Below are 67,339 nucleotides of genomic sequence, written 5' to 3'. Positions count from 1 at the left end.
TGAAGAAAACAGAGGAAGGGAATGGGGGAACAGTCTAAAGCTGACCAGAAGATGTTCCCTAAAAGAGCCGTTTTGGTGTTAACGGCTAAAACAATTCAAATGATCCATCTGCAGATTTCCATCTATAAAAGGACAATCAAGAACCTTGGATCATTGCCGAAGTATCAAAAGAAAAATACAAGAGAGAAAATCTTCAAAGCACTCAAATACAAAAAGATCTTACACCGAATCTTTTATTCTTTGTGTAAATGCTAGATTGATTGTTTTGTAATCATCTAAGGTGTTCTTTAGTTGAAAAAGAACAAGTGTGTGATCAATAGGAATATTGAGAGTGTTGAGCTGAGTACTTGGTTGTAAGTATTCAGTGGTAGAAAAATCTAAGTGTTGGGTTGTAGTACTTAGTAGGAGCTGAGTAGACGAATAGAGGACGTACTCTTGCATACTCACTGCCTTGTAAAAGGTTTGTGCTCTACCTTGAAAGAGCTCAGTATTGGATTGAAAATCCCAGGAGGAACTGGGGACTGGACGTAGACAGAGAGGCCGAACCAGGATAAGTCGTGCTGAGTAACTTCTAAACTCTTTCTCTCAATATATATATATATATATATATATATATATATATATATATATATATATATATATGTGCATGTGTTGCTTGTGAAATTTACTCAGCTTATAAATTGTTAAAACTGAAACTGAGTAAATCTGAGTGCTGAGTTGGAAGCTGACCTTTCAAGTGTTAATTCCCAACTCTCAAGTCAAGCAGTCTTAGTCAGCATAGAACTAAAACTGTCTGACTAATCAATCGGCCGTGCTGACCAACACGCAGAGTTATCAAACTCTTAAAATAACATTAAGTCAGCATAATTAAAAGCGAAAAAGTTACATTAGTTCCCATCCCCCCTTGGAACTAATTACTAGGGACCAACAAGTGGTATCAGAGCCTAAGCTCACTACTCAAAGATCTAACAATCTTGAGCTGATCCCGAAAAATGGGTGAGAATAGCACTCGTTTCCTTCCCGGGAACCAAACAACACAGATACTCCCTGAGGGACTATCAATAACTAGGCCTCCCCTATTCTTTGGATCCAATTATACATTCTGGAAGAATAGGATGAAGAACTTTATTCAAGCCACTAACATGAGTGCGTGGCTTGCAATTGTTCAAGGTCCACATGTGCCATACAAAACTGTTAACAATGAGAAAATTGTTAAAAGTGAAGCTGAGTGGACAGAGGATGACCTCAGAAAATTACAAAATAATGCTTCGGCTATCAATATGCTTCACTGTGCTCTAGATGCTGCAGAATACAATAAGATTTCAGGTTGTGAGTCAGCACAGGAGATCTGGAAGAAGCTGGAAGTAACTTATGAAGGCACCAGCAAGGTCAAGGAATCCAAAGTGAACCAACACATGCGATTGTATGAGCTGTTCGAGATGACTGACAATGAGGATATCTCAGCAATGAATGCCAGGTTCACCAACATAATAAATGAGCTTAAAAGACTCGGTAAGAATTTCACTGAAGAAGAACAAGTGAAGAAGATCTTACGAAGTCTTCCCAAAAGCTGGCAAGCCAAGAAGACAGCTGTAGAGGAAGCTCAGGACCTGACCACATACAAATATGATGAGCTGATCGGTTCCTTGCTGACCCATGAAATTTCCATGAAAAACTTTGAAGCTAAAGAAAAATCTGAAGACAAGAAACAGAAATCACTAGTGATGAAAGCTGACTCCACAGAAGCTGAGTCAACTGATGATGAGGAAATGGCCATGTTTACTAGAAAAATGAAAAAGCTGTTCAGAAGAAGTGAAAGAAATAGTAAGCGGCCATACAAGAGAGGAGACAGATATAAAGCTGAGTCCAGTGACACTAGATACAAAAAGGATAGCTCCAAGCCTGTCACATGTTATGAGTGCCATCAAACTGGGCATATTAAGTCAAGCTGTCCTAATCTGAAGAAAGATAAGAATGGAAGCAAAAAGGCAATGGTGGCCACGTGGAGTGACAGTGATGAGTCGACATCATCTGAAGCTGAGCAAAATGAAACAGCCAATATATGTTTCATGGCAGATGATGGAGCTGACCAATCTCAATCTGAGCAAGCTGACCTCTCTGGAGATTCTGAGCAGGAGGAAAACAACAATGAGGTAACATCATTACTTTTGCTTAGAAACGAAATGGTAAATGCCCTGAGTGATTTATATAAGCTAACTAAAAAATGCAATAACAAAATAAAATCACTCAGCAGGCGATGTGACGATATTGAAGAGGTCAAACTGAGTGACCTCCGATATCTCCTCCAGGACAACTCAGATTTACATACCAACATGCAAATCTTGCATAAGTTTGTCACGGAGGTTCAAACTAAGTCAAAGAAACTTAGAAAGGATGTCACAACCTTGCAGAGTCAAGTGAAAGGCTCAAGTAGAAATAAACCCCATGTTGAGTACGCAAGTACTAGTCAGCATAAGCAATTCACTCAATGTGAGTGTTGTGGAAAAAAGGGGCACACAAAAGATGTGTGTTGGCATAACAAGCGGATTGTCCAATGTGACTTCTGCGGAAGAAAAGGGCATTCCACAAAAGTATGATGGCATGCCCAACACAACAATGCTGACCATACTCAGTACAACCCTCAAAGGGTACCTTTTTGTGACTTCTGTGGTAAGCCTGGCCACACCATAAAAGTATGTCGTCACAAGTTGAAATATGACTTTGCACCTGTTTACGCTAACAAGAAAGGACCCAAAAAGAATTGGGTACCTAAAAACGAATAGTTTAAAATACAGGTCAGCTTGACATGCGTGGAGAAATCAAAACTTTGGTATATAGACAGCGCATGCTCAAGACACATGACAGGTGATGAAACTCAGTTCATCACACTAGAGCTTAAACGAGGAGATAGCGTAAGCTTTGGAGACAACAAGAAGGGCAAGATAGTTGGCTCAGGAACTATCGGAGGTAACCCTAAAATTGAGTCAGTCTCCTTAGTTAAAGGTCTCAAATATAATCTTCTAAGCGTAGCTCAGCTATGCAAGAGTGGAAGAAAGGTTATATTTGATGATACTAAGTGTCAAATACTCGAGGGAAAAACAAATGATTTGATTTTAACAGCCCCTCGTGTAGAAAATGTTTACATGTTGAGTTTGGAAAAACAATTTTCAAAAAGTATATGCTTGGTATCTAAAGAGGACAACTCCTGGCTATGACATAGGAGACTTGGGCATGTCAGCATGGACCTCCTTGCCAAACTAGCTAGAAAGCAATTAGTTGAGGGATTACCCAAATTAAAGTATGAAAAAGATCAACTTTGTAATGCTTGTCAACAAGGTAAACAAACCAAAAAATCTTTTCATAGCAAAAAGGTTGTCTCAACCAAAAGACCATTGGAATTACTACATTTGGATCTTTTCGGACCTATCCAGCCACTCAGCATGGGAGGTAAGAAATTTTCCTTAGTTATTGTAGATGATTTCTCTAGGTATACTTGGGTCATCTTGTTGAGCAGCAAAGATGAGACATTTGAGATGTTTACTACATTAGTGAAAAAGCTTGAAAATGACAAAGACCTAAGAGTAGCTCACATTAGAAGTGATAATGGTGGAGAATTCAAAAACCAATTGTTTGATGAATTCTGTGAAACTAATGGTATTGACCACAATTTCTCTGCCCCTAGAACTCCTCAACAGAATGGAGTTGTTGAAAGGAAGAATAGGACAATAGTAGAAATTGCTAGGACAATGCTGAGTGAAAATAGGCTTCCAAAGTATTTTTGGGGAGAAGCTGTCAATACAGCGTGTTACATATTGAATAGGGCCTTGGTAAGACCTATATTAAAGAAAACTCCTTATGAACTTTGGAAAGGACGAAAGCCCAATATTGGATACTTTCGTGCCTTTGGGTGTAAATGTTTTATACTCAACACTAAGGATAATTTGGCAAAGTTTGATGCCAAAGCTGACGAAGCAATCTTCTTAGGGTACTCAACAAACAGCAAAGCATATATAATTTATAATAAAAGAACTCAAGTTGTAGAAGAGTCAGTCCATGTAGATTTCGATGAAACTGACCCTGCAGGTAAGACAACTCAACCCATGGAGGACGAGCCGAACTCAGCTCATACTGACCAAAGTGGAGGTGCTGAGCCATCAGCACAAGAGCTGACCAAAGGTAAAATCGAAACTGAAATTACCTTTGCTGACCAATCTGTCCCTGCAGAGATTGTAGAAACACCTGTTCCAAACAACTCAACATTACCCAAGGAGGTAAAAATTCCAAGAGGACATTCAGAAAAGTCCATCCTTGATGATGCAAACAACAAAGTAATGACTAGAGACCAGCTTAGGAAATTCCTTAGCAACGTTGCTTTCGTATCAGTTCATGAACCAAAGAACTTTGCTGATGCTGAGCATGATGAGTATTGGATCAATGCTATGCAAGAAGAGCTTGACCAATTCACGAGAAATGAGGTATGGGATTTAGTACCTAAACCTAGGAATCAAAAATCCATAGGAACTAAGTGGGTTTTTAGAAACAAACTAGATGAGCATGGAAATGTAATCAGAAACAAAGCTCGACTTGTAGCCCAAGGCTATAGTCAGCAAGAGGGCATTGATTATGGTGAAACCTTTGCACCAGTTGCTAGGTTAGAAGCTATACGTATATTGTGTGCATATGCTAGTTTCATGAACTTTAAATTGTATCAAATGGATGTTAAAAGTGCATTTCTTAATGGTTTTATAAACGAAGAGGTATATGTAAATCAACCTCCTGGTTTTGAAGATCCAAAATTTCCAAACCACGTTTATAAACTCAAGAAGGCCTTATATGGCCTGAAGCAAGCTCCAAGAGCTTGGTATGAAAGGTTGACCAACTTCCTGCTAACCAGGAATTATGTCAGAGGAAAAGCTGACACAACCTTGTTCATTAAGAAAAAGGGTAAACATACCCTACTTGCACAAATCTATGTAGATGACATAATATTTGGTGCTACTGATGAATCCTCGTGTCAAGAGTTTAGCAAACAGATGCAGACTGAGTTCGAAATGTCTATGATGGGAGAACTCAGCTTCTTCCTTGGACTTCAGATCAAGCAAGCTAAGAACGACATCTTCATTAGTCAGTCCAAGTACACCAAGGAGATGTTAAAGAAATTTGATATGGAAGATTGTAAGCCCATATCAACCCCTATGGGTACTGATACTGTCCTATGCAAAGATGAGAAAATTAAGTCAATAGATAGTAAACTTTATCGAGGTATGATAGGCTCCTTACTTTATCTCACTGCTAGTAGACCTGATATACAGTACTCAGTATGTTATTATGCAAGATATCAAGCTGACCCAAGGGAATCTCACTTAATTGCTGTAAAAAGAATTTTTAGATATTTGCAGAGCTCAGTTGATGCAGGTTTGTGGTATCCAGCCTCAAATGACTTCACACTCATAGGATACACTGATGCTGACTATGGACGGGATAAGCTAGAACGTAAGAGTACTTCAGGAGGATGCCATTTCCTTGGAAGCTGTCTAGTATCTTGGTTCAGCAAGAAGCAGTCATCAGTTGCTCTGTCTACAACTGAAGCTGAGTACGTTACTGCTAGAAGCTGTGTAGCTCAAGTCCTATGGATAAAGCAACAGCTTGAGGATTATGGAGTAAGAACTGAGACAATAGAGATCAAATGTGACAACAAAAGTGCCATTGATCTATCCAAGAATCCTATCCAACATAGCAGGATGAAGCATGTCAGCATAAGGCATCACTTCATCAGAGATCACGTACTAAAGGGTGAGATCAAGCTGACCTATGTGCCAACAAATGAACAGCTTGCAGATATCTTCACCAAGCCTTTGGCTCGTGAGCAATTTAACATACTAAGGGAAGCTATCGGTATATCTAATCCTCTTCAATAATTCTAAGTATTTGAATAAATGTTGAGTGATTGTCATGCTGACTGATATCAATCTAGTAACTACTGCACAATTGAGCTTAATAGTCTATGCTGAGTAGATACAAATATTGAGTAAATATTCTGTGCTGAGTAGATAGACATATTGAGTAATCACCTTATGCTGAGTAGATGTACATGCTGTGTGATTAACGTATGTTGAGTTACTAAGAGATAGGAAATCCATCTACGTAGAATTAAATACTCAGTATCATAAACGACTCATATTCTGGCAAACTGAGTAAATGCCCACTTGCACCGATAAACAATGACAAGTGTAACAAATCGTACCTAGAAAAACGCAAGTAATAATGAATACCCATGCGCCGAACCTGTCATAAATGGCAGAATCTTTGTCGATTAAAGTCCCAAGATGAAAACGGCTAGTTCATTAATGACTCAAAACTCTATAAGTAGTGGAAGGATCCCCACTCATTACTCTTTACGCTTAAAAATCTTCTGAAATCGAATTTTTCTCTCTCCCTAAACCTTAAAACCTTCATCTGTAACAATGGCTTCCGGTAAAAACGAAATCCCTAACCTCACCACTTAGCTTGGCCAAACCTCTGGCAAACCTACTCAAGCTGACCCCACTGGTTCTTCGAAGCAAATAGAAAGGAATATGATCAAGGTCCATAAAAAGGTCAACAACTTGGAAGTTCTGAAATACAGATGGTTCTCTCCAGGATTCGTCACTTCTGAGAAACCGTTCTATGACTGGATCGAGAAGAACAAATGGACCGGTCTCTTCTCACTCGCCGGAAAAACATACCATAGACTGGTCCGAGAATTTTATTCCAACATGTTTGTTGATGAAGAGGATGCTGACTATTTGGAGACTACAGTTAAAGGTCAGAAAATCACCATAACCCCTGCCTATCTAGCTACGTTGCTAAAATTACCAGACGAAGGAATAGAATTTAGGACAACAAAAGAGAAGGTACCAAAGGAAAATCTTGACAAGATCAAGGGGTTCTGCAAACCCAAAGATCATAAAGGTGAAATACCCAGCACCTGTATGGGGCAAGAACAGAAGATGGCACACTACATACTGACCAACTTCATATTCCCCAAACTCAACTCAGCCTCATCCGCTTCCAACTTTGAGCAGTGCTTCATATGGCACATGCTGACCTACACTCCTCTCAACCTTCCAGTCTTTCTAGTTGGAACTCTTCAACGAGGAGGTAAGAAACTTCGATTGGGCTCTCTAATCACAAAAATTCTGGAGGATAAGCAGATTGAGACCATAAATGAAACTAACACTTTGGGAAGTGAGATCACAGCAGCTCTGCTGGTTGGATTATTATACAATCAACCATTGAAAGGATATGAAGAAATTGAAGATGTTGAGGAAAATGATGAAGCTGAATAGGAAGAGGTGCCTGAGAAAGAAGTGGAGGCTTCTGCTGAGTCCCCTAAGGAAAAGAAGAAGAAGAAGAGAAAGGCCATTGAAACATGCTCCAAAGACATCAATGCTGTCCTAAAGAAAGTAAGACTAGTGTCTTAAGAAAAAGTTAAAGCTGACCAGGCTAAGGAGAAAGCTGAGTTGGCAGAGAAGAGAAAGAGGCCAGAAGAGCCTGAGGATGAAGAAGAAACCCCGGAATCCCCTTTGATGAAAAGGAAGAAGGTTAATACCTTAAAGACAGTTGAAGCTGATCCCCTAGATTGGGCTGTATCTTCCAAAGGTCATGGAACTGATCTAGAAAGGGAAGCTGAGAAAGAGACTTTTTTTGAGGAAGACGTCCATACTGAGCAGGAAGAACCTGCTGATGTTGAGCAACCTCAGGGTGATGCTGAGCGGAGAATTGAGGAAGAAGAAAATGTTGCTGTTGAGGATCATATTGAGCAACATGAGAATCCAACTGTGGTAGAAGAGACAGTTGATACTGATGAGGAGGTTATTCATGCTGACCCATCTCCTCCTAAAGAAACAAGGTTCAAGCGACTCAAGAAGAAAGCACAAAAGCAAATTGATCTTCTGGATGATTCCCCTCCTCAAGATATTGATGCTGAACTCTCCAAAATTCAGTTCAAATACTTCTCTCATGATGCTGAGCCTGAGTCTCCTCCAACGAATCTTGTGCAAAACCAAGCCTCTGTTACTCATATTGAGGAACAAGCCAAGACTCCGGAGAATCCAAAAACTGCTCAAGATGGAACAAATCCTGCTTCAACTTCACCCACTCAGGATGAGCAAGTCAACATGATTAACCAAACTCCACCTCCAACTCAGCATGTTGACAACTCAGCTCCTGAAGCTAATCTGCATCAAAGTCCAGTCACCAATCAAGGTGATCAATCTGGCAAACAGCCAACTCCTCCACCATCAAGCTCAATTCCAGCCTCTGAGACAAATGCTACTAAATTCACCTACTTGAATGCTACTGAGTCAGGACGACGAATCATTGCCTCTGCTCAGTCCTTGCTTCAAGATTTGAACCCTTCTCAAGTTGATGCTACTAGATCGTCTCACGCTGAGTCCTCCCACCTATCTGGCATCACTCAGCTTCTCAATGAACTAAGAGGACTCAAGGATCTGGTAAGTATTATAACCACTGTTCAAACTCAGCAACCAAGCCAAGACCAAATAGCAAAGCTGACTGAATTGGTACTCACAATGGTGAACCATCTGAACTCGCTTGAAGGCAAAATCCAACAACCGTCAGAAGTTAATCCGGGGTATGCAACTTCCACTGAACTTCAAGGCTATTTTGCTAAGTTAACTGCAAAACTGTCCAAATCAAGCGCACCTGGCAATACTGAGTATGCAACATCTGCTGAACTCCAAGAATGCTTTACCAAGTTCAATGCCGAACTGACTTGTACGCGTGAGTTAGTCTCCTCATCCTCTCAGTGTACAATTGACCAACTGAGCGAAGCAGTAAGTCTACTCAACGTCAACAAAGCACAAATGGATGTTGATCCAGTCTCAAATAGTCAACTCTTGAGCTTTTCCCAAGCAATTATGAAGGCAATGCGCATCAACAATGCTTAGCGCATGTTTTATGACTCTGCCTTGCTAAAGATGTACCACCAATCTTTTGGTCAGCTCACCAGCGCGCTCACCTGGCTTAGCAAATCCCATGAATGCCTACTCAGCATGATTAGCAGCTCTCTTCGGGTTCCTCGCCATGTCCAAGATGACAGTGTTCCTATCATTGATGTCTTGCGTGAAAGTACTAAGAGGCTCCAGCGTTACTCAAATCACCTCTCCACTCATGCTCGCAACGATACCTTCCTTTATAAACCCGATGATGGCAAAACGGGGGAGACAAGCCAAGAAGGAACTCAGCTTGCAGGTAATGCCTCAGGAAGTAAGGATAAAGGCAAAGGAGTATATCAAGCTGATCAAGCTGACCATCTGAAGGAAAATAAGAAGAAGAACTAGATATAGTCTAGTCAATGTTTAGAACCTAGCATAGAATCTTTCCTCATATATGTTTTTGCTTTATCTAATTGCTTTATCTATGACAAGTACCATTTTCTCAATCTGGTTGATAAAATTAAACAAACAAATTAAGAAGTAAAACATACTCAGTATACATTAACACTAAAATACTTAGGTAATAAACTGTGTAACAACATACTTCTAATATTTTTGAAAGCTGACTTAAATCCAATTAGCTCAGATCTTGAAAAATCTAACATTAAACTAAGTCAGTATACACAAATGTCTTAAGGTTAATTCAATTAAATCTTGGAAGGTTTAGAATTAAGTTAAAGAAAGTATGTGCAACCCTCACGGGGGAGTAATTTCAAAAATAAATCAAACATGGGGTAACTTATAACTGAGTTCCATAATTATGTATTTTGCCAACATCAAAATGGGGGAGTTTGTTGAAACACCTTTCCACAAGATTTTGATTTGACAAAATCATCCATGATTAAGAGGCAATTAAATTTAAATGCTTTGATTTAATTGTACTAATGTGTTTGTTCAATATTGAGTGCAAAAATATATATAAAGTTAAACAGGACAAAAGTCAGCATAAGCCAAGCTGAGTGGAATGGAACTCGACATGAAAGAATAAAAGCTGAGTGGAGTAGAACTCAGTCTCAGAAGTCTTCTTCAAAGTTTCCAGAACGAAGCTGACTAAATTAGAAGACTCGTTCAGAATTGTATAAACAGAACGGAGCTGACTAAGAAGGAACTCAGCATGGAAGTTGAGCATTCGAAGATAACGAATGAAGCTGGGTGACAGTCAGGACAGCATGAAGGATCCGTTCACTAAAGGACAAAGTCTGCCAATCTTCTGCACCAATAATTAAAGCCTAAAAAATACACAGAAGACTAATTCCAAGAAACATGGGTCAATGGATTATTGGTAAAAGACAACTGGCATAAAAAGAAAAGTCTGATGCAAGAAGACAAAACCTGACGCCTGAAGAAAATAGAGAAAGGGAATGGGGGAACAGTCTGAAGCTGACCAGAAGATGTTCCCTAAAAGAGCCATTTTGGTGTTAACGGCTAAAACAATTCAAATGATCCATCTGCAGATTTCCATCTATAAAAGGACAATCAAGAACCTTGGATCATTGCCGAAGTATCAAAAGAAAAATACAAGAGAGAAAATCTTCAAAGCACTCAAATACAAAAAGATCTTACACCGAATCTTTTATTCTTTGTGTAAATGCTAGATTGATTGTTTTGTAATCATCTAAGGTGTTCTTTAGTTGAAAAAGAACAAGTGTGTGATCAATAGGAATATTGAGAGTGTTGAGCTGAGTACTTGGTTGTAAGTATTCAGTGGTAGAAAAATCTAAGTGCTGGGTTGTAGTACTTAGTAGGAGCTGAGTAGACGAATAGAGGACGTACTCTTGCATACTCACTGCCTTGTAAAGGGTTTGTGCTCTACCTTGAAAGAGCTCAGTATTGGATTGAAAATCCCAGGAGGAACTGGGGACTGGACGTAGACAGAGAGGCCGAACCAGGATAAGTCGTGCTGAGTAACTTCTAAACTCTTTCTCTTAATATATATATATATATATATGTGCATGTGTTGCTTGTGAAATTTACTCAGCTTATAAATTGTTAAAACTGAAACTGAGTAAATCTGAGTGCTGAGTTGGAAGCTGACCTTTTAAGTGTTAATTCCCAACTCTCAAGTCAAGCAGTCTTAGTCAGCATAGAACTAAAACTGTCTGACTAATCAATCAGCAGTGCTGACCAACACGCAGAGTTATCAAACTCTTAAAATAACATTAAGTCAGCATAATTAAAAGCGAAAAAGTTACATTAGTTCCTATCCCCCCTTGGAACTAATTACTAGGGACCAACACCTAGGAGGTCCGATCTACTCCTAATCTGGTTTCTCCTAAGGTAAATAATGTTTACTGTGTTTTTTCTTTTTGTACTTTCTTCTTTAGCGGAAATGTCACTGATTTATTGTTTTTCTTTGTTCGTTGAACCCGCAACACAGGTCCGTGGTGATTCATGGGTTTTGCTACAGATTAAGGAAAACAGAGACTTATTTGCAGGTCCGTGGTGATTCATGAGTTTTGCTACAGATTAAGGAAAACAGAGACTTATTTGTGATTTTTTGTGTTTTCCGTTTGGTAAACAGAAGTTTCCCTGGATTTGCTGTTGATTTGAAACAGGGATGGTTTTTTTATGAGTCTGTGTTTTACTCCTTTCAGAGGACATTTTTATCTCTTTGTTTTGGGTTTAGTTGCAGATTCTATTCATTTTTCTTATTTTTTGTCTGGATCCGAGAAAGAGGATAGCCTCAACTTTAGTTGTATTGTAAATGTATTTTTAGTGTGAAGGAGAAGCGCAGAATAGTGAATGAATGAAAGAAAAAGAAAATGGGATACAGTAAGTAAAAGATAATAAGATTGAAAAAATGATGGGTTTTTTTTTCAGAGGTTGGGGGTTTCCAGATCTGGAAAGTAGAATTTATTTTCTAGATCTTCTGGAATCCCTTGCTTTTTTAAGATTTTTAGGACAATGAGATACAGTAAATAAGAAGATGGAAATAATAAAAAGGATGATTTTCTCAGAAGCTGGGAGTTTCCAGATCTGGAAAAGAGAACCTATTTTCCAGATCTGTGAATCCCTTTGCATCTTGAATACTTTTTAAAGAAAATGGGGTGAAAATGAGATACACTAGATAAGAAAAAGATAGATAAGAAAAATATTGACATAATAAAAAGGATGCTTCCATCTTAGAAGCTAGGGACTTCCAGATCTGGAAAGTAGAACCTATTTTCCAGATCTTTTGGAGTCCCTTGCATCTTTAAGATTTTTTTGTATCTGGATACTAGTTTTAAAAAACTCAGCCTTTAAAAGTTTAGATGAAGAAAATAAATGTTATTTTAAAAAGGTAGAAGTAGATGGACAACTGAGTTTGAAGATAGTGAGGAAAAGAACTAATAAAAAGTAAAAATGACAAAGAAAGGATGGTTTACCTGATTTTATTTTTCTGCCTCTCTTTTGGCAGATCTCACATGTTTTTTCTAACCCTCTCCTCCCTCTCTCCTTTTTCCTTTTTTGTCCCCCCTTTCTGCTTGGGCCCCTCTTCTCTATATAGAGAGTTTCCTAATTAATTAAGGGCTAATAAAGTGTTAATACTATAATTAGAGTTGACTTGGATTTGTGCTTGATTAGTGAGTGCCAACTTATTAGGATAGACTTGGGCTTGAGTTTTGGATTTGGAATTGGGCTTCATGCTTTGGGGCCATTAGTTGTAAATCTATAAATTGTTAATAAACTTTTATTACTTTCATCTATTTCATATTTTTTTTTGTTAAGGATAACAACATAAAAATTAATTGGTATTTTATAACTAAATAACACGTGTTTACATTTTGAATATAACTCTATCAAATAAAATTAAATACTGTTCCATTCACATTTAATCAAAGAAATGATATTCCTTTAATTAATAATTGTCATCCTAATCAATCGAATTAATTTTTATAACATAAACATTTAATCGATTATAGGGATTATATACATAATTTCAGTTTCTTTTCGCAAATATTAGTTTATTAAGTAACTATCCATAATAAAAATATTTATGAAATAAATTGGTTAAAAAACGGTAAAATCACAAAATATGATAATTTACCCAGGACAAAATGGGTATCTACAACGTGTTTTGATTGCTATTGCTTCTGTGTACAATCTAGTGGTGCACCAAATGGATGTTAAAACTGCGTTTCAGAATGGTGAACTAGAAGAAGAGGTTTATATGGATCAACCTGAGGACTTTGTAGTCTTTGATCAAGCCCATAAGGTATGTAAGTTAGATAAGTCTTTATATGGGCCAAAACAAGCTCCTAAGCAATGGCATGCAAAATTTGATAACTTGATTATTTCAAATGGTTTTAAGGTGAATGAAAGTGATAAGTGTATCTACTACAAATATGAAAATGGTCTCTGCACCATTATATGCTTATATGTTGATGACTTGCTTATTTTTGGATCTAATATTCATGTTGTGAATGCTGTTAAGTCAATGCTGTATGAACACTTTGATATGAAAGATCTAGGAGAAGCGAACGTCATTCTTGGCATAAAGATAACTAGGTCTGAAACTGGAATTTCTTTAGATGAATCTCACTACATTGAGAAGATTCTAAAGAAATATAACTACTTTGATTGTAAACCTGCATGTACACCTTACGACCCGAGTATAAAACTTTTTAAGAACACTGGAGACAGTATAAGACAATCAGAGTATGCTAGCATAATTGGCAGTCTTTGTTATGCCACTGATTGTACTAGACCCGACATCGCGTATGTCGTGGGATTGCTATGCGGATTTACTAGTAGACCTAGTGTGGAGCATTGGAATGCTATAGAAAGGGTCATGAGATACCTTAAAAGAACCATGAAACTTGGATTACATTATCAAAGGTTTCCAGCAGTCCTTGAAGGATATAGTGATGCTGACTGGAATACCTTATCAAATGATTCCAATGCTACTAGTGGCTATATTTTTAATATAGCTAGTGGTGCTGTTTCATGGAAGTCTAAGAAATAGACTATCCTAGCTCAATCAACCATGGAATCAGAACTGATTGCACTAGCTGTGGCTAGTGAAGAAGCAGGTTGGTTGAAAAGTCTGTTAGCTGAGATTCCCCTATAGGAAAAATCGATACCAGCTGTATTGATCCACTGCGATAGTACCGCGGCTATTGCTAAGATTCAGAATCGTTATTACAACGATAAGAAACGACAGATACGTCGTAAGCACAGCACTGTGAGAGAGCTACTCACTAAAGGAGTTGTTAGAGTGGATCACATACGCTCAGAAGAGAATTTAGCCGATCCTTTGACGAAAGGATTATCTAGAGAGAAAGTCCATAATACGACAAAGAGTGTGGGACTTATGCCCCTACAGTGATGAGTTACACACAATGGTAACCCAACCTATAGACTGGAGATCCCAAGAAATATGTTCAATGGGTAATAACAAGTTGTGATGTAATATGTGTCAGATCATGCAATTGAAGCATGAATATCCTGAAGCGATGTGAGGTTGAGATAATAGAAACTCTTAATGAAGTCTATACTCCATTTGGAGTGAAGTACATAGCTACAGGAGTACTTTTGATAGACTCACCTATATGAATGTGGAAGTGAGGCCGCTTCCTATGAGTTTAGGGAAAAACTCTAGAGCATTCATTAAACCGGGATAGACGTGCATGGCAATAAACGCACGGGCTACTAGAACTACACTCTGAAAAGGTTATGGCGTGATATACATCAGAGATAGAGTTCAAGACTACGAGTCACTCTAGTAAAATCTGAACTATACTCACTATGCAAAGGTTCAAATCGAAAGATACCTCTGTTTATGTCTGACCTTATGTAACTGCTCAGTAAAACGATTTCAAAAATTCTAGTGGGGGATTGTTGGGCTTGGCCCAATTATAATTTATGAAATAAAGCCCATGTGTCTTTAAGTTTTTTCAAAGTGAAAAGTATCCCACATTGCTTTCAAAGCACTTGGTGGAGATATTTATAAAGAAGGTCCTCACATGCTTGGGGTGTGCCCCAAGGGGTACCCACTTTTGTGAAAGGGTGAGGACCTACCTCATTGGTTGACCACCACACACGCGCGCGCGCGCTGTCCGTCTGACCGAACCGAACCGGGCCGGACCGGGTTGGATTGGTGTGGTGTGGTGTGGTGTGGTGTAAACAATATAATTTTTTATTGAAAAAATTAATAATAATATTTTTATTATTATTTTATTAAATTCGTTTTTTATTTGTTATTAATTTAATTGCCTCTGATTTAGTCTTTGTCAACGTTATTCATAGGTGGTGTGAGACTATAAAAAGGTGGTGTGAGACTGCTCTATTTTCCTCCCACCTTCCTGATTTTCCTCCCACCTTCTTCTCTTGTAAATCAGAGCTCAACTGCTCTATTTTTTTCTGTATAAATAGGTGGTGTGAGACTGCCATTAAACATACAATTTTAATTTCATTCTTTCTGTATTTCGAAACTGAGCAAAAGAAATTGAGAGTGTAGACAGATACGATTTTTGTACGGTGCAATACAAAATAGTATTTACAGAGGGCTGTTTTATCCTGGAGGCGACCGGAGTTCATACTATTTGCTAATTTCCGGCAGTTCCGTGAACGTCTTAAAGAAAGCGACATTGTCCGCGACTCTGCCCATTTATTTTTGTTCGGTCTGTTCCTGTTTTCTGAGTTCGAGTATCAACAGTATCAGCAAAGTCTTATCCCTTGAGTAATTTTTTTTTGAAAGATATCCCTTGAGTAATTTGATTACATGTGAAAGAAGGAGCAGTTTAAAATTGAAATTGGATGATGATACCTTAGAGATAATAGCTGTAAAAGAAGCTTAACAACACGTAATAATGAAATAGGAAATAAAAATTAGAATAATTCAAATTAATTGATAAAATTACACATCAGCTAAATGTATGAGGTTCGGCCAAAGTGGCTACTTTAGTATCCTGATTTTATATAGATAATAGATACAACGTCTCTCAACATTGCTATCTATCTATGCTTTAATTAATTAAGTAATGAAATCTATATCTTCTACACACACAAAAAAAAAAAAATTGAAATATAGATAATGAAATAATGGGAGATTTTTGTATTATAAAATCAAATAATCTCATACTGAAACCTTATTTATTCCGTATCCAATTCTCTCATATTTATTAATATAATCGGAGAATTTTGTGTTTATTGACTCGAGTAAGAAAAATTTGTAAACAAGTCTAAAGACTCATCTATAAGTATTAATCAATCTTATTAGGAACAACAAATCTAAAGACTAATCTATAAGTATTACATGAGAACCACCTATGGCAATGTTACCATTCAGTGTTCTCATAGGGATCATTCAGAGCTTACTATATCATCTAGAATTTGAGGTAGTAACTGACAATATTTGTTTTCTTCCATCCTACTCAGTATATAATTTTTACATAGGAAATCAGTCCCAGTCCAGTTATCATTAGCATGTTTCTCGACCTCAGTAGCATTTTCAGCAATCAAAAGTATTTCAAAATTCAAAACCGATTCAACCTTTTTTGCGTAAGCTAGTGTTTAACCCATATTTTAATTTGGATCAATTTTATAATTAATTATTTAATTCGACCTCAATTATATAATTGATGAGATTCGGACCGAATAATTTTACCAATTATTCTAGCATGAATTTTAATTATTTTATTAATTATTTTTTGCATAAAAAATTATTCAAAATATAAAGTTTTGGGTCAATTTGGTAATCTGCCAGTTATTCTGGCTAAATTGGGTAATTTACTAATTATTCTAGTTGGAATGTTTAATCATCCACTTAAATCAAAGAGCTACACAAGCAAAATCGTGGAAGCAGTGGACATAAAATTAGTGGAGTGGAATGTGCGTTAGTGGAGAGAAAGCAGTTGGGAACTTCCTTGCTGAGCAGTTATGGAAATTCTTTGTTGTGCAGTTGGGAACTTTCTTATTTATTAGTTATGGAACAACTTTAGCGAATCCGGGATCTTCCTTACGGAAAGTTAGAACTTTCTTGCTAAAAATGGAAAACACTTGAAATCAAAGAATATCTAGCAGTTGGAAGTGGATAAAAATCAAGAGTAGTGGGGATGGAGCGGTTATATGCCCTTGGAAGTTAGTATTTAAAGGAAATTTCTTGGAAGAAGACACAACTCAATACACATAAAACCAGAGAGAATTCAAACAATTCTTCAAATGGACCTTAGATAAATCTGCAATCTTAGTTAATTTACTATTTCGTTCATTTTTCAATTGTAAATTCTAGCTTTCTAGTTATTTCAATTACTCAATTTCAAGCTTATTCAATTCAAGTCAAGTCTATTTACAATTCTTGACAATTTTCAGTTAAGATCAGTCTTCTAGATTTAACTACGAACTTTAAACTTTTGTCATGTCCTTTAAGGTTTTCACACAATCATCTGATTAGAAGTTAGATTTGACACACATTTTTGGAGTTTTTCTACAAAATCTCTAGCATGCTCGCACATGAATCAACAAAGGCTTTAATCAGCTAGGACACCATATTTTATTTTCATCTCCTAAAGTGAGCCCCTCAAATCGAAACATTATGTTGATATCACTCCACCCATTAGTATGATTGGTAGTCATTGCAGTATGAATCACTTTAAAATTATTGAAGCGCAATAAGTAAAAGAACAAAAATATTGACTGAGAACTCTAGGATGATTCAAGGATGAGTTATTGCTCTCTTTAAAATGTTTGTGGCACTACCTCGAAATTGCATAAACAAACAATCATTTGGTCACCTCGAGGATAAAATAGTCTAGTCAAACATTGTTAATTCGATTATCGTATGCACGATTCAGAATCATTCTGATAACTACACTTAATGAAAAAATGCTCGAGATTTTTGAAATTGATTTTTTTTTTCTAAATGATTTCTCTCAAAAACTTCAGTGTCTTTGAGGAAGAGAAGAACTGAAAGGAACGTGTAGAGATGATTGATTTGTTAGAGATGTGCCTTGAGAAAAGTGTGGTTTATTACTGTTTAAAAGACAGATTCAAAAACCGTACAAGTTAAAAAATATTTAAATAAATCTTAATAATTATATAACCTTTTATAAAAAAAATATATATATATATGTACCCACTAATCCACCAGGATGGATGACGATGCTTGTGTGGTGGTCAAAAGTCAAATAAGCATTATGTTGGTCATATCATCTCATTTCTATAAAGGTGGGTACTTCTTAGAGCACATCCCGGTAATATATATGAGGCACCAATTTATAAACCTTTTTTTACAAAGGGTAAATAATATATCAGTCTATATATTTTTACCTAACACATTGTTTAATCACCGTATTTTAATAATACACGGTTTAATCTTTAAGTTTTGTTTTATTCGACAGTTTAGTCTCTTGTAGAGGTAAACTATTTAATAATTCAAATATTTAAAAAAAAAACTAAATTGTTAAATAAAATAAAAGTTAAAGACTAAATAATATATTATTAACATGGTTTTGAGAACCGAACCGGACGGTTCAACCCGGTTCGATCGGAACTGGTCATCGTTCCGAGCCGGCCGGTCACTGTTAACTGGACTGGTCGGGTTACATTTTATACTCAATAAAAAAAATTTGTTTTTCCGGGGATTCGAACATAGAACCTTTGAATAAGAAATGACTGCTTAACCACTAGACCACTTATTAACTTATATTTAATCTTAACAATACAGATATATATAATCAATTATAAAAAGTAAATATTTAAAATATTATTTATTTATTATTATTTTTTATATTTCTTTTTCTAAATCAAATTTTTTATATTTCTATAAATATTTTTTTGATAGAAATTGGGACGAGACAGAACTTGGACGGGATGACACCCATGACCCAAGATTTTATAATAACTATTTTGTTATACTTATATGTTATAAAAAAAATATGTAATTTATATTTTTTAGTCTTTTTATAAATTGAATTTTTTATTATATTTTTAATTCATGATTAGATTTATAAATTTAATATTTTTAATTTTATTTATATAATTTTTATAAGTTAAAATATGGATAAAATATTATTTTTTACATAATTTTTTTAATACCGATTGAACCTCTAACCCTTGACCCTTTGTCCTTTCCGGTTCTTTGACCGGTCCGGTTTTGATAACCATGATTATTAAAATACCAACACTAAAACTATAAAAGGGCGGCCCGATATACTACGTGTCCAGCTGAGCGAGGGTCCAGGAAGGAGTCCCACCACAAGGGCGTACTGGGGCAAGTCTTCCCCTACCAACACTACAACTATATTAAATAAAAATATTAAAACTAATAAATTATTTACCATTTCACTAATAAATTCTTAACATTCAATTTATTCTTTAGGAAACTCTAATAGGTATATAAATAGAATTATAGAATTTCAAACATTTAATCAATTTTTTTTTATCTAGTCTTAAAATTGAACAAACCCAACATCATGTTTTTATAAATTTATAAAGGTCAAATGCATGAATATCATAATTAATTAAGTATAAAATTACAATTAAGTGTTGGGTTATTCTTAACTTATCATATTTTTAGATTTCACATAATCATTATTCAAGACGAGGCATAAAATCTCACAACTTATCATTAAATGAAATGAAATTTTAAAAAAACATATAATTAATCACTTTTTGAAAAGAAAAAATAAGCACCACAATCTTCATAATCTAATATAGAATTAGTCACCCTAATTAAAATATGAGCTATTAGATTAGTAAATCTCTTAACGAACCGAACACAACAGTTATGAATTTCTCTTATAAGGACATCATTGATAGTATCAACTAAAAGTTGAGAATCTGATTTCACGTTGACATTTTGAAAGCCATTATCCTTTAACGAGTTCAAAGCTTCTCAGATACTGATGCCTTCAGCGAGAAACCCTTAAATCACAGTATTCTTCCAAATTTATTTTGCCTATGACTCATTCATGATTCCAAGATTACATCTTATAGGTAGCTAAACTAAACTAATTAATTATGGGCAAATGTTACATGTTCCAGAATTAGAAAGCCCATGGTCATAGCCCTCCCAGTTCCCAGAATAGACAGAAAAAAGCCCAAGATTCCAAATCCAGATCCAAATTTCAAGTGAACACCATAGATAGGGGTGACAATTTCTGATTAAAAACACGATCTACAGAGACAACCCGATTGAGACGATACGATTGACACAAAAATTATTTTTCTAGCATTTATAACATATAAAAACATATGGAACATATATATGAGATAACCCGATTTTGATACGAAACACAAAATTGCCACCTCTACCAGAGACATTCTAGAAATGCTAACAAAAGGATTCAATTGTTATACTTTTTCATAATTTAGGGAGTAAATGTAATAAATAAAATAATTTTGAAATCTGAATTTGTACTTTACAATATTATAAGAATTAAAATTATATTCTCAAAACTTTTCATCCTATAACTAAAATGCACCAGAATGAAACAAAAGTGTGTCAATATCTTAAAAAAAATAAAATAATTGAAAAGATCATTTGTTTTACACATGTTATCATCACAGAGACATAATGTCGTCATCTGTGTTATTAAAGCAAGTTTAGTGGGTGTTACAAGTTTGTTACTTGTAACACCCAACCATTAGAGACATTATCACAACTATGTCACTACAATTGGTAAGTTTCTTGCAGAGGTAACAAAGAAAGGCAGAGGTTGAAAATTAAAAAAATCAAATAAAGGGTAACATGTGCAAGCCACGCGTAGCAATTTAAGTGCTACATAATGGGTGTTTGTAGTACACGCCCATATACAGCATGTGAGAAGCCATGGTTTTAGCATTTATGACAAACTTTTCTTTAATTATTTTAAGTTATTAAAATCTGTCACTCTTATTTTTTTTATATAAAAAACATCTTCTATAGTGGATATTTTGTGTGTGTTTCTGATAGAGTGAGGTGGCACCCAATTGTAACATCTCATTGTTACAAACTTTTCTTTAATTTATGAGATGATCCTTTATTAATTAAAAAAAGAAAATTAATACTAATAATCACATATGGAATCTCCAACTCAATTACTTTAATTATTTTATTGGATAAATTAAACTCATGTCCAGTGAATTTTACCAATTTAATATTATCACCATTTAACTTTTTATACTGAATTTTGCGATTTTTAATATCGGTCACAACTCAACTTTAATTACCTCCTCAAAATAACTATTAATGACCTCAAAATAAAAATATTTAAAAATTAAAGTTGTTAAGAACCACATTTACCATGAAATTATATTTTTTATTTTTCAAAATCACATTTTTTAGAACCTTCTCTCTCTAAAAATTCAATATCTCTCCTAACCAAACAACATCTAAATGACTTCAAAACGAAATTTTTTATGAATTAAAGTTCATTAGAATGCAATTAACTCTTCGAATTTTTTATTTGAGATCGTCAATGATCGTTTTGAGACGTTGTAAAGTCTTCAGTGTCAAAAAGTGTAAAATTCAGTGATTATACTGTTAACAATTGAAGTTCAGTAGCCACAATGTTAAAATTGATAAAGTTTAATTCCTCTCACAAAAAATAGGGGTAAATTACATACGTGGTGTACAACCTTTACCCGTAATCACACTTTGGTGTACAACCAAAATTTTGTCCCACTAAACTGTACAACCTTTTAATGACCTCCCACTAAAATTTCGAATCCTTAAAATATATTAAAAATACTAGTTTAACTTATGAAAAAATTATGACTTGACATAGTTGTAAATAGTCATTAAAAGATAAATTTCTATGTAATTTTTCCAATAATATATTATTAAAATACCAACACCACAACTATATTAAATAAAAATGTAAAAACTAATACATTATTTACCATTTCACTAATAAATTCTTAGCATTCAATTTATTCTTTAGGAAACTCTTATAAATAGAATTTTAAACATTTAAACATTTTACTTCAAAAAAAAAAAACATTTAAACATTTAATCAATTTTTTTTATCTAGTCTTAGATTTGAACAAACCCAACATCATATTTTTATAAATTTATAATGGTCAAATACATACATGAATATCATAATTAAGTACAAAATTACAACTAAGTCATATTATCAAACTTAATTCTTAATATGTCATTATTCTCTATATATTATGATTTTATACCATAAATTATAATCCTTAAATATAATCTATAAATTATAATCTTTAAAATATATTAAAAGTATTAATTTTATTAGTTTGATATAATCTAAAATTATGACTTGACATAGTTATAGATAGTTTTTAAAAGATGAATTTCTGTGTAATTTTCCCGACAAGCCCAACAAACCCAACAAGTGTTGGGTTATTCTTAACTTGTCATATTTTTAGTTAACCATTATTCAAGACGAGGCTTAAAATCTCACAACTTCTTGGGTTATTCGCATCACGTAGCTCACGTAGCGGAGTTGGAGGCTGCAATATGTGCAGTACGATTTGCAGCATCAAGAAAGTGGACCAACATCTGGCCTGAGTGCGATTCAACCTATGTGGTTTTCATGTTTCGGTCTCGTTCTTTGCGAGTTCCATGGCAGCTCCGTGGGGATTGGTCTGAATGCATTGGGCTGCTGTCTCGCTTACATCTGGTGATCTCTCACATCTTCCGTGAAGGAAATCGAGTGGCTGATAAGCTCGCAAACTATGGTCGTCTGCAATCTTCGATCCAATGGTGGAACTCCGCTTCAGATTTCTGTGTAGATTTGATTAGAGACAACTTATGGAACCGGTCGTCGTTCCGGTTCATTTAATTGCTTATTATTTGGTCGGTATGAACCTTGATTTTTCTTTTTTTTTTTATTAATAATATTTGGGTCGGAGACTCAGGAAGGTGCCAACCTAGTTGGGATGTTCGTGCTCCCTCCCCGTTCTAATAAAAAAAAATCATTAAATGGAATGATATTTAAAAAAACATATAATTAATCACTTTTTTAAAAGAAAGAAAAAACACCACAATCGTCATAATCTGATATAGAATCAGTCACCCTAATTAAAATATGAGCCATTAGATTCGGAAATCTCTTAACAAACCGAACACAACGGTTACGAATTTCTCTTATAAGGGACATCAGAAACAATAAGACCTAATATATAATTCACATTCTTTTGATCATCGATAGTATTGACAAAGTTGAGAATTTAATTCTATATTAATTAACATTTTGAAAGCAATTATCTTTTAACCAGTTCAAAGCTTTCCAAATACTTATGCCTTCAATGATAAACATATCAAACGAAAAGGTAGCCAGTCAACTACCCTTACATCACTATATTCTTTCAAATTTATTTTGCCTATGACTCATTCATGATTCCAAGATTACATCTTATAGGTTTAATGCATATTTACACCTTTAAACTTAGCACGTTTTGCTTATTGGCACCCTGCACTTTTAAAATAACCTATGACACACCTATAGTTCGTTTTAAAAACTTATGTCACACCTATAGTTGGCTCATTCATACGTCCTACACACAAAATCGTTGATCTTTCGTCTTTAACGGATGAGGTGGTATACATGCTATAGAAAAAAAGAAAAGCGTGTTAGTTCGTTCGGTACGTCACCTCATCTTTCAAAAACGAAAGATCAACGATTTTGTGTGTAAGAGGTCCGAATGAGCCAACTATAGGTATGTGATAGGTTTTTAAAACCAACTATAGGTGTGTCATAGGTTTTTAAAGCCAACTATAAATGTGTGATGAGTTATTTTAAAAGTTCAGAATGCCATTAGACAAAACTTGCCAAGTTTAAATGTATATATATGCATTAATCCCATCTTATAGGTAGTTAAACTAAACTAATTAATTATGGGCAAATGTTACATGTTCCAGAATTGGAAAGCCCATGGTCATAGCCCTCACAGTTCCCAGAATAGACAGAAAAAAGGCTCAATATTCCAGATCCAGATCCAAATTTCAAGTGAAGACCCCTATCTGGGGTGACAATTTCTGATACGAAAACACAATTTATAAAGACAACCCGATTGAGACGATACAATTGACACGAAAATCATTTTCTATCATATGAAACATATATATGAGATAACACGATTTTGACACGAAACACGAAATTGCCACCTCTACCCATAGACATTCTAGAAATGCTAACAAAAGGATTCAATTGTTATACTTTTTCATAATTTAGAGAGTAAATGTAATAAAATAATTTTGAAATCTGAATTTGTACTTTTACAATATTATAAGAATTAAAATTATATTCTCAAAACTTTTCATCCTATAACTAAAATGCACCTAAATGAAACAAAAGTGTGTCAATATCTTAAAAAAATAACATAATTGAAAACATCATTTGTTTTAGCCATGTTATCATCACAGAGACATAATGTCGTCATCTGTGTTATTATGAGATCATCCTTTATTAATTTTAGGGAAAATTACAAAAATGGGTCAAATGGGAAGCTCATTTACATATTTAACTCATTTACTCAACTTACTATATATAAAAACTGATTTTATGTGACTTTCCCATAATGCCCTCAATATTTACGCGCGGTTGTCTTCCTCCCGTCTGACTTCGCAGAGGTTAGCATATGCGAACCTTGCGAAGCTAAATATGCGAAGCCTGCGAATCTAATGTTTGGTTTAGTTGATGATTTTAGTTAGCATATACGAACCCTGCGAAGCTAAATATGCGAAGCCTGCGAAGTCTGCGAAGCTAATGTTTGGTTTAGTTGATGATTTTAGTTAGCATATGCGAAGCCTGCGAAGCGAATGTTTGGTTTAGTTGATGATTTTAGTTAGCATATGCGAAGTCTGGACGTGTTTTTAACAAAATTCGCTAAGTGTTATATAACAAAAAATGGCAAACAACAATGGATTCTAACATTATTTAACAAAAAAATCAGAACATAGATGAATACACCAACAATAATTTAGTGAGATTGATAGAATTAGACATTTTCTCTGCGTTTTCCAATCTTCCGCCTCATGGAATGAAGTTGTCGTTTGCTCTAAAATCGCCCTCTTTCTTCCCTTTTCTCCTCTGTTGTTCGCCTTCTTTCTCATCTTTTCTTTCACTGTTCACCTTCTTCTACCGTCTGTTCGCATTCTTCCTCTTCTTTGCTCTCATTGTTCACCTTCTTCTACCGTCGTTCACGTTCTCTCACCGTCGTTCGCCCTAAAATCGCCCTCTCGTTTTTCCTCTACCGCCGTTCGCTTCCCTTTTCTCTCACCGGAGTAGGAGTTGCTAGAGAACGCCGTCAAACAACAACGGATTTTGCAGGTTAGATCTCTATGGAAGGAGGATGAGCCATTTTGGGTGAAGAGGAAACCGTAAGGAAGAGGAAGAGGAAGATGAAAAATTGGGGGTATTATGGGAAAGTTATACAAAACAGTCTAGATATGTAGTAGATTGAGTAAATGAGTTAAATATGTAAATGAGCTTCCCATTTGATCTAGTTTTGTAATTTTCTCTTAATTTTAAAAAATTAATTCTAATAATCACATATGGAATCTCCAACTCAGTTACTTTAATTATTTTATTGGATAAATTACACTCATGCCACTGAATTTTATCAATTTAATATTATGGCCATTGAACATTGAACTTATATTCGGTATAACCACTTAACTTTATACTTTTTAACATCGATAATCACTCAACTTTAACTACCTCCTCATACCTCAAAACGAAAATATTTAAGAATTAAAGTTATTTAGAACCACATTTACCATGAAACCATATTTTTTATTTTTCAAAATCGCATTTTTTAGAACTTTCTCTCTCTAAAAATTCAATATCTCTCCTAACCAAACATCTAAATAACTTCAAAACGAAAATTTTCAAGAATTAAAGTTAATTAGAATACAATTAACTCTTCGAACTTTTTATTTGAGGCTGTCAATGGTCGTTTTGAGGCGTTGTATAGTCTCTAGTGTTAAAAAGTGTAAAATTCAATGATTATATCGTTAACAATTGAAGTTCAATGACCGTAATGTTAAAATTAATAAAGTTAATTCCTCTCACAGAAAATAGTTGTTGTTGTTTTGTTTTTTTGTTTTTTTTGTTTGAGAAACCAAATTTGAAATGGAATTCTGCACTGTATTTATGTAACAACTTGTGTTTATTTAGAAAAATACAAGTATTTTTCACAAACGAAAATGTCAAATAGAGAAGTAATGATGTAACATAAACTAGTAATCACGTAATTTGACAACTAATTACCTTACTAATCACGTAAAATACCTTTTCTTCCTTACGAGAGCATTCTATACCATACCCTTTAAAAAAGGGACCCATTTCATCCTAAAAGATTCTGATTCTTTTTTTTTTTTTCTGTTTCTTCTAAATTGATTCAAACATGGAGGAAGGAGCAGAGATTGATCGGTTGCCAATTGATTTATTGGCTCACATATTTCTTTTGATTTATTCATTTACTGATTTAGCCCAGTTAAGTATCATCAATTTCTTCTTAATTCTTTGTTGATGATGATGATAGTGATTAATTGTGAAATTCAGAAGTTTTAGTGATGGGTAATCTTAAATTGTGTTTGTTTTTGTGTGTTTAGGGCAAGTAGTGTTTGCCGGAGATGGAAAGAGGGGGTGATACAGTCTCTGGCGAGGAGACGGAGTTTGAGCTTTGCAGGGTTGAAGATGGATGATCATTCCACTGCTCGTCTTGTACGCTATGCTTACAGTCTTAAAGAACTTGACATGTATGTTTTGTTCTTGATGTTCTTGAATTTTCAGAATTCGTTGTTTGCTTAGATATGTATTTCTACTTCAATTTTCAAGAGTTGATGATATAGCTGGTGTTTAGCAACGAGTTTAGAAGAAGCTTTTATGCCTATTTCTTTAATAATTTGTAGCTTAATTTAGGTTCAATTTATGTTACACGAAATGCAGAAACGCTAATAAAAAGCAGTGTTCGTTGGTGTTAATTCTAATTTTAGGTTCAAGCTATGTTATAGGAACACTAATCTTTAGTAATATTTGTGCATTTCGTGTCAATTTTGTAGGATGTGATTAACTAAAAATTAAAACGAACACAGAAAAAACATATTAACAGTAAACAGAAAATCAAAATAATGGAGTTAGACAAATCTGAGGCCTGTATTAGCAGTTTCCTTAAGAAGGCTATGTTCTAGAAATAACGTTTTCCGTATCTATTTCTATTTCATTGTCAGTTTCCGTGCAACATAGGTTAAAGTATAGATGGAACTGATGAAACTGATGTCCAGAATATATGGGATCATTAACTTACCCTTTTATTGTTAGATTGATTTCTAATTTTAGCTTTTTCTATAGTTACACATTCCCTGTTTACTGCTCTTAATTCCAAGAATCTGGACTCTATTGTCTCTGCATAAAAATGCAGACGGATTTAAGATTCAGTGACCGGGTGCTCGAATGTCTATGGTGTTTACTTGAAATTTTCTGACTGCATTTACTATAAAAGATTAAAGCTCCGTACACAGGTCCAATAGAGTTTTCCGGTGATCTAGGGACGTCCGTATGTGCACAGTGATTTTGCATCTTGTGCAATGCATTCTAATAGCACAATTTGTTTCTGATTTTATGTGTTGCATTTTTAGCTCAAGGAGTTGTTGGGGTTGCCAGATAACAGACAATGGACTGTATGAGATATCTTTGGCTAAGTGCATTCCCAATCTAACATCTATCTCCTTATGGGGCATGACCGGGATTACCGACAAAGGTGTCGTTCACTTGGTTAGTATCCAATTAATCGGTTCGAAACACATCGTTTCATGATTGTTTGTAAACCAGTTTGCTTGAGGATCATTTTAATTTTTTAACAGATATCAAGAGCCAATTCCTTGCAACACCTGAATGTCGGTGGTACATTTATCACCGACGAGTCGTTGTTTGCTATTGCAGATAGTTGTCCAAATTTAAAGGTGAGTTATGTGTCAATATTGAAGAATGAGCATGAATTTTCTCAAGTAATGGTATCTCTTGATTTGTTTGTCAGAGTATCGGACTATGGAGCTGCCGCCACGTGACAGAGATCGGACTACTTAATCTTGTAAATAAATGCCGGAAACTGGGATCGATTAATGCATGGGGAACAAGAGTATCTGTGGATTGTTTCATTGGGTTGCTTACAATAAGTCCAGCACTTCAAATAAAGCATGCTGGAATTCAAATAAATATTGGAACTGCAGCTATGTTGCCTGTGGCTTGATTATGGTTTCTTGTATTTGTAATTATGATATATCTGTACATATTGTTTCAGCTTTGTGTTTGAAAGATCTGAATAATTAGCTAGTTATCTTATGTTATGGTCTTCTAATGTCACTGAAAGTGCAAACAATTTGACATTTGGTTGTCTGTATAGTGGAAATATTTGATTTTGGAGTCCAAAATTTGGACATCATGAAAACAAAGGAAAATTCTTTTATCATTTCAAATTCATCAACATTACTTTACTGAAGAGATCCACCTATGCCCTTCATCTCTTAAATAAACAACATGATGAATAGGAATAAAATGGTAAATTCCCTTCTCTTTCTCATTTCTCCTCTATCAGATAAAAGGGTGAATTCAGCCTTTTTAGAATATAAATAAATAAATAATTGAAAATTGGTTTAGTGATCAATTTGCTCCCAAATGAACATAGAAAATCAATTTGATTTCTTAAACATGATTAACCTTAATGGATGGAACAAATGGTCTGAAATGTCAATGAACCCTAATTGTTAAATTGGAATTGACAAGATTCAGACATTGATCTTGTTTGGCAATTAGCTGTTAGTTGATTGCATTAGCCGTTAACTGATTACCTTTTTGGTTAGCGGATTGGACTAGCAGATTGTGTGAACTTGTTTGGTAAAACTTAACTGATTATTAATTTGTGTAAAATGACAAATAAAGACATAGTAAAGAATTTATTTGGAATTAAAGAATATTAATTAGAGGTAAAAATGTCCATAAAAAGAAATTGAGCAATAAGCTAATTGAAAAAGCTCCTAAAATGAGCTTTTTTTTAAATTATTTTTTGGATCAATAAGCTCTTTCAAACATCTCTTCACCAAACACCACTATTAGAGGTTTGACTTGTCAAAACCTACAAAGTGGTTCAAACCTCCAATTTTACTCGAAAAAACTCTTTACCAAACAGCGTCATTGTCTATTGAACCAAAAGTTTAAACTGATAATTAAACCCTAATAATAACTTTTGTTATAATGAGCAAGTTTTCAAGTAAATTATATTCCAATATTCTCTATATGATTAAAAACACTCATACATTAAGTTAAAAAATATTGAGAGCCAAAATAAGGAGGAACCTAAAATTGAAAGTTGAAGCACTTCAATACATAAATAATTCAGTTTTTTTTTTCCATTGCGTTGCATAAGACCACAGAAAACCTGGGAAACATAAAGAGGGAAAATTGTCAAAAGAAGAGGAGAAACATGAAAACAGTCTTGAATAAGCTGCTGCGTGATTTTCAAGTTTTTCATTTTTGTAGTGTAGTGCTAATAATTATGTTCTTCCATAGTTATAAAGCCTGAACTTAGTTACACCCAATGCCTTCAAAACCGGACATAAAAGTCCTTGAACTTTGTGCTTTACTAACATAAGAGTCACTAAGCTTTGCTAACATAAAAGTCCTTAGAGCATCTCCAACAGCCTCTTAAATTGGTTCTTAAGTTAAAATTTGAGGAGGGAGAATAAAAAATCAGCTCTAACAGCCTCTTAGTGGCTCCTCAAATCACTAAGAGCCTCCTCATACTCTCTATTAATAGAGAGTCTCTCTCCACCTCTTAATGCCTCCTAACTTCATATTTTATTAATAATTTATTATGAATAAGTCTCTCTCCTCACACAATTGGTAATATAACAATAAATAATAACTTTAATAATAAAATAATAAATAAGGAGTGAATATAAAGAGGATGATATATCTTAGTCACTCTTAAATCACTAAGAGTTAATTATTTATATTATTTATAGAGAGTTCACTATGAGTCTTTTGGAGATGCTCTTAACCTTTGACCAGTCCAATGGCAAGTAACTCTCCATTGTAAACCTTATGAAATCAATACTCTAAGCAACTTTAGTCCTTGAACTTTTGGTTTGGAGGTTATTTAGTTATTGTTTGGTTAGGAAAGAGAAAGTGGTTCTTTAGAGAGAAAGCTCCAAAAATGGTAATTTTGGAAAATCGAAAACATGGTTCCATTTTGATTCTTAGACTTATCCATTTTGATGTTATCAACTGTCACTTTTGAGGCCGTTTATTAAAGTACTTTATCTTAGCAAATGTTACAGTTCGGGGACCATAAAGAAGTAAAGGCAAAGTTGAGGACCATGAGTGCATTTTACCCGAAAACTAAATATCTATAACCTCAATTATCATAAGCAGTCTTCATTATCATTTTCAATTGCACATTATTATGAGACCTCTCTATTTTCTTTGGTGTACTCCAAGGTTATTTTGCTAGGTCTATTCCATATAGTTTGCTTTTTGTATCACTACTAAACAGAAATAGAAACTATGATTATTATTGCAAAAAAAAATCAATAAGCACTCATACCTGAATCACTTCCCGACGTATTCTTGGTTTCCGTTGGCCATTATCAACTGCAGATTACTTTACAGATTCCTTCGCTTTGCCTCCATATAAGAATCCTAAGAGTTCTTTGTTCACAATATAACTTTAGACCTCTGGCAAGTATATTTTTACCTTTAGCAACGTGTGTTACCAGTTCCAACTGGAGATACAAACTGACACTAAGCCTCTACCAAAATGCAGCTCACTAACCGTCTAACTGAACAAGTAGCTACTAAACATCTACCTGGAAAATCATTCATTGCATATAAAATATAGATGCTACCATTAGAAGAGAAATCAAGTAGAAAACCAAGGAACTTGGAGAATTGACTGTTGCTGCAGATCTTGAAAACTGAACAGATCCAGAAAAGCTTCCTGTAGCAGTCGTTACAGGACTTGTACTAGGTACTGCAATATCCTTGCAAGATCCAAAAGGCACTCCAATCTGCACAAGTAATAGTAAATTATTCACACTTAAACGTTGTCATACATTAGAAGAATTCAAGAAATGGTATCCGTATCCTGTGACAAAAATGTATTTGAAAAAACTAAATTATCCATCACTTCTTTTTTCATATAAAGATTGAACTCAAACTATTCTCCTTCAAAAATGTGCCTAGGAAGTTTTCAAAATCGTCCTAATCCCTGGAAATTTATGAATATACTAGGAACTCCTTTATCATTTTTTTCTTCACACATGCATTTCTCACGTGCATAGATCGCTTCTTTATTTAAAGGTGGATACGGGCCACACTAGGTCCAAAGATTCAATCAAAATGCAGTAATTTTCAGATTCAGATGAACAACCAAAGCAGTACATTTGAGAGTATGCAAAACCAAATCAAAGATAACACACATTACCATGATACATATACTAAAAGAATAGACATCATTCGTTATTCACAAAATGTTAAACTCAAATTTTGAAGTCGAAACAAACCTGGCAAGCAGTCACAGTGCTACAACCACACAAGGACTGTCCATTCATTCTATCCAAAGCATCAAACACGCCTCCGCCATCACTTCTCTGAATCAATTTCATCACAATTAGATTGATTAATTATGAAAGACCTAAGTGCTCCTTAACCATGCTAAGAATCAATACCATGTAAAAGTTGACTGCCAAAAAATTGGGCATCACATTTCCTGCTGCTTTGTAACAGGTACCCACCATCTGAGAAAGTGGAGTTGAATGCTCTTTGCAAGCTTCACTCTCAACTGGATAAGTTGGGAAGTAATTCTCTAGGAAAAGAGATGCACTTTTGGAATTCAGTGGTTTAGACTCTTTTCTATTTGGGCATGAGCCTGGTTTTACCCCAGGATCTCCAGCTGAAAACGCAAAACATGGTGGTAATTACCGATAAAGAGTGTAAACGTAAAGTTAAAAACAATTAACAGATAAGAATATGATCCTTACCCTCATTTTCCAACATATACTTCCATTGATAAGCAATGCCTTCCTCTGCTTCCTTTGAAGCAATAGAAGTGAAGACCAGAAGCCTGTGATTCTGTTGCACCATATCAGTCACAGTGGGCCAATCTTCACCCTTTTTAGGCATCTTGGAGACAGGAAACCAATACTTATCCAAACCAGCCCTAGCAAATAGATTGATTAACCCTTTTGGAGTATGCACATAATCCTCAATTATAATCGTCACAATCTCAGTTGGATTTGCAGTTAAAAACGCTTCCACTTCTCTCAAAGTGTTAATTGCAGGTTGCTGAGAACAATTCAAAGGAATGCATTATAAGACAATTCATGGAACTTAAAAACCCATCTGGATTTGATGAAATAGTAGAATTGGGAAGAATCAGGAAACTTTACAAAGGCGGTGAAGTTGAAACATTGTCCTCGAAAAGAATGGCAGAGCCAGATATCTCCCTCAAAATCATACATATCCAGCATCAGTCCCCTTACACCATTCTGTCAAACAACCATGAAATCAAACAGAATGCAGAATTAAGATCATACTCTAATAAAAATAAAAATAAAATCAGAAAACCAAATACAAGTAGGCTTAAAGTATTAAAAAAACAGGCATGACCTATCAAAAAATGGTTGCAATCAATCACATTTGGTCTAATTTAGACTGAAATTAGCACGTATATAAGGAGACGCATTAAATCGAGCAAGAGATGATTGTAGAAGCCGAGAAACAATTGGTCTTGGTGTGAAATATTATATGAAAATGGAGATAACTGAGCACATTGGGGAAAATTATAACATTTATGTTGCAATTAGCAATAATCAAACACAAACATTTAACAGATCTCCATAAATACATGTTAATTTTCGTCTAAAATGGACCAAATCTGATTAATTACTACGCGTCATGTGCCAATGCCACAGAAAAAACAGTCAAGGGGCAAGCACAAAAAATTTCTATGGGGTCAGGATCAATGTTATAAAATAATAAGTCAGTTGCAAAAGCAAACATTCTTTTATAGGTCAAGGGCTAAATAATAAAAATAAAATCAGATTACCGTCAACTGATTAGTCACAGAATCCTCTTGATTATAAAATGTCAGTCTTTGGACACCAGGAAGCGACGGTGCATCGACGATGCTGAATGCGTTATGAGTAACTAACCATGTATATTTGTTAAACGGCAACCCATCGATCTGAAACCAGAACACACCATTTCTACACAGTTTTAGCTCAAAAGAACAGGTACCGACTAATAAGAAACAAGAGAAAACAAAAACTAAGAGAAAGGAACTCACAATGGAAGTAGGTATTATAGCTTGGCCTCTGGTGCAGAAGGGTTGATCCTTACCGGAGGCAGGGCAATTCCCACAGAAAAGTCCCGGGCCACAATTTGTGGCGGCCGTACATGAGCTCAAAACCTGCGATTCCTTTCCAAATTGAGTTCAATGTCCAAAAACAAAACGAATTGTAGGGATCATGGATAGGTAAATCAAGAGAGAAAGAAAATAGTAGTACCTGTGAATGAACTGTGAAGGGCGAAGAGAGTAGCAGAAAGAGGTACAGGTAGTACCCAATTGGGAGAGGCGCTCTGCATAAGCTACGGTGGAGCGCGAAGCACGCAAACATGGCCACTGCTGCTTATGCAGAGCTCGAAAACAGAGAGGGAGAGTGAGATAGAGAGAGAATAAAAGGAAGTTTTACTGTGAGTTGAAGGTGACAAGTATTTTTCGATAATTAAAGGCGGGCTTAATTTAATTACTATAAATGCTAAAAAATGCTTTAATTCTTTTTGGCAAAAAGCATCCTGAGGCCCCTGATCTTTCATTCTTTGGTGCATTAAGCTTTTGATCTTTTATTTAGACATATTGAGCCCCTGATCTTTCACCATTTGGTGCATTAAGCCATCGATCTTTCATTTAGACACATTGAGACCTTGATCTTTCATATATGGGTGTATTAAGCCCTTCCGTAAATCAATTAATATATAGGTTTATTAAGGGCATGTTTGGTTAGGTTTATATAACTGCAACGTTTCGCATTTTCTCTGGACACTGCAACAGTTTGGAGCTTTTCACGAAAAGCTCTTTTCATGAACAGTTGTTTGTAGTTACTTGTTATTGATAAAATTACCCTTCTTATTTCCACAAAATGTGCTTCAATTTTAACATTATTTTTATTTTTAGAACATAATTATCGAAAAACAAGGTTTTATTGTGTTCAATAAACTTTTTATTTTTTATTTAAATTATTTTTATTAATTTGTATAATATATTTTTTATTTTAGAATTTGTTATTTTTAGAACATCATTTGTTGTCACACCAAACATGCCCTTAATAAACCTATATATTAATTGATTTATGAAAGGACCTAATACACCCATATATGAAAGATCAAGGGCTCAATGTGTCTAAATGAAAGATCGAGGGCTTAATGCACCAAATGATGAAAGATCAGGGGTTCAATGTGTCTAAATAAAAGATCAAAGGCTTAATGCACCAAAGAATGAAAGATCAGGGGACTCAGGATGCTTTTTGCCATTCTTTTTTCAGAAAAGAACTAAGAGACAAACTTTCTCTTCAAGGGATTTTCTATTGTTTATTTTTGGAGAAATAAAACGACATCGTATTGTTCTTTCCAAGATGTATCTTTTTGTTTTTTTTTATGAATCCAAGATGTATCTTTTAAATAGAAGTGAAGCATTTTGGGTCCTAAATTTCAACTTTTACATATTAAACCCTTAATCTTTCCAGTTTTATTAATTATAATTACATACACTAAACTTTTATTTACTGAAAATTAGCTATAAATATTATTTCCAAGTGTTTATATGGTTTGATTTTTTAAACTACTGATAACAACAACTATCCTACTAAAGTAGACTTTATATATTGAGACAAATACATTATATTATTCTTATAATCGAATACTTACTCTATTATTTTTCAGGTCCTTCACATCCGGACGAGAAACATTCCTATTCAGATTAAAGATGTTTGGTTTTGGATATTCAACTTTTATTCGAAATCAAGTCATCCAAATTAAAGACGTCGGTCGTTGCCCAAAAATCTATCAGAAAAGGTTTCACAAATTCATCGGTAAAAAAAATTGAAAATTTTCAACAGAAAAATTAACTAATATCCAAATATATATCAATAACATCGGTAGAACTAACAATAAAAGGTAAATAATGACAAATCAACTAAACAGGTAATTAGAAATGAGTAAAGATTTTTTTTATTTAATATAATATTTCTTACACTTTAAAATAGAATTTTTGTACATTTTAAATGGTCACACAAAATAAAACTTCTATAAGTAATCTATAAATTTCACTGTAAACTCCTATCGAGGTCTGTGGTTTATCCTGATCTTAGAACTGGATAGAACTACTCTTACCTAAACTTTTATCAACCAAAAAATAAAAAATAAAAATAAAACTTCTATTTCTCTTCAAATAGAAACCATGTCAAGGATATATAATATATATACTAAATGAATTTACGTGTTGCGAATAAATTTATACCCATTTTGGTAATTAGGAGCTTATTAAATCTAGCAAGAAATCAAAGTATCAAATTACAAAAATAAAAATAATATGTAGCTCAAAATGAATTATTTTCTTTTAAAATTATGGCTACTTACTTTGGCTTTAGGAATTGCCACATTTAGTGGGTTTCACGTGGTGGGGTATGGTATGGTTGCCATTGCCATGTAGTTGTGATTTTGCTGCTCTTCTTTTGAGGCTATGCTATTGCTCTCCTTTTTTCCCTCAAAAAAAAAAAAAAGCATCCATTAAGTCATTAGTTAATACATTTCTAAAATTTCAAAACAGTTGTTTCACAAAAATCAATTAAAGATCAGGTTGTGTAAATAATTTTTTTTGAAATAAAATTAGAGGTTTGATCGATTTTAAGTGTTTTAATTAGTTAAATATTTAATAGTGATATTTGGTGGGAAAAAAATTTGAAATAGGTTCAAAAAGTTAATTTTGAAAAAGGTAGTTTTAAAAACCTTTTCAATTAGCTTATTACTCTATCGGGTTTAAATATCATTTTTACCCCTAATTACTATCCTTCAATTCCAAATAAATATTTTATCATATCTTTATTTGTTATTTTACACAAACAGCTATTAGCAATCAGCTAAGTTTTACTAAATAAATTTATACAATCAGCTAGTCAAAACAGTTAGTCAAATCGACTAACTAAAAATAATTAATTTTCTATATTTATTAGCAACAAGCAAACAGAAATAAATAAATCAAACAACTCTTTAATCTCCCGAGATTTTAATTAAGATATAATTGTTTTATCGATATAGTTTTTTAAAACAAAAAATTAGTGGTATCAAGATATTTTAAAATTTATAAATAGAGATCAAAATGCTATATAATTTTATAAATATTAGGGTAGACACATATTTTATATATATATCATTTAAAAAAAACATATTTTATATATATCAGTGGGGTTAATTGATAAAAATAAATAATTAGAAATATGATAATAATATGCTAAGCTTTCAAAAAAAAGAAAAAGAAATATGATATGGTTGAATTTGTGGAATGAGGATAATATGACAGTTGTAGTGTTATGTATATGAGTAAATAGAGAAGTTGGTTGGTAGTTAGCAAACTTAATCGGCCGGTAGGAAATGCATGCTCAATAATATACTATAAAACTTGTACAACCAATTCTTCACCAACCAACAATTAATATCTCAATGACATGAATCACATCACACTCGTGATGACTCAACGAGAGAGTTCCTATGAAGTTCACCCTCCAATTAGTAGCATAGTTACCCTTTGGATTAATACATATATTTACCCTTGTGTTTTTCTCGGAAAAACAGATTTGCCCTTAAATCAAATAAACCCACAAAAATAAACCTGCAATTATACCCTAATCTGACGGAACTGCTAAACGGCGATGACATCAAACCTTCTTATCTCCAGAAAAACTTCAGAAAAGAACAACCAATCACAAACAGAAAAAAATATGCACATTCAATTTCGATTAAAAGCAAGTTAGAAGAACAGATTGGTCAAAATTCATTTTCATAAAAGCTCAATCAACCTAATAAAATGGCGTCTAAACCTCCTAATTAATCCAAAAGCAATAGCAATAGAAAACAATAAGAAACCAAATGAATTTTGATTGTCGTCATCCAATTTTTTTGGAGACAAGAAGGTTTGATGTCATCGCCGTTTAGCAGCTCCGTCAGATTAGGGTATAATTGCAGGTTTATGGAAAATTCAGGGATAATTTTGTGGGTTTATTTGATTTAAGGGTAAATCTGTTTTTCCGCGAAAACACAGGGGCAAATATGTGTATTAACCCGTTGCCCTTTATATAAGAGTGACGAAACACAATCTCCCAGTTTTGATTCCTCAACTAAACGCACCATCTAATGAGTCGAACAAATAGGTGATTCCCATCAGCTCGTCTTTTCATAAGACTCAGAACGATCATGGATTCAAGCTCCACCACCAGCCACTAATATTCATTGTCCTCCAAGCAAGAGTTAAACCAAAAAAGAGGCGAAGCTCTACCGGAAAAGCAATACAGATTCCAATATTCAAGTAAAAACCCTCAAGCTAACAATTGGATGTATCACGATGTAAACCTCTAATAGCTGCATAATTTGGATTACCCTTCAAGGTGTCATCCGTATTCACTTTGACCCAGTCCTCATCCGGAGGATTTCAACTAATCCATTTTATAGCGATAGACAAGGTGAAATTCAAGTTGTTCTGCTCAGAAAAACTACGAAGCTCACGAGCCTTGGAAACAATAAAATAAAATTTTCTCGACACCCCACTGACTTTGGAAGACTCGCATGCAACACCATTTCCACATTCACTAAACAACAATGGCAAAGAACCTAGACCAAGCAATGTTGTGGAAAAAGCTAGCTTCCGCCATGTTACCCATCAACCAATCATGAAGCGAAACTGAGCAAAAAGTTCTGGGATAAGCAATAGGAACATATCAGTCCTAAATATCTTTCACCAAAAAGAAATCCTGAAGAACATGCAAAATGGACTCTTCAATCCCATAATTTCAATAGCTAGCATCCTTTATCAGGTGCTGACGTTTCTGATTTAAGTTACAAAGTAAATTGTCGTCCATTACTAGCCAAAGGAAGACCTGACAACGCTTAAGGACCAAGATTGTCTAGAGCTTTGCCAATCAATAGAAATAGGCCCCAACTTTAGCAGACCCCTTGAGTTACGCAATATCATATATGCCGAAACGATAGAAAAATTACTCGACGAGCTTCCATTCCATACTAGTTATCCTCCTTGATACACTCTGGAAGAATAACATAGGTATGTCAGCTTAAGGATCTTAGAATAAAGTAAGAACTCTGAAATAACATCCCAGTTCTAGCCCTCGTTACCCCCTCTACATCAATGCAACACTAACACCCTGAATGGGAGGAGGAATATTTACAAAAACACGATCCAAGAGAGGCCATTCCTGCACCAGTTATTCTACCAAAACTGAGTAGAAATCTAATTATTAATAATTCTACCAATTCCCAACTTAACAACAACAACCCCCTTCACAATACTTTTCTAAGTGTGTGATTAAACACCCTTAGCCTCAAATAATGCCATATCAACACGATTATTGTCGTACTTCCTTTTAAGACATTGACCCAAAGAGACCCTCTCAAAGTCAACATTTTCCACAACAACTTTACGATTATACCAAGGTTAGAATCTCAAGTAATACAAATACTAAGGCCACCATCCTTCTTAGGTTTAGAAACAACATCCCAACAGATCAAATGCACTTTACAAGATCCTTCAGAGTCGCCCTAGAGGAAATTGCGGTTACATGTGTCCAACTTCCGGCAAATACTGCTAGAGAGCACAATTGTTTGCATAGACTCGGGATAGATGTAGTGGTTGCTTTAACCAAAGTAATCCACCCCGAAAAATTATTGGGGTTTAGTATCCTATAGTCAATTGTTCTAGGATATAAACCAGCTGTAAATGAATTGTTCTTTTATATCATTTGTTTTAATAAGATATGGTTTTCAACTATATAAAGGCAATTACTTTTAAGAACTAAATAAGTCTAATAAAAGGAAATCCCTGAGTTTATTTAAAGTGATTATAAAGTGTTCATACAAGCATGAAGTGAGACAAAACATTATAATAAACTAATAAACTTAAAACCACCCCAAGTCAAGTAATATGTTTTGAATATGGATTGACATAATACTGTAGAGACTTGCATGTAACAATGTTTTCTGTCGAGACAGAGAGCTGATCTCACAAGCCTCAGATATGTGGATATCTTACATGGATCCAGTGAAGAAGTTCATTAGGATTGGGGACCCGACTTGAGATAACAGGATGGATGGATTTATCATGTGTCACCTGTTCATCACATTGGTATTAATAGGTATAAGTAATCCTCAGACTCAAAGGAATGTTAATTAGTGATTCTGGATTATGGAATGTGATACTTTGACTCTGTTCAAACACGATCCATCACAGAGATGACTCTGGAGTGTGTGCGAGCAGGCGTTGGGTATCATAGGAAGTAATTGCAGAATAGTTAACATTGGATTGAGCATTTGTCACTCTTGATAAATGGGAGATATGTCTAAGGATCGTTTGTGGAAGACTTGACTCTAAATCCTTGCAAGGTGATAGCTTAAGAATTGAAATAGAGATTTCACTTAACCTATCCATTTGGAGTTAACTCGGCCTGTACAAGTAAAATGAACGTCTCGCTATATATGACTTGACATAATCCATAGTCATAAGATTCAGTTCAAGGATGTAGTTGATGAAGGATCAAATTATACTGTAACTAATACGGAAAGGTCAACGACGAAATCAACCTGTCTTCTTATAGCTCTGGGGGAATGTTTACAGTTCTGCTATTCACAGTCCTCGCACTCATTCCGTTATACAAAGATTAAATATAATTTTGGGAAATTAATTTAATGGTTGTATACGGCTAATAGCAATAAGAACCTAATGGGTCACGCATAAGGCTTAGAACCAAAAAGAGGAATGGATAGTATGTGGAAATTAATTTATTTTAGACAATTGTAATTAGATTATAATTGTGGTTAAATTAATTATAGGATAATTAAGTTAGAAGGTTTAATGTGATTAAATTGCTTCTAATTATTATTCTATCAAATAACCTAATATTATCTTTTATAATTACATATAATTATAGATAATATTAATAGAGTATTATTTAGAATAAAACTCTTAATAAGTAACCTAATTCTATCTAACTAGAGTTTAGATACAAGAGGCTATTTATACCCCCCTTATAGATGAAATTCGGCTAACGCTAATCCACCGGAGAGAGAGAATTTCGACCCCCTACCGTAGAGGAAGAAATTGCTCCGTTTGCTTCCATCCGATTAATTCTATCTCTTCATTTTTCTCTTTGATCTTGTGTTGATTTATTAGAGGCAATCTTTATTGATTGCTATCCTTTTGGTTGAGATTCTAATGGTTTGATTGTTTGTTTTGTTTGTGTTCGTGGAACCCAAGATTAAGAGTTGTGAGCACTTTGTTTGCAACTGTAGATAGATCGTCAATGAAGGTATTCCGTTCTATCCCTCTTTATACGAAATAACGATTAACGGATCTTGATTAAAAGAAATATGTGAATTTTTTTTGTATTTTCGATGCCCTATGATTGCCTATTTCCCTTAAAAAATAAATACAATTGGATCAGCAACCGGAAAGCTTGTCATTCACCCGATCAACGAGATACCTATAAGTTTCTTTCGACACTCTTAAATGAAGGGCATTCCTAAGTAATGCCTAAAATCGCCGGTCTCATGGAAGCCAAGCTTCGTGCAAATACTCTTGCAATGCACATAGCTAGGTAAAAAAAGATTTAGCACAACTGACCCGCTAGCCTAAGCTATCACAGAACCTGTCAAGGGCGCCTTTACAACCATCAACTTGGTCAGTAATAGCCTCAAAGAAAAGCACAATATCATCGACAAAACAAAGCTGAGAAAGTAACGTGCCATTACGAGAAGCCCGAATAGGATGCCAAAGTTGAGAACATAGAGAATCTTCAATAATGGTCAAGATGCTCCAAACAAAGAACAAAAAGATACATGCAAAATGGATCTCCCTGTCTAAGACCTCTAGAAGGCCGACAACTCGAAATCTTTTCGCCATTCCACAAAAGATGCATAGTAGGTGTAAACAAAGACCTAACTCACCCCCAAAAGGTACCTCAAAGGGTGAAGATTGCCTCACATATTTAAGGAGCCATATAGCTTCCTCATTTAGCAATGTGGGATGTTTAACACGCCCCCTCACGTCCAATTCATTTGGTGCGTGATGCTAATATCAACGGGAGCCCCAACATTGAACCATGACTCTGATACCATGTAAACAAAAGCCTAACTCACCCCAAAAGGTACCTCAAAGGATGAGGATTGCCTCACATATTTAAGGAGCCATATAGCTTCCTCATTTAGTAATATGGGATGTTTAACAGTAGGAGCTAAGACACAATTCATAATGAGATCAATCCAGTGGCCACTCAAACCCATCAAACACGAGTCTCACGCAAGAAACTCCAAGATCATAAGCCTTCTCAAGGTCGATCTTAAGAATCATCTGACCATTCATGCTAGTTCTCTTCCTCAAAGAATCAATAATCTCCTAAAGAATAATAACATTATCATATATTTGTCTTCCCGGGATAGAACTGCTCTGCATCGGGCTAATAAAGTCACTAAGGAAAGGCTTCAATCTATTAATAAGGCATTTAGTGATAAGCTTGTAACTGACATTACACAAGCTAATAAGTCTAAATTGAATGATGTTCTCGAGGTGGGGCACTTTAGAGATGAGAGAATAAGTAAATCCTTACATTGATCATTCAAATATCTAGAATTCAGGGCAAATAAAACAAAATTATCAATATGATAGCCAAACTTTCCCTAGAGCTTCTACTAGCTGAAAGCCATTAGGACTTGGGCTTTAGGATGACTCATGTCACTAATGAAAAGAGGAGACCATGTCAGAAAATAACAAGTAGTAACAAGTCGAGGCCGATAGGTGCTCTCTTCCAAGTATAAATGTTAAAAGAATTGTTGAGCCATATGCTTCAAAATCATATGATCCTAGACCTAAACTCTAGACTGATCGTGGATACCATCAACCTAATTCCTTTTTCTGCGGATAGGAGGAAAGGTATGAAAGAAAGTGGTTTTACTCTCTCCAAATTTAAGCTAATTAACACGAGAATTTTAGTACCAGAAAATCTCCTCTTGAAACAAAATATCATTCAACTCAACTAGAAGTAGAGACTCAAGGCGGAGAATCCCACTAGTGATCCGAGAGGATATGCTACTCTAGACTCTACCGAGACATCTATAGACAGTTCATTTCTTGTGAAAGAAGTTACTGAACACCTTAAAGTAAAGTGAGGACTAGAGAACCCAAGATCAATCAATGAACTCCATAGTATTAATCCTATTGGTAAAATGATTATATCGCTCACACATGGAGCCTCCCTACTTCTCATCCGACGAGATGAATGGAGCTCTTCAAACTAATCATGTCCTCCACAAACTTGCATTTATGAGCTAACTAAAGGCGAACATACACAAACGAAGCCTCAAAATAAACACCAGAGGACGTACCATTTAGATAAGTAACTTGCATATGAAGAAAATGATAATTTTAAGAATTGTCGAAACATGCACCTTCTTATTATCCCAGAACATCCAAATACCGCCACTAAAACCATCGGTCTCAACAATTTCAACCCTAGAGAATTTCAAAAAACGACCAAGGACATCATCCCTAGCACCCCAGCAAACGAGTCCCAAGTAAAACCAAAATATCAAGGTCAAACACAAAATTCAAATGACAAAGAGCCCGATGGTACTCATTACCATCAGCTCCAAAGCAATTCCAAGTTATAAAATTCATAATAAAAGTATAAGGAATGAGAACAAGAGCATAATGGCACATCAAGAAATAACCATAGGAGAAACCCACTCTAGCATCACACAAATAACATTCATGTAGACATTAGAAATGGGGTTAGGGCGATGAACCAACCTCAGTCCGACTTCTTTTCACTCTAGTGGATTCAAAGGGGATAAGATGACCGCTTCGTTGATAAGTCCGCTAGAGAAAAAATGGTCCAAGACATTATCTTCCAAAATAGAAAAAGTATTATCGCATGTGACATCAATAGGAGCTTGGAAGCCACTAGTTGCTCAAGATGAGGGAACTAAATATGTTTAAACCTCTAATATTTCTTAATTAAAACCTCTATCCTTTCAAAACTTTCAAAAAATACTCCATGCAAGCTTCATTGTTGTTCTTTTCATTATATTCATTCAGCTGCCAGAGTTTCCTCCGCCATCTGTTTCTCCACGGCTTTTAATAATAATAAAAAAGGAAATTTGAAATTTCAAGGAATGGAAAGAAGAAGAGAAGACCTGATTACTAATAGAAAAGCTAAGATAAAGATGAATGAACAAAAACTATTTTATTCTCATTGAAGAGGAAAACAAATGTCAATATATACGACAAAAGTATGATAAAGCTAGGAAAGAGAAAATATATCAAATCTAACATATTATTAAACCTAATTTAATGAATCAGTACACCATTATAAGCAAGTATATATTTTAAACAAATTCAGGTATTGATCGATTCTAACTCGGAATTTCAGAAAAATCATTTTAGGAATAAAATCAAGGACTTGTAACTGGAATTTCTAATAAAAATCTTTAATACGTCCAAATTATAGCTTACAAATTTTCTAGTTTAGTTGTCCATTTATAGAATCCTTTGCACTTCATAGTTTTTGTAGATGTGAAAACTTTTATTCCTTCTATTCTTCTATTGTATCTTTTCTCTTTAATGGAATGGATGTGTTTTCCGCTATAAGTTTTATGGGGTAATATATCAAAATGACCTCAAGGTTATTAGGTCCATGTGTTATATAATCACACCATCTCATAAACGTTATGATTAAATTGATACTATTTTGTACGTGAGGTTGACACTTTCTCGATAACCTTGAGGGCATTTTGATAACTCATCTCTAATTTTTATACTAAACATTTAAGCTAATGACTAGATTCAAATGTGATCGTACTCCTAAGCTTCGTAGTTCTGTGATCTCTTAATCATATATATCCCAAAGCTTTGCTGTCACAAATCATCTTGCGGATTCACATTTGAGCTTTTATATATATATATATATATAATGGGAGAGAGAGAGTAAATCTAATAACAATATCATAAGAGGACAACTGTTATCTGTAAAAGATAATGCGATTGCTTCACATATATTCACCTACATGAATGCTTTTGAGGTTAGACTGTATTGGACTACTGAACTTGTTCTCTCTTTTTTTTCCCCTGCTTCAGTGAATGCAATTTGCTGAAGAATAAATAAACAAATGCTAAATAGAAACCTGTGGAGATGACAATGACCCTCCAATAAAAATGACCTCTAAACTCAATGAGAAATATGCCTGTAAAAGAATGACCAATTTTTTTGAATGAGGATGTAAACATAATGCCAAGTTAAGCAACCTTCTTAGCCCGACCGCTTGTATGAGCACCGTCTTCCTTTTTAGACCCCGATGCTTCAGGCTTCCTAGCCCAAGCCGGAGCTCTGTCTGGTTCATATCGGTAATCGTAGAAAAGTTCTTCTCCACCACTAATTCGTTCTTTAGCAAATATTCCAACGCGATGATCACCTGCAACCATTATGACCTGACACAGCGCATTGACAGTTAAAATGCGGCCAAATACGTAAATGTTTTGCAAATATATTAAATCTCTCAGCAATAATCAATCGGTTACCTTCGCGTAACAATTTGGGTCTGGTGAGTGGTTGGCAAACTTCAATTTGTCTCCCTTACGATAGGCATCAAGAACGAACTGCGCAGTTAAATCTTTCTCATAAGCAAGAAAAAAAGAAAGATGAAAAATGAATTTTCATGTAAGATCTGTTCAAGATTCATGCCTGATCATTCAGATTGAAGAGAAATGATGAATTTTCACGGTCATATATCTTCCCACGCTTATCTGCTTCCCTGTGTGAAATCAACTCTCCGGTATACTCACCTAGATACTCATGTTTGCCAACACTATTCTGTAGGCGGACAAGTATAATCATGAGCAAAGATGAAAAACAAACAAACAAAAAAGAATCATAAATATTTTACCTTTAAGAAAGCACCCCAGCCAGATACATCAGATCTTCCAAGCAGAACCTGTACATAACAAGAACAGAGCTCAACTATACAGAATTTCTCAAAAAACTAGAGTAGCATGTAAATAAAACCTCACAAAGTCTTCTTCAATAGACTTCACTTGCAAGCGAAAAACTCATGTTTATCAGAATGTGTACAAGTGTATTTACTAAAAGAATTTCAATATACATTTTATCTTTCAAACCATTAGAAAACACAATTTTTGGATTAGGGTTGATCTATGTAGCACAGAAACTCCTCTTTGGTAGCGTTTCCACGTTTTGCATCCGTTTCTATTTCAATTTTGTATCTTTTTTGTTTCTTAGCTATGTTTTTTTAGAAATAACGTTTCCCAGTGTCTGTTTCTGTTTCTGTTTCAGTTTCCAATTCCATGCAACATAGGTGTTGATCAATTCCATTCTTGGTTCTACTGCTTGAATACACTAGATTCCGAAATCCATCTGATTCCAGTGCCAAACTGTAAATAGTAACTAAATCTCTATCTATTTCTAAATGTTTGTGTTTCCTTAAAGTTGCATGCAATTTTTTAAGATCCATGGTTCCACACTTCTGCTCAAACACATTCATATCAATGAAGCTCGCATTGGGAAAACGTTACTTCTTGCATCTCCCTGCCTGCCTCATCATAAGCACAACTATCTGAATCAATAGTTTGTTAACATGCGTTGCATCGTGATTGCATAGGATAAGAATTTAATTTCTACTCAATATATATCTATATCACAATATGATGCATGTACTCTAATTGCATAGGATAAGAATTTTATTTCTACTCAATATATATCTATATCACAATATGATGCATGTACTCTAATTGCATAGGATAAGAATTTTATTTTTTACTCAATTATGATAGAACGTTGTTGTCGTGTGACCAGAGGTCACGGGTTCGAGTCTTAGGGGCAGCCTATTGTCAATTAAATTGGCAAGGGAAGGCTTGCCCCCAATACACCCTTGTGGTGGGACCCCTCCCCGGACCCTCGCTCAGCGGGGACGCGTAATGCGACCGGGCCGCCCTTTTTTTTTATGATAGAATTTAATTAGTCTTAAATTTCTAAGCTACTAATGTTGTAATCTAAACCTATCCTATCACTGCAAAAATGTAAAACGTCAAAATGCTACAAATATTTTAGTATACCATTAATGATTTATATATATATTAGAGCTCAATTTCTTTAAAAGTAGTTGTATGAATTATCACTATAATTTGACCGCACAAAGAGTATAAAATTCAAAGTACAACCCCAACACGCAATACATATCATTAATCTCAGCTTCAAATTCTTTTATCTTTAAACTTGCTCATCCTAAAGTTTAGGGTGGTGTTCGTCATACCAACTACATAATTTAGAGAAGGATTTGACATACATTTATTATAATGGATTTAATATGGCTACAAATAAGGATATGATGAGATTTAAAATGGCTATCAATTAAACAGTAAAAACTTATTAAAGATTAAAGATATCATATGGCTAGGATGGAAGTGTCTGTGGCCTACCCCGTCATAACATTTTTATATGCAAAAATATTTTCATGCTTCTGTAAGGACATTGAAGTCAAGTCACATTGAACACAATTAGTTGTTTGGTTGACACAAAGGCTAATATCCAAGTAGGCTTGTCAATGGGGCGGGTTGGGGATGGGGCGAGTTATTCCTTCCCCATCCCCGCCCCCGTTCAGATAAATGGGGTTAAATTTTTATCCATCCCCGTCTCAATGGGTAACAGGTATTTAGACAATAACTATAATAGAAACTCACAAGAAAAATGAAATATATATATTTTTTTATAAGTATTCAAACTTTTTCTGTCATTTCATATAAAATTTAAAGAGGAAATCACCTCAATTTAAAGTTATAGTTTTTTATTCTAAGTTTATAATTTTGATTTGTACAAAACATATTGATATTTAAATTTAAAGATGTAATTAATATGCTTACTTGAAATTAATTAGTAAAAGCTAGAAAATATATTATATAATATTAATATTATATATTAATGGGCTATGTTGCACGGAAACGGAAACTGAAATGGAAACGAATACTGGGGACGTAATTTCTGAAAAACATAGGAAACGGAAACTTGGGGGAAACGTGTAAATATTAAAAATATAATAATACATTAAAAAAACAAGATTGAAGAACAAGATGAAGAAAGTCAAGCTCAATCGAGATTCAAGAGACAAGGATTATCGGGGAAAGAAATATGGGTAAGTTCTTTAAATCGACGGATACAAGGAAGGAATTCTCTCTCAAATAGGAAGTTTCAATTTTCCTACTCTTAGATTGAACAGGAATTGCAAAATAGAAAGTTTGAATTTTCAGAGTTTTAATCAAAATAGGCAGGGAAAACTGTTTAAAAACTGAGAGACGTATTATGGTTAATTACGGAAACGTGCCTGGAAACGTTTTGTATTAGTTTCCGAGAGTTTCCGTTTCCCACATCTGCCGAAAACGGGGAAACACATGTCATGAAGAGTTTATGTGCATCATAGTTAATGGGTATTACCCATGGATATCCCCATGATTAACCCTAACGTTAATGGGTTGGGGATCCCTATGGGGTGGGGATAGCTATTACCGTCCCCGACAATGGGGATCATTTTCTTTCCCATTCCTGAACCTATGAAAATGGGTATTGGGGATTCCCCGCCCCAATGACAAGCCTATATCCAAGTAGAACTTCACCTTGCTAAAATATTATTCCAAATTCCAATTATATAAGGCCTTCACAGGTTATGAATTTTCAAACACATGCACATGTATATGATGAAAAAGTATAGCAGGAAACAAAACGCAGTTACCCTCTGCTGCTGTTTGAGGAGAAGCTTCATATTCCTACATTCATAATTATCACCCCGTTGGTTAGGAATCCCAAGAGAACCATCACCACAACTGCGTTAAATAAATTGTATTAGCTGAACAGAAGAAAAAAGTGACAAGAGAGAACAAAAAAAAAAGAAGGTACATGGAAAGAAATTAATGTCTGAATAATCAATAAATATATCTTAAGCACATCGTATTTCTTTTTAGCGTAGAAGTTCATTTCTGTTCAAGCATATGATAGGTAAGTTTTACAAAGTGAAGGATCCATCTTTAGAAATTACACATGAGCATGCTAAAAGTCAAGAATCGGCAGAAAATACAAGACTTTACTGCTCACATCACTGATAACACAGAGAAATTATGGTAGTGAGGAAAAAGTAATAACATTGATGAGTGCTCCTATATACAGTAGTAAGCAAATTGATGATAGTAACAGTAATCACATTCTCTGGATGCAGCAACATTTACAAACTTACCCGACCCAACAATTCCTACAAACATCTGGATCACATTCTCTGTCTGCAGCAAAACATGGACATTGACGACTTCGGCATTGACTTTTAGCACAATGGCAGCCCCTAAATCGGTTCTTGCAACTCTTAGGACATCTGGATAAATAAGTAATAATTAGGTGACTATTCCTACAGTATCAGAACTATTTCGAATGTACATGCATGTATGGGCAGGAATCCATGGTATCTAAATATATAAACCCCAAAACTGATCTAGTTAGCAAGAATGCAGATTCTGTGAATGAGTTTCCCCTTATAGATAGAAAAATAAGGGATTTGGGGAAATCCAATATCATTTTGAGTTGTGAAACAAAAGCTCACCCACAGTACTTCTCACAGCATGTGCCATTCAGCAGACATGAACACTGCTTTCCACATGCAGTACCACAATTGCACGGGTTATACTGGCGGCATGGCTGATCCTTTCTTTCACTAATCCGTTTCCGGATAGAATGGTAAGCAGTAGACTTCCAAGAATACTTCAAGCGGCGAACTCTACCTCTTCTACGTAAAAATCTTGATCTTCTTCTCACTTCATTATTACCCTAATATCCATTTCAAAGACCCAACGTATGACATAAATAAAAGAATAAAAATGTAAATCTTACTACAGGAAAAGAATACATAAAAGGTGCAGAACTAAATAAAAATACTCACTGTTGCTCCATTAAAATCAAACTTGGAATATCCTTCACCATGAGGATTTGCAGCATCACCAACTTGGCATCCCAGATTCTCAGAGCAAACCATGTACCGGAAAACCTCCGAACAAGTCTTTAAACCATTTAAAAGATTTCTCGCAATGAAACAACTATCATAAAAAAAAGTCAGTGTCAGAAAACTAATCAATAGAAACAGTCACGTTCACCTGTTCAGCGACTGACCAAATGAATTTTGGTCAGTCACCGCTAGATCTAGGCTTATTAGAATCTTAGGGTGGAGATTAAAATCATCCTAAAGCTAAGATCTAATAAGCCTAGACCAGTCACTGACTAGGTGAACGTTGAATGTGAAAAGAAAAATAATATCTGGGTCAACAAGCTAAAAGTATCAGTTAGATATTGTTTATTGAAAAAAACATTGTTTTCATTCAATGAAGTTTATTTTGCATGCGAAAAAAGATTCTCAGAATGAATGCAACAATGATGAGAAAGTGTAGCATTGACATATGCCTAAAGGTTTAAGACAGCTACCAACTGCCTTTGCAGCCACTTATAGAGGAGTCAGTATTATAACAGTCTTACTTTTTCGGATCAACTTTGCATCAACAGAAAATTTGAACATGCTGATTTGACATTTATTCGACTGCACACTAGGTCTTCCAAACAAGTTCGTCTATAAATTGAAGCAGTTTCGTGCATTTTGACAGGTTGTTTATAACTTAACATAGTGAACATTTTAGTAATAAAATAATTTTTTTAGACATAATTGATGTTTGAAAGGTCGGATATGACGAACGGGCTGATTTGACATTTATTCGACTGCCACATCAGGTCTTCCAAACAAGTTTATCTATAAATTGAAGTTCGTGCATTTTGACATGTTATTTATAACTTAACATAGTGAACATATGAGACACTTAAATATTGGCATTTTGATAAGTTATCTGTAACTATGTTAGTAACAAAATAATTTTTTTAGACATAATTGATGTTTGAAAGGTTCGATGTGACAATTAAATAATGAATCAAATAACAGTAAACCCGTTTGTTTTTAGGTAGGGCTAAAATTGATCTTGTTTGGAAAGTTATTGATAAAATTGCACCATTTCAGACGTTAGGGGTAAACTGCACTTCCCTAAAAACAATAGGAGAAAATTAGGACCTTATTCCCCAAAAAAATTCATAGTTAAATGATTCTGTTCAAATTAAAGTTTAGCAGGCAGACTGAAGTGATAAATTCAATGATCAAGAACCTCTAAGTAGCTGATTGACATCCATTGAACATACAATGGAAGCATTTTTGCAGTTCCTATACACAAAAAACAAATTGACTCCCAAGTTTACAATGGAATTGAATGGCATAAATAGAACTATTAAAAAAAATAACAAATTGTAAATGTGAAGCATTTTACAAAGTCATGGTGTGAAAAAATGGAAGGGTAATTGAAGCAATTTGAGGGGTTTGGTGATTTCTACAAATTTAAGTTTCCATGAGTAGCTATAAAATATTTCCTGATCCAATATTCATTAATTAACAGTTAAATATATAAAATCCATTCATCTAAAGCATTTTAAACTAGAAAACGAAACTGTGAAAATGACTTGTTTTAAGACAAATGAATTTGCACTTGTAATTTTTCTGAGGTGGAAAATGAAATTGTGAAAGTGACTTGTTTTGAGACAGAAATTAATTTGCAATTGTAATTTTTCTGAGGTGAATATCTGCAGTTTCACTAAAAGTAGTTAGTGTGTAACAAGAAAAGATGAAACATCAATTTTCAATAAGGCGAATTAAGTAAAGCATTTTAATATAGATGACCATGTCAGACATCATTTAAACATTGAAAACCATCCCACATGCAAATGCCACAATAATTAGCAAAAAGTGTAAATTGCAGAGCAACAAAACATGAGGAAAATTCATCCACTGACCTGTTCCTGCCAAAAATCTCCAAACCTTTCTCGTAGAGGCTTTTTTCAAAAGGTTTCCATGATTTGTTACCACGCGACTCTTTTTTACATACACTTTCATCTATTAACTCTTCCTTCCTCAATGTGTCATCACTGCTAATTGCAGGTGGATCGGTGCTCATCTCATTTGGAGGACCATCCTGCACTTCGCCCTGCAATAAGTTGTTACTGTCCTGAGTAGTTGATTCCTTCCTCCTGGATCTTGCAGAGGGTAGAGATTTAAGATTCTTATGAGAAGAAGAGCTAGCATCTTCATTTTCTTTGCGTGAAGTGGACCTAAGTTTCATATCACTAGCCAGATGGCCCCCACTAGCAACAGAATCAGAATCAGAAGCTGCTGCTTTCTTTTGCCTTTTCCTCATGCAATTTAGAACACGCTCAGCCACTCGCTTTCTGTTCCTTTGACTTTTTCCAGTAAGCTTTACTTTAGAGGGGGAAGTAGCATCCTGCTGAGGTCCTATCTCTGAGTCACTGCTCTCTGAAACATTTTTTGCGTTTGATGAAGCACTTTCACTTTGGCTGGGTTTCCCTCGCCTTCTGCCAGATTGAGCTGAAGATTTCTTTCTCAAAGAACTATGGCCCACCATCCCATCATATGGACGGACAGAATTTTCTCCAATATCACCATTTTCAGGAGAATTTGCTGTTTCAACTCTTTCTGACTTCAAAACCTGACATGAGAAGTGGATCCACTTATGTACTTTTTTCCCTAATGCATGAAAAAGAAATGTCGAATAAAAACAAAACAAATAGAGTAAAATAAACATATACCAATTTATAACAGTGTGGACCGCATGGAACATTTTGCTCATCTGGTAGGCTCCATGAATGTTGTTTCTCAGCCTAGTGGTACGTTGTATAAACAGAACAAATAAGATTTTCCACCAGAATCTTATGCAATGCAACATCTTCAAACTTATTTTACTCTTACATAATCAACTTACAGGAAAGACAAGATCCTGGGAGCATCCATGCAATCTGCAATCAAACACCTGCCAAGACGAAATAAGAACTAATTTCATTCCTAGAAGATAGCACAAAGCAGCGTAAAAGTTGGGAGTACAAGGATGTTACAAGACATCGACGACAAAAAAGATTGTCAAAAGAATCCAAAGCAGCTTCAAGATCCTTATCAAGAAAAGAATTCATTGTTTGTTCTTCATTTTCTCCATTCTTTGAAGCCCCCAATAACTTTTGTTGCTTTGTAAGAGCTTCATATCTTGCCTGTATAAGATGTTTGATGGTGTTTCATATCTGTGTAAAGTCAGCAAAAAGCAAATGGGAACACAGCTGGACCAAAGCTTACACGATGACCAGGTTTTATGAGATTTTAAATAAAGAGATCATTATGGTCAACAAATTAAATAATCCCTTATGCACATGCTCCTCTCAAAGGCATACCTTGACTTCAGCCGGGCTCCTAGAAAGATATTGTGCTAAGGAGTCGATCACTGGATCAGAACAACCAACTTCTTCAACCGTCATGCTGGCAAAACAGAAACCAAAAGAAATGATTGGATTCACTTCACATGCAGCAATAGACTGAAAAAAAAGTCCTCCAATGAAAAGCAGAAGATATACGCATTTAATATAAAGTTTGAAATTGCCAAGAGAATTTCTAATCAATGTTTCAACCGCCGAAACAATTAACCATGAGTTAAACAGTATCACATTGAGTAGGCACACCCAGATAGATAAGATGAGGAATGAGCATGTTCGAGAGATATTAGGTTTTGAGGCAATGCGTAAATCAGAGAGAACAGAATCAGATATCACTTATAAGGTTAGAAGAAGACTGAGATTAACTTGACCAAAGTTATTAAGAATGACCTTCGAGTATCAGATCTTTCAAAGAATCTCAGAATGAAGAGGAAAAGTTGAATGCATATAGCTGACCCCAACTAGTTGGGAATAAAGCTTGGAAGTGGCTTTTTTTTTCGTATTCACATTTTTTAATAATATCTTATTTTGGAAACAACAAACATACCATGTCATGGAACCAACTGAACTAAAAGCTCAAGCTGATAGTTAAGGTCCAAGAAAAGTTTTATTATAATAACCAAAGACCTAAACCGATTATTCAGCTAAAGCCCAATGACCAATTCATTAGAAAATCCTTTAATATCAGCAACCAAAACAATGCAAGAAGCGGACTGAATTAACTTGTTGGTGCTGATATGGAACAAAAAGTGAGTTACAAATAAAACAGGCACTGGATAAAAATTGAAGCAATATAAAATCCTGTATATTAAATATCAAGGTGATATTTGATAAAACTGAAAATCAATTGATGGAATTGCTGAAATTTTGTGAATTGAATAACTGATAATGTGTTTCACATTAAGGGTAAAACAACCACCACCACCAAGCCTTAATCCCAGCTAGTTGGAGTCAACTGTACAGACTTCACCTTTCTAATTAGTCCTGTAGAGATTTGATCTTTTGAGATGTCCAGTGATTGTTAAGTCATTTTCAATGACCATTATCAAAGTCAATCAACATCTTTGCCTTCCCTTCTTAGACGTAGTTACTTATTCCCTCACATTTATGCATAGAACCATCCACAGGTCAACATTGAACAAGTCCCAGCTACCTTAAAATCACTCGCTTATTTGATCCTCAATAAGTGCCACAACTATCCTTTTTCAAATACAAATATTTTTCATTCTATCCATCCTAATGCAGCACCATCTATCTAAACATCATCTCTACCACACACATTTTACCTATATTCTATCTTCTTATTATCTAATGCTCGCTTCCATTGAGTAGTGCTGGTTAAATAGTTGTTCTAAATAAAATTAAAATTTCAGTATTTAGGCATTCACTATTGGATTTAAAAAAAGAAAAAGAAATCCCTCAACTTGCCCGGTTAAGACAGTTTTTTGGCAAAGTATGCCTCAAGTTCCGATTCTTGGACCAATTCAGCTCAACTTGTAAGTTAACTTAAGACTTACAAGTATCAAATTAGGTGAGTCAACTTGCAAATTTGAATTGGGTAGAATTTTGAAAAACAAAATGACTTATTTGGTAAAAAGAAAAAAAAAACAAGTTAATTGGAATTATATTAGGATGGTTGAAATAGGTGTAGGATGACTGAAATAGGGGTGTTATCAGTTATGTGATAGAAATATGCGATAAAGTGTTGGGTATTAAGAAGAAAGTGCATTTGTAAAATAAACTTAGCAAAGATGAAGATGTTGAGGTGGATGAGCATACACATAAAGATGGATAAAATTAGGAATGAGTATATTCGAGAATGGAAGAAGAGAAAGTGGCTTGGCATCGTTTCACTTAGAAGGCGATGCACAATTATGGTTTATCAAATTGAAAAGAGATGAGCCTCATCTTTCTTGGAACGATTTCAAAGAGCATTGCAATTTGCGAGAGAGGGACAGTGGAAGAATACCAGAAACAGTTTGAGCAGCTGGCTGCCAAGGCTGATGCGTTGTTACCTAGACAGGAAGTTAAGTTATTCTTGAGTGGACTGAAGGATTCTATAGCAGTTGAGGTTGAACTCCAGAATCCGCCAGATCTAACAAAAGCAACGAGCCTTGCAAGGTTTTATTAACGATGAACTAGCCGTCTCAGGGAAAGTCAACCAGAACTTCGTCAAATAGTCACAATTCAAGAGGCTAAACCTCTTATCAAAAGATTGAGTCACGGAGAGATGGAGAAGCATCAAATAAAAGGGTTTTGTTATAATTGTGATGAAAAATATACTGCTAGACATAAATGCAAGAAACTATTTAAATTGGAAGGAATCAAGGAGCGCCAATCAAAAACTGAGGATGACGACAATGGATGACCATGGAATTTCATGTGCATTTTCGAAGGGGAAGCCAATGTCATGAATGAGCTGTTGCTGTTTAGATTCCTAATTAGTATTATGTTTTGAGTCCTAATTCGGAGTCATGCATTAATTAGTTTCCATCTAGGATTTGTTTCAGTTATAACAGTTTCTGTCTATTTAGGATTCATGCATTAATTTGATTTCTGCAATAGTTAGTTACCATATAGGATAGGTTGTGATTTCTGCAATTAGTGGTTATTCTCTTTTCCTAATTAGTTGTTGTTTCCTATTCCTAATCAATCGCTGCTTATGCAGCCCTAGCTAGCATTACTCCGATTTTGTAAATCTGTCCCTTCTATTTAAAGGGGAGATTATTAATAAAATAGCATCAGTTGAAAATCCAGTTAAAATCTAAAGAGATCGCGGAGTTCTCTTAACGAGCTCCCAAGAATTCTGAGATCGTGGGGTTCTCTCTTAACGAGCTCCTAGCCGTTTCAACAAGATAGGTAAGATAAGGAAGACTTTTAAGCATTTTTTCCTAGAGGATTTTAGGTTGCAAGGTCCCATAAAAAAGATCCCGAACACATGTTTATAACATCAAGATGAATGAAAATCATATAGAAGTCCTTTTTTTTATTCTCAACCTTTCTCCATCAAACTTCTAACAAGGAAGATAGTTTCAGTAAAGGTGAAAGTAACTACATAATTCATTCGTTAATTCTACCATGGTTATTAAAGGCACACGGCGCACTTAGGTGCAAGGGACACAAGGCGCACTAACAAAAATAAAACTTATATACCTATAATAATACTTAAATTATAAGAAATGATCAATTCTAAAATAAAAATGCAATGAATACTAAACCATGACAATAATCTTGATCATAAGTAAATTCTATCATGCAATAAACCCCATATGCTAAATCTAAAGTTCACTTGTTCAACTAAATATTAAATCATAAGTTGACTTACAACTACTCCTCATCAAAACTCTTCAAATTCATCACTCACCATTCATAACTATTACACTCATCTAAAACAACATCAAACTCTTATTCAAGAAATTGATCCTCTTCATCCTCATCTACAAAATCAGTTTCTTCATCTTCCACATCGCGAAGAACTGCAGGAGCTTTTCCTCGTGCACTAGATGATGATACAATAGCCTTTTCCAACTCCTCTAGTGTTATAAGCACTGCCTTCAACTCCATTAGCCCTACTAACTGAACTCCATGTTACATTGTCATCTTCAAACACGAGTTCATCATCATTCCACGATTCTCTCCCTTTGGCTGCTTATGTTTCACGTATGTTTTGTTTATTTCTCTTCTATTTTTCTATGCTTCTTTCTCTTTCAGTAACTTTGCAACTTTGTCTCTGTCTCTTCTAATTCAAACACGTATCTTCCTTTTTAATATTATTTTTTTTTTCTTATTTTAGACCCTTAGATGTGTCTAATCCAAGGGTGAATATTAAACCTACATTAAATAATTAAAAAGACCCTAAAACTGCACATATGTCACTCTCTAAAAATAATATAAACTTGACTCTTAGTGATTTGAGTAACTAATACATATCATCTCCAACAATACTCCTCATATTCACTATTTATTTATTATTTTATCATTAAAATTATTAAGTATTGTTATCTTTACCAATAGTGAGACGAGAGGGACTCCTCAATAATAAATTATTAATAAAAAATGAAATAAGGAGGGGACTAGGAATGGAGATAGACTCCTCAATAATAGAGAGGGAATGAAGACTCTTAGTGATTTGACGAGTGACCATAGTTTTAAAAGGCGATCGCCTCGGTCGCCTCAGGCGAGAGGCGATCACCTCATCGCCTTCCAGAATGGAAGGCGATGGACCTGCAAGAGGCGACCGCCTCACCCTCTCAGGCGAGAGGCGGTTTGAGGCGAAAGGCGGTCGCCTCTTGTAGGTCAGGCGATAAACCAGTATTTTTATAAAAAAAAAAACAAAAAACCCCTAATTAATACACTTTAAGACCAATAGATAGAAGAAAGACAGCCAGCGATACAATTAAAAGCAGAACATAAACGTTCTCTCTTCTCCAACGGCTCTCTCTTCACAACACCACCGATTCTTCTCCAACGGTTCTCTCACCGGCGGCCGGTCATCAAGCACCACCGGTATGTTTTTTATTTCCTTTCCTCTTTATTTCATCTTTCTTTTTCTGTTTAGGGTTAGGGTTTCTAATTCTTCTTCACTATTTCTTCTTATATTTTCTTTCTTTCCATGTAATTGTGCTGTTATGCTGCCGAATTTTTGAGGGAAATTCTAGCTTTGAGATGTGTTTTGAATTTATGCTTTGAATTGATTTTTTTTTTCTGTTTTGTGGAATTTTATTATAATAAATTATTTGTGTATCATTTTTGATATTAAGATGTTTTCAATTGATTGAATTTTGTAGGTGTAATAGATCTTGATGAGGAGTTGGATTTGGGGGATGAAGATGCTTGATATTATGCTATTTTGATTTAAGAATTAGCACTCTATTATTAGATTTTAAGTTATTTTGGTTTACAAGTTTAAAAATTAAACTATCTTTAAGTACTACTAGTTTTTATTGAGTTAATTTAATTGCATTTGATTTTCTAATTTTTTGTCGCCTCACGTGCGAGAGGCCGTCGCCTCGCCTCAAGGCGATATTTTGCCCTTGTCGCCTTGACTCGCCTTTCGCCTTTTAAAACTATGCGAGTGACTAAGAGTCTCTTGGAGTTGATTTTTAACTTAAACTCAAATTTTAACTTAAGAGTCCAATAAAGGAGTTTCTTGGAGATGCTCTTAAGGCGCTAAGCATGGAGCCTTCTGCGACATTCGCGTTAGGCATGCCATTAATAACTATGATTCTAACCACTGAAGCGGGTGCCTCAACCACAGGCTGCACACATCGAGAGTAAACTTGACGAACAATAGGCCGAGAGGGAGAAACAACTTGTTCATCGATTGTATAGATAAAAAAATCATCGAGAGAACAAGCGAGGAAGATGACAATGGATTAAAAGATTGTGTATTTTCAAAGAATGTGACATATGTAGACACAAGATAATGCTCCAATGATGGAGTAACAACGATATCCTTTCTGGAATCGAGAATGACTCAAGAAGACACACTTAACAGATTTGGGATGAAGTTTTGATATTTGAGGACGCATATCTTGAACGAAGTACACCCGAAGATTCAAGGTGCAAGAGAAAACACTTCCTGAGAAGGAAACAAGCAGAAGAGAGTATGAGATCTTACCCTTAAGGACAACGGAAGGCATACGGTTGATGAGATAACAGCTGCCCAAAAGACTTTAGAAACCTACATTTGAAACATTATAGCTCGGGTGACTTCTAACAAATGTCAATTCTTACGTTCAACCACACCATTTTGTTGAGGGGTGACAACACACAATGTTTGATGAATAATACCATGCTATGAGAGGTACTATTGAAAAGTGCAAGATAAATACTCTTTGGCATTGTCACTTTGCAAAATGCAAATATTCTTATTAAATTGCTTTTTAATTTCAGCATTGAATAAATCAAAATGATGCTTTAAAAGATAAACTCATGTTACTCTAGAAAAATATCCACAAAGGTTACAAAATACCGATAACCAAGTTTAGAAACAACAGGACAAAGACTCCACACATCAGTGTGAACTAAATCGAAATCATACTCAACACGGTTATTTATTCTAGGGGAATACGACACGGTGATGTTTAGCAAACCGACAAAACTTCACATTCGAAAGTAGATTCTACTGAAAACTAGGACACGTTTCCTGCAGCACCGGAAGAGACGGATGACCAAAATGATAATGAAGTTGTAGCATGGAAGAGCTTGTGCATGAAATCGGTCTTGGAACTGCTACAGAGGAGTCAAGAACATACAAGTCGTTCAAGAGATTTCCTCTACCAATAGTCTATTTCATCCCAAGATCTTGAAAGAGGCAACAAGTGGGAAAGAAAACAACACAACAATTAAGAGCTTTGGTGAGTTGACTGACAGATAGTAAATTAAACAAAAATTGAGACAGGAGTCGTAGCCCCATTGGCTAATGTAACAGATGGGAGATTGGCAAAAACATTAAAAGAAGAAAGAATACTTGTGTTGCCAATCATATAATCTGTAGCACCAGAATCAATAACCAAACTACAGGACAAGGTGGAAAGGCAAGCAGCATGATTACCTATGTCAGCCAAAGTAGTGGTGGAAGACTGAGGAACAACATGATGCTACTAAAGGCAAGCATATTCATCAACTGAAATTATGATGGTGGGAGCAGAAGACTAGGGGGTGGTAGAATACCATCATGAGTAGCCACATTTGCAAATTTCTTCGAATTGTTCTGCCCAGGGCAACCATGCAACTTCCAATAGTACTTCTTGATATGTCCCCCACCTCCACAGTTATGGCATATCCTAGGATTATGAGATGTACGATTCCTAGTGGGATTCTGAGATGTACCATTCCTAGTGGAATTCTGAGAACCTCCCTTAACCCCTTGATTCACATTCCTCACAAGAGTCATTGTCTCTTGAGAGACCATATCGGGAGTCTTTTCACCATCTTTACGCACAGGAAGCCGACTATAAATAGCAGAGAAAGAGGGAAGTGTCTCATCGGTCAATATCTGGCTGCATGTTATCTCAAACTCAGGACCAAGGCCTTCTAGAAAGCCAAGAACAAATATACGATCATCATCATCTTGCATACATTTAACATCAGCTATAATGGGAAATTGAGTTCGCTTCTCCTCACAAATTTGTTTACAATCATTGTAATACTAAAAAAAGGTGCAGTCCTCTTTCTTTACTAGCATACATAGACTCTAGATAATCCCACATTTCTTTGACCGTATAGCAGTGAGTCACAATATCATCAATGGTGGATCTAACGTATTCTGAATCATATTAAAAAGTTTATAATCTGTCATCATCCACTTCTTTCTATTTCCCCCCTCATCTCTACATGAAGGATTACTAGTCAAGTGATTTGCCAAATCAACACTATTGACATACCTAGTAATAGTACGTCTCCACAAATTATAATCCTTAACACCAGTAATTTTGGCATTACCAATAGTAATTTCAATCATAACCTTCTTAGCCTTTTCATTGAACATGATTATTTGAATGAAAGATAAAGCAAAGAGCAATTTCCGAGTCGCAACCGTTCATAGAACCAGAAAATTCAACAAGGAACAACAAGAAATAAAACAACCCAACCCAAGAGCAGAAACGAAAATCACCAACTAGCCAAACTAAACGGACGGATAAGCCGGAATTAGTGAGACGACGGCAACGGAAGAAAAATGGCAATGGATGGACCTCTCAAGCGCCGGTGAGTGGCGCGGTGTATCGGACTTCTGGCAGCATGTGTGGCTGATGCGCGGCAGTTTTGGTCACCGGACCTCAGGCGAGCACCCATTAGTAGTAGAGAAACCTCCTGGAGTGGGAGGTGAGATAAACGGAGGTGTTGAAAATACTCAACCTAAACCACCGTTGTTCTTGACAGACATTCCATGTAATTCAAGAGATAAAGAATCAAATTACATACTTCAACATTACACTTTGGTTCCTATTTATATACACCTAATTACACACTAATGCTGATAAGAAGACAGGGTAGGGGAGTCATGCTCCTTATGGAAGCCCATATTGAGCATTCTATAATAGAATAGACTACTGAATACAATCTATTCTGTAACAACAATCTATCTGAAAATAGTTACGCTAGTGTGGAGTAACATTATTAGGCATTTGATGCCATAAATATACATAAATTTTAAAGATATATTAAAGGTCTTAGAGTCACTTCAATTAAATATTGTTGAATTCGTAAAACTAAACAATAAACATTGACAAAAGTTATATTTCAAGTACTAAAAGTTAGTTTAAAATTAAAAACTAAATCAAGATAACTAAAGATGCTAAAGGTTTAAATTTTCAATTAAACATTTCGACTTAGAGTTACAGGAATATTTAAATTGAATTAGAACTCTTAACGGGTGTATATATTTCCTATTTAAATAATAATAAGCACAAGAAGTGTACATGCTTTAATTTTCAGTGTCAAAATCGATTATCAAACACCCCTACAAAATTAGAAACATGAAAGAAAACCCCAAAAAAAAACCCAAAAGGCAACCCATGAATAACTAGTTATGATAACAAATGCTTTGATAAGAAACTAAAATGGCAATAAATAGCAAACTCAAAATATCAAGCTGAACTTATACTAAAAAAACCGAAATAAAAAAGGATAGAGATAAGAATATATATAGACCCAATATGATAACATGATTATACCAACCGCAGAATATAATCTTCAGAATCTCCAAAAACTTTCTTATCCTCATCTTCGTCAATTATCTCCTCCTCACTATCACTACAAATGAGTGCTTCTCCACCATTTTGATCATAATATATTCTCCTTCGACCAACCACAGATTGGTCCTCTGTCATTCTCTGATTTCTGCCAAAGAAAAAAAAGGAGACAAATTGATTTAAAACTTAATCAGAAATTGAGAAGATTATGAACAAGTCTACTATATATATTATTTTTGACTGATAGAGCACAAACTCATACGCAAGTATTAATAGTGGATACTAGTACTAGCACATGAGACTTCTAACTTGCCCCAAATTTATTACATCTATTACATATGAACTTTCATATCAAAGATAACAATGAACCATTTGAAGCAACAAAAGTGAATATACCATGCAAATATATGATCTCTTACATACAAATGAAGGAGACCATCAGCTCGTAGAAGGGCTTAAATAATGAAAATATATAGTAGTCCTAGCACACCTGTCCAAAAATATCCATGTTGTATAAGGGGGTAATCTTTTCACTTCTGGGAGCTTAATAGGCCGAACAGCATTCTTGACCGGGATACTGGATCCCAGGACTAAAAGAACAGCAGAAGAAGCATGTCCATCTTCTTGAGAGATTTGGCTATCCTTTTCTCCGTTACTTGAGTCAATACCGCGGTGCATACTAAGTGCATCATTTTGTCTCTTTGTCAGTAAATCTACATTGCTATCAGAAATGTTAATCCAGTTGTTTCTTCTTTCCTTTGACATCTTGTAGAATTGGGTTGTGACACCGACCAACTTCTGTTTATTCTCTTCCATTCTTTTCTGAATAATATAGAAGAGTTCAATTCTTAAATTATGAACAATCCAAAAGAAGCATTTTAGTAAAAACAAATGCAATATAATAAGACTGCACCTTTACAGAATCAAACCGGTTATTTACAACTTGCTTCTTTACAGAGTCAATGACAGATAAAATCTCCTTCACTGTTTGAGATCTTTCTTGTGTTTCTGTAATCTGTAGAAAATCATTAACAATCCATCTTAATTACAACCCTTAAACACAAATCATCCAACAAATAATTTAAAATAAATAACCAATGGATGGTGTACAACAGAAAAACTGAAGTCATAAACCATACATGTTCATTTTCACTTATGTTTATTCCTAACAGTTTTTTTCTGGCAACATTCTCATACCATTTGGAGGTTGAAACACATGTTACCCAGGGACTCCAATACAGTTAAATATTCGGGGAAAAAAAGAGAGAGTAAAAGGTAAGAACAATGATTAAACTGTAGTGCATTAGTTAATTTACACAATCCAGCTAGCAAAAAAGCATTCTAGTAGAACATAATTATCAGGCAACAAACAGGCTTTCTGCAGACTCGGTCAACAATAGAAAAGGAAATAAGATTAACATAGAATAAACTCGAAGGACGGAATGAGCGTCGTCTAAGGAAACTCCGGGATGAATATTCACATTCATTCCCAACTAGCCAACAAGAGGATAATTAACAAAGCAAGTACCGGAGAATCCTTCGGAACCTCCGATCTGCTACCGGAAGCAGACGGCGAAGCCTTCGACGACGCCATTGCTGGCCGCGAGGCTGTTACGGCAACGAATAATTAAGATGGATATGGATCAGTACTCAATACATGCTAGGACAATGCCGATCGAAATTTATTTTAAAAATAAAAAAGCAAGGCGGATAACGGAAGGAGGATGAATTTGGCGGGTCGCCTTGAAACCCTAAAGTCACATCTAAATCTCAAAATTTGGGGAAGTTGCTTTTCAATTTTAATTTTAACTTTAATATTTCTTCAACCGATATTATTTAATATTAATATAATTTAATGGTCGTTGGGTATTTTCTTTATTAAAGAAAAAAATTTAAAGGACACGTCGTTTACAGTTGATAGAAAAATAAAATTGGGGGGAAAGTAAAGGCCGGGCTCTATTTTGAATTGTAAACTGTGCAAATAGCCAAACTTCTCTTCCATGTTTGGACATAAGTTAACAGACCCAACAAATTGTTCATTTGTTTTCGGCTACTTTTTCCAAGTATATATATATATTTTATGGTATCCAAGTTTATTAGAACGTTATAAAAAGTATGTGCAGTATGGGTTTAATCAGAAGTTCCAGCGGTGGAAAATGAATGATAAGACGGTGATGTGTTTGAATCCCGAGAGTGCATGTGTTAATATGTAACTGTATAGCAAATTCAAAGGGAGTCATTGTACGATGAACACGATCTGATGTCTAAGTTAGTTTATGAAATGACTGGAGAATGGCTACAATCATTAAATAAAGCTATAATGTAAACTTAACAAAAATGAATGCCGAGCTTACTCTATTTATATTGGTGTTGAGCTATAGAAGACGCTAACATATTATTGAGCGGGGTGTGCAACGTGTCTCATATTGATCGGGGGAAGTGTTTTCAGATATCTTCCATGATATCCTACAAGGCTATTTGGCTCGTGATTCCTGGGATCAGACGTGATTATATATGGAAACGATTGGATGCTTGACTAGGTCTAGCGAGACTTCTTAGCCAAGCTTCTAGTACACAATCTTTTTGTTATATTTAGCTAAGAAGATGCTAAATATTCTCTCTTTTGGGAGTAGGTTCGGGCTTCTAAGGAGTCACGCGGCAGAGTTATACTTGCCAGATATCATATTTCTTTCGAGTCTAATTTATCGTTCTTTAGGATGAGAACGCGTTGGTTTCGGAAGCGTTGTACTTGATGTTTCCTTATAAGTTAATGGAGAGAGATTTGAATTTTGATACCTATTTGGAAGTTTTTGGAAAATGGGCGACTGGTGAGGTTATGTAGGCCACTACCAGTTGATTTGCTCATAAATACACTTACCATGACTCGTTCTGGAGGGAATTTCATCGGTTATTTCTCAGGTCTTTCTAGGTCATTGGGTGGAGCTTTTGACCTTTGCAAGGATTATGCTTCTCATATGTTTCAGAGTGACTCTTATTGCCTTTCATCGTTTCTTGAAGCTCGAACTACAGAGTATGTGGAGGGAGGAGGAGGAATTGCTGATTGGCAGCCTAACTTGTCTTGTACCCCTTCGCTTCCCATGTCTAGAACTTTTGACCCCCTTTATATGGCATGCACGAGATCTAGATTGAACTTTGTTGGCGTCTTATATTTTGTTCCTTTGTTTTAGTTTTTCATTTTATAAAGAAGTTAGTTTTGTAAAAAATTACTATAACGTTCATCGAGGCTTCTAGTGAGAGAAGCTCTGGCTTCTCTCTAAAATTTTCCATACTCTTCTGCTTTCCTTTCTCTTCTAAAATATCTTATTCTCAGCAGTTTTCCACCATTATCATTGCCATTCAATGTTTTTGATCTTGCTTCTTATCAGGTTTACTCTTTGAGGAGGAAGAAGGAAGCTTGTCTTCCTTCTTCCTCCTCCCATTTAGGTTCAAATTTAGTTTTTAGGTTTAGATCTACTTTTTCTTCTTACTTTGAAATCCATACTCCTTATTGTACTTCTTTTTTCGTTAGATCTACACTTGTAAGCTATATTTCTTTCATTTATTATTTTTTCGGTCTAAGCAAGAGCGGAAAAGGTTCATCTTGTCCGTAGATCTATAGATCTACGTGGTTGCAAAAAAAGAAAGGACTCAGATCCGAACAACCGGAAGAGCCTAAATGATGAAGTATGGGTTACAACGTTTTTTCAACGGGAATCGACTTATGAGAATGATATGATTTCTAATTTTATTGTATTTGTACCTTTTGTTGTATTGCTCTTTGTAGTCTTTGTATTGCTCTTTGTAGTCTTCCTTTTGCTCTTTGTAGTCTTTTTTTCTTCCCTTTGTGGATCTTGTACTGGCTATAGCCTGTATGGATAGAAAGTCTTATTTGTTGTATCTGTACTTTTTAATCTAATGGAATGAATATGACATTTTATCAAAAAAGAAAAAAAGTTTTGTAATTTGTCAGAAAGTAATTTTGTACTTTGATAAAAAGTAATTATGTTTCGACTTATTTTCACTTGACAATTTTATGGTTGAATTGTCCCGAATTATGTTTTGATCTATGCTATGATTTTGTTTTAATCGAATAGACATAGATGCGAATCTTAGAAAGTTCGAAACCGTGTAATGTATTCTACTGTTTCAGTGGATGTCATAGTATGTGTGCTTATCTTATTATTCTATTTAGTATCATATTGCAATTGTGTTTTATTGAGCACTTAAGTTAGTATTCTAAGAAGCATTGATAACTTCTTGTCAATTTTGAGATTCCAATAGGAAAAAAATATATACTATTTAGATAAAAATAAAAAAAAATTAATCCAAGAGAACTATAACAATTTTTATCAAAAAAAAAAACTATAATAACGAGGGTTGAATTAAAAATAATGATAGTAGGTCATTTCAGTGAAACACAATTAAAATATGAGAATTGCAAGGGTTGGAAAAATTTACTGCCAAAATTTTATAAGCACATTGACATGCACACTAATAAAATTCATCACACACATGGACCCATTCAAATTACTATTATGGGATCTTATATTTTAGGTTGTCAACTCAATTAAATCGGGTTGGTCAAAGTGGAAGAGTGCTACGGATTGCTTTTGTGATCTCGACATGTCTAATAGATTGAAGGGAAAATTCTATCGCACGGCAATTAGACCTGCATTGTTATATGATACGGAGTGTTGGATAGTGAAACACTGTCATATTCATAAGATGTTGGTGACAGAGATTCTTATGTTGAGATGGATTTGTGGTCATACGAGAAATGATCGAGTGAGTAATGACATAATTATGACAAAAGTAGGGGTTACATCTATTGAGAATAAAATAAGGGAAAATCGACTAAGGTGGTTTGGCCATATAAGACGATGAGCGCTTGATGCGCTGGTTAGAAGGACTGAAAAGTGGCAAAGGGATGTAACAATGAGGGGTAGGGGGAAGATCTAAGCAAACTTAGAAGAGAGTGATCGAAAGTGATATGAGTTTATTGGAGGATTAAGGAAAATATGGTAGTGGATAGGACATTGTGAAGAGAGAGAATTTATGTCATTGACACGATTTGATTTCACAGTTTTATATGATGGTTCATGTTAGCCGATCTCGAATCATTTTGGGATTAAAGATTTGTTATTGTTGTTGTCACTACTGTGTAGATGCTTAGGAGTTCGCTGATTAAATTTTTAATGAATATATAATTATTAAAATTTATTATAATAATTTTTTAATATACGACGCATTACATAATTGAAAAATAATGAATAATTCGATCATTATTATTAAATACTTTTTTGAAGCTACATTTTGAATATAACTACATATTTTTCCACCATCATTAGCAAATCAATCTTAGTCTACAATAGTAAATTTAATGGGTTAACCAATCTATTTTGTAAAATATTTATTTGAAAACTGTATTTTGAATATAATGATGTGGTTTTTTGTTTTTGTCTTTCTTGTCACAAAAAAGGGATTAAGGTGCAAAAATGCCTATAACGTTCACATCAGGAGCAATTTACTCATAAAGTCTAAAATGATATAATTTTAGTCTAAAGTTGGCAGCTAAGAGCAATTTTATCCATAACATTGATAAATTGTGTCAATTTGAGTAATAATTCTCAAATTGTCTTCTCGATCATGAATCTTGTCAATTACACTTCACATGTGTGTCATTTTTATCACTAATTAGTAACATATCACAAACATAAAATTAGACGTGGAAAAAATAAAAAAATAAAAAAATAATATATTGTATTTTGTTTGAGTTAGATAAAAAATTTCAAAAATTTCACCGAATTTAAAAATATTAATCTCCAAATTCTATTATTAGATTACAAAAAAATATGAAATCTTTTTTTTTAAATAACGTGATAACATCGGGATATTATCGTAAGGACCAAAAGAGATAATCGCCTCAAATATGCCACGTGGCATAGGAAGCCGCCCGGTGGATCCCCCTGGGTTAGCTCTAAGAGATCCGTTGGCGGATCTCTAAGGCGAATCTCTCCATTTACTTAAGTAACGGCTAA

At 34.8% G+C, this 67,339-nt stretch overlaps 3 protein-coding genes across 5 annotated transcripts; 1 reads left to right on the top strand and 2 right to left on the bottom strand.

The window, feature by feature from the left end:
- The first annotated feature begins 26,154 nt into the window (after window positions 1–26,154).
- On the top strand, window positions 26,155–28,240 carry LOC136230022 (F-box protein At5g67140). The gene is made up of 5 exons (XM_066018948.1): window positions 26,155–26,371; window positions 26,491–26,637; window positions 27,517–27,652; window positions 27,742–27,840; window positions 27,915–28,240. The coding sequence occupies exons 1-5, from the start codon at window positions 26,283–26,285 to the stop codon at window positions 28,125–28,127; spliced, it is 684 nt and encodes a 227-aa protein (XP_065875020.1). The 5' UTR covers window positions 26,155–26,282; the 3' UTR covers window positions 28,128–28,240.
- Window positions 28,241–29,171: 931 nt separating this feature from the next.
- LOC136230373 (PI-PLC X domain-containing protein At5g67130) lies at window positions 29,172–35,682 on the bottom strand. The gene is made up of 10 exons (XM_066019429.1): window positions 35,570–35,682; window positions 33,442–33,560; window positions 33,222–33,344; window positions 32,982–33,119; window positions 32,323–32,421; window positions 31,915–32,218; window positions 31,603–31,826; window positions 31,438–31,524; window positions 30,480–30,942; window positions 29,172–29,312 (listed from the first exon to the last, which is right to left on the bottom strand). The coding sequence occupies exons 2-9, from the start codon at window positions 33,550–33,552 to the stop codon at window positions 30,754–30,756; spliced, it is 1,275 nt and encodes a 424-aa protein (XP_065875501.1). The 5' UTR covers window positions 33,553–33,560; window positions 35,570–35,682; the 3' UTR covers window positions 29,172–29,312; window positions 30,480–30,753.
- Window positions 35,683–44,210: 8,528 nt separating this feature from the next.
- On the bottom strand, window positions 44,211–63,098 carry LOC136229526 (histone-lysine N-methyltransferase CLF). 3 transcript variants are annotated; one of them, XM_066018382.1, is made up of 17 exons: window positions 62,830–63,098; window positions 62,215–62,316; window positions 61,792–62,123; window positions 61,288–61,449; window positions 52,567–52,651; window positions 52,240–52,389; window positions 52,110–52,157; window positions 51,937–52,008; window positions 51,127–51,836; window positions 49,190–49,343; window positions 48,854–49,077; window positions 48,497–48,628; window positions 47,999–48,089; window positions 45,146–45,193; window positions 44,944–45,072; window positions 44,781–44,858; window positions 44,211–44,690 (listed from the first exon to the last, which is right to left on the bottom strand). In XM_066018382.1, the coding sequence occupies exons 1-17, from the start codon at window positions 62,893–62,895 to the stop codon at window positions 44,499–44,501; spliced, it is 2,775 nt and encodes a 924-aa protein (XP_065874454.1). In that variant the 5' UTR covers window positions 62,896–63,098; the 3' UTR covers window positions 44,211–44,498. The 3 variants fall into 3 exon arrangements, with proteins under 3 accessions (XP_065874454.1, XP_065874455.1, XP_065874456.1); XM_066018383.1 differs by having other exon boundaries at window positions 62,963–63,097; XM_066018384.1 differs by lacking the exons at window positions 61,288–61,449; window positions 61,792–62,123; window positions 62,215–62,316; window positions 62,830–63,098 and adding an exon at window positions 54,575–54,708.
- Between the last annotated feature and the right edge of the window lie 4,241 nt (window positions 63,099–67,339).

Source organism: Euphorbia lathyris, chromosome 5 (genome assembly GCF_963576675.1).
Source record: "Euphorbia lathyris chromosome 5, ddEupLath1.1, whole genome shotgun sequence".
NCBI lineage: Eukaryota > Viridiplantae > Streptophyta > Magnoliopsida > Malpighiales > Euphorbiaceae > Euphorbia > Euphorbia lathyris.
The sequence above is the reverse complement of the archived record's forward strand: the minus strand, read 5'-3'. Positions and strand labels throughout refer to the sequence as shown.

Coding starts and splice junctions, on each gene's coding strand:
- LOC136229526 (XM_066018382.1), bottom strand. CDS start 62,895: ATGGCGTCGTCGAAGGCTTCGCCGTCTGCTTCCGGTAGCAGATCGGAG. Junction 61,450..61,791: donor ACATGGATATTTTTGGACAG/GTGTGCTAGGAC, acceptor TTTCTTTGGCAG/AAATCAGAGAATGACAGAGG. Junction 51,837..51,936: donor GTCCACACTGTTATAAATTG/GTATATGTTTAT, acceptor TTCTCATGTCAG/GTTTTGAAGTCAGAAAGAGT.
- LOC136230022 (XM_066018948.1), top strand. CDS start 26,283: ATGGAGGAAGGAGCAGAGATTGATCGGTTGCCAATTGATTTATTGGCT. Junction 26,372..26,490: donor TCATTTACTGATTTAGCCCA/GTTAAGTATCAT, acceptor TTGTGTGTTTAG/GGCAAGTAGTGTTTGCCGGA. Junction 27,653..27,741: donor ACAAAGGTGTCGTTCACTTG/GTTAGTATCCAA, acceptor ATTTTTTAACAG/ATATCAAGAGCCAATTCCTT.
- LOC136230373 (XM_066019429.1), bottom strand. CDS start 33,552: ATGTTTGCGTGCTTCGCGCTCCACCGTAGCTTATGCAGAGCGCCTCTC. Junction 32,422..32,981: donor CTGTGACTAATCAGTTGACG/GTAATCTGATTT, acceptor GTTGTTTGACAG/AATGGTGTAAGGGGACTGAT. Junction 32,219..32,322: donor GTTTCAACTTCACCGCCTTT/GTAAAGTTTCCT, acceptor AATTGTTCTCAG/CAACCTGCAATTAACACTTT.